The sequence below is a fragment of the Lathamus discolor genome, chromosome 3 (genome assembly GCF_037157495.1).
Source record: "Lathamus discolor isolate bLatDis1 chromosome 3, bLatDis1.hap1, whole genome shotgun sequence".
In the NCBI taxonomy this organism is placed as follows: Eukaryota; Metazoa; Chordata; class Aves; order Psittaciformes; family Psittacidae; genus Lathamus; species Lathamus discolor.
In genome coordinates this window covers 36133968-36205446 of record NC_088886.1, presented here as the reverse complement: position 1 = coordinate 36205446, position 71479 = coordinate 36133968, and the positions used below count along the sequence as shown (strand labels likewise).

At 36.9% G+C, this 71479-nt stretch overlaps 1 long non-coding RNA gene across 3 annotated transcripts; it reads left to right on the top strand.

Annotated features, from left to right (window-relative positions):
* The first annotated feature begins 32285 nt into the window (after positions 1 to 32285).
* On the top strand, positions 32286 to 46272 carry LOC136010924 (uncharacterized). 3 transcript variants are annotated; one of them, XR_010611072.1, is made up of 5 exons: positions 32286 to 32333; positions 32768 to 32838; positions 38028 to 38121; positions 39061 to 39112; positions 46187 to 46272. It is a non-coding gene; the product is annotated as an uncharacterized LOC136010924 (long non-coding RNA). The 3 variants fall into 3 exon arrangements; XR_010611071.1 differs by lacking the exon at positions 46187 to 46272 and adding an exon at positions 41792 to 41850; XR_010611073.1 differs by lacking the exon at positions 46187 to 46272 and adding an exon at positions 39303 to 39312.
* The last annotated feature ends 25207 nt before the right edge of the window (positions 46273 to 71479 follow it).

Here is a 71479-nt window from a genome sequence, read left to right as displayed (position 1 = left end):
CTGAGAAGAGCTAAGGGGCACCAAAGGAGTCTCCTATGACTGAAGCTGGTATAAGATTGGTAAGCAAAGATATTAGTGTGTTTTCAGAGGAAAGCTGGACTAGGGCAATAGTTTTCAGGTTGGGAAACTCATTAGGAAACCAGACTGGAGCTTCTGAGTTGGAGGTTCTGTTTATTTCTATAATATTTAAGAAAGTATTGCTTGATTTATGTAATTTGGAAATAAATAATATTGCATCTAGGAAATACTTCACTAGAGCCAAAGATCTATTATTTTTTAGAAGCAGACTGCTGGGGTTACTTATTCTGATTATTACTCTTTGAAAAATGTTCATTGAAGCCATGATATTTCACCTATGGGTGTTAAACCTATTCTATATACATTAAGGCAGCTTTGGCTTTCAGTGCTGTAATTTAGAAATAAAATCTACACACAGTTGATAAGACTTTACTGGCACTGTTGATCCTTGACCTGTTTATATAGTAATTATTAACTAGCTTAATTCTGAGAACTATGTCCATGTTATGTTTTTAGATATTTTTGGCGTGATAAAATGATGCTTATTACAAGTCAAGGTTGTTTTTGCTCAACCCTAACAGCCACATTAATTCTAAATTCAGTGTAAATAAGAAACAGAATAAATGTTTTCCAAGTAGAACAACAAACTTGGCAATGAATAAAAAATATTCATGCTTTTAAATGCACAAAACAAGTGTGCAGAAATGCAAAAAATCAGTGTTGAAGAAGTCAGAACATCTTATAATCTCTGCTTTAAGTATTTTTTTCTCTTTCATTTTGAGCTCTTCATTTTTTCCAGCCTTAATCTTGAATCTGTTTAATTTCAGGTATTTATAATTTGTGCATATATCCAAGCCTGAATTTTATTTCAGTTTGAATTGGGTTTGATTCTGAAAGTCTTTTCAGACAAGCGCAAATCAGAGTACCCACTGATTGAGTATATCTGGGGATAAACTACAAACACAGCAGCCCCCCACTACTAACTTAATCTGACTCACATAATAGCAAGACTCCATTGATGTCAATGATGCTATGATAATTTGTGTAAAGATCAGAAGATTTATTGGTTTTAATATTTTACTATTAGATTATTTTTCACATTAGTGCTTCCTTGACTTCAAGTCAAGAAAATACTTTCCTAAAAGATACTTGGATAAACCAAATGCATTCAGTTTCATAACTTTCTATAAAATACAGACATCCTACCATCTTTTTTCTGAACATTTCCAATTTCCATTATTGGTTTGGAAACTAGGCTGCAGAATTAAAAAGATCATTCCAATAATTATTTCACCAGTGCTGCAAGGACATATGCTGCCACTTCTCTGCTTATTCTTCTTCCTGCCCTTATGCCTTCAGGTTTTGTGTCCTTTATCTTTCTTGCAGCATTGTGCTAATGATTTATATTCAGCTTGTTATCTATGATCCTTGATTCCGCAGTGCAGGATATGTTGATTTTTATAAGTGCAGATGTATGACATTACAGATGTACAAAACATGTTTGTCTATATTAAAATGTACATGATTTACACTTAGACATAGCAAGCCTTCCCTAGTATTTCTTTAATCCTAGATTTTTCTTTATTATAAAATTTAGACATGCTCCTTCAGAAAAAGCCAGAAATTATTTTTCAATGTATTTTACCATACACTATAGTAGTATATAAAGTTTAAAAATAGTAGTTTAATATTATCTAAGTCTATTACTGATCATTAAAAATGGTACTAGTGTAAGTGAACTCCTACACTTTAACACATACTGAAATATGACGTGGTATAGATCTTCCACTAGTGTAAATAGCCATGCTGAAATTGAAATAAATGAACTTGTGATCATTTTTACCAAGTAAGAACTGGTATTTCCGGAGTTTGCAAATATTTATCTGTATTTTAAATTGCCTCATTCACCCTGAATGAAAAAAGCTTCCTTATATGTCATCTTAAAATTTGTCTTTGCTTCCTACATTTGGTAGAGAGCTGGGAACCAAAATACAGAGGGTGGAAAATGGCAGAAATTGCTGAATAGGAATAGCTACCTCCCCTATCATGAACTGTGTTATGGGGGAAAAAAAAAAATAAAAAATCATCTTTTTTTTATAAGTATTTCTATCTGAAGACAATAACCTAATACAAATCATGGCAAAATATTTCCACAGCTGAAAAATTTTTGGGTTATTGCTACAGAATCCTTAACACAGTAAAGCCTTATTTGCCTTTAAGTAGAGAAAACAGTTGAAAGGTATTTACATGAACAATAGATTTGAGAAAAGAGTATAACCTTGGACAGAGACAGGTGGAAGTAAAGACATTACATGATCAAAATATATAGAGTGTTTATTCATTATTAAGAACAATTTATCCTATGCTATTTCTGCATCTCCTGATATAGGCTTTAAAACATATGGAACTTACACAGGAAGAGGCTAGAAAAAGATACCAGTCTTTTTAAGATATATTTTTTATAAAGATAGATTTTAAGATACATATATATTTTAAGATATATTTTACAACATCATGAGGAATAGAAAAGATTACTCTCTGTGCTTCAATATCTAGAATTCAATCTGATTTTAAAATCTCCCAAACCATGTCTTCTGTCTCTTTTATTATTCAACAATTTAATATGCTGAGTTTTTCTGATAATTGCATTAAATGTCTTTCATCACTTATATGTTCCCCTTCCCTGTTAAAATTGTACTTCTGTGTAACAAAATGAATAATTTTTATCCTTTCTATAAGCTTATGTACTCAGATGCTTGAAAGCTGTTACACTCCTGCTTTTTCCATATTTAGGCAGGTTATAACCACTTAATTATTTTCATTTTTAGTTCCCACTTCAGTTCTCACAAAACCCTTTAATTTTTTTTCTATATCTTCTCTGATTTCCTTCAATTTAACAACTATTTTGAAGAGCATTCCTCTTGGCTGCATGCAATGGCCATTGCATAAAATTCTTGCCTTGTGATTGCCATGCCAGTCAAAAAACCCTTTGAAGTCCATGGATGAACTTCCATTGGATGCAAAGGGCACAGGATCCTAAACTTGCATTTTACTTTTTTAAATTCTTGTAACATCCTCCAACTCTCTTAGAACCATAGAATCATACAATAGTTAGGGTTGGAAAGGACCTTAAGACCAAATAGTTTGAACCCCCCTGCCGTGGGCTGGGGCACTCCGCATTAAACCATGTCATCCAAGGCTCTGTCCAACCTGTCCTTGAACACTGCCAGCGATGGAGCATTCACAACTCCTTTGGCCAACCCATTCCAGTGCCTCACCACCCTCACAGTGTAGAGCTTTATATCTAATCTAAACTTCCCCTGTTTAAGTTTGAACCCATTACCTCTTGTCCTATCACTACAGTCCCTAATGAAGACTCCCTCCCCATCATCCTCATAGGCCCAATTCAGATACTGGAAGGCTGCTATGAGGTCTCCACGCAGCCTTCTCTTCTCTAGGCTGAACAGCCCCAACTTTCTCATCCTGTCTTCATACAGGAGGTGCTCCAACCCCCTGATCATCCTCGTGGCCCTCCTCTGGACTTGTTCCAATGGTTCCACGTCCTTTTTATGTTGAGGACATAAGAACTGTACACAATACTCCAAGTGAGGTTTCATGAGAGTGGAGTAGAGGGGCAGGATCACCTCCTTCAACCTGCTGGTCACGCTCTTTTTGATGCAGCCCAGGATACGGTTGGCTTTCTGGGCTGCAAGCGCACACTGCTGGCTCATGTTCATTTTCTCATCAACCAACACCCCCAAGTCCTTCTCTGCAGGGCTGCTCTGAATCTCTTCTCTGCCCAATCTGTAGCTGTGCCTAGGAATGGTCTGACCCAGGTATAGGACCTTGCACTTGTCATGGTTAAACTTCATCAGCCCACCTTACAAGGTTGTCAAGGTCCCTCTGGATGGCATTCCTTCCCTCCAGCATATCAACCGAACCACACAGCTTGGTGTCATTGGCAAACCTGCTGAGGGTGCACTCAATCCCACTGTCCATGTCAGCAACAAAGATGTTGAACAAGACTGGTCCCAACACCGATCCCTGACAGACACCACTCGTTACTGTTTTCCACTTCGATATTGAGCCATTGACCACAGCTGTTTGTGTGTGGCCATTCAGCCAGTTCTTTATCCACCGAATGGTCCACCTATCAAATTGATGTCCCTCCAATTTAGAGACAAGGATGTCGTGTGGGACAGTGTCGAATGCTTTGCACAAGTCCAGGTAGATGACATGAACTGCTCTACCCCTGTCCATCAGTTCTGTAACCCCAACATAGAAGGCCACCAAATTGGTCAGGCAGCAGTTCCCCTTAGTGAAGCCATGCTGGCTGTCACCAAGCACTTTGTTGTTTTTCATGTGGCTTAGCATGCCTTCCAGGAGAATGTGCTCCAAGATTTTGCCAGGCACAGAGGTGAGACTGACTGCTCTGTAATTCCCTGGGTCTTCCATTTTCCCCTTCTTGAAAATGGGGGTTATATTTCCCTTTTTCCAGTCGTCGGGAATTTCACCTGACTGCCGTGATTTTTCAAATATGATGGCCAATGGCTTTAGCAACTTCATTTGCCAGCTCCTTCAGGACCTGTGGATGGATTTCATCAGGTCCCATGGACTTGTGTGTGTTCAGGTTTTTAAGATAGTCTGGAACCAGATCCTCTCCTACAGTGGGCCCAAGGTCTTCATTCTCACAGTCCCTGTGTCTGCCTTTCAAGACTCGGGCATTGTGGTCAGAGCCTTTGCCAGTGAAGACTGAGACAAAGAAGTCATTCAGAACCTCAGCCTTCTCCAAATCCAGGGAAGTCAGTTCTCCTGACAGCTTCCGGAGAGGGCCCACATTATCCGTAGTCTGTCTTTTATTTGCCACGTACCTATAAAATCCCTTCCTTTCATCTTTCACATCAGTTGCCAAATTTAATTCTAACTTTCCTAACCTGTTCCTTAGCTTCCCAGACAACATCCCTGTATTCTTTTCAGGCTGCCTATCCTTGCTTCCACCTTTTATAAGTCTTTTTTTTTTTTTCTTTTTCTTTTTTTTTTTTCTCCCCTCTAGGTTTCCTCAGCAGCTCCTTATCTATCCATGGAGGTCTCCTGGCTCTCCTGCTTTGTGGTGTATCAAGACATGGACTCAGGTTGGGGAGGGTACTGAGACAAAACTTTATTACAGTCAAACCCTTTTATCCCTTTTTTCGGTTCTTTCCGAATGTGCACAATCATGCCACATTCAGTTTCATTGGCCCCTGTAGAAATCCCCAGGTAAATAGTCCAATCACAATGCTGATCACACGTTGTTCACACGGCGGAGACAGTTTCACCTTCTTGCTTCAGTTCTTCTCCTGACCCCCACATCCTCTGGCATCCAACTGAGATTCCTTATTACAGCATCCTTGCTTATCCCCCACAAGGCTTGCTTGTTTATCTTTCTTGTCTTTTAATATTCTGGTTTATCACCCCAAGGCTTGTTCAGCATCAAGATCTTGGAGCTTGTTCCCAGAGTGTTTCTCATGTAAATCCTATTGCCTTCACTCCCCACATTGCTGAACTTCCTTCTAGTCAGGATGCAGCACTCCTGAGCTTGTAGCAGGTGAACCTTGAGTATCAACCAGCAGTCTTGGGCCACACTGCCCTCTAGGGTTTTATCTCATGGAACTTTACTAAGCAGGTTCCTGAAGAGGCCAAAGTCTGCTCTCGAAGTCCAGGGCAGTGAGCTTGCTGCACGCTCTTCTCACTGTCCTCAGGATCTCAAACTTGACCATCTCATGATGGCTACAGCCAGGGCTACCCTGGACCATCACATTCCCAACCAGCCCTTCCCTGTCGGTGAGCACGAGATCAAGGGTGGCACCTCTTCTTGTCAGCTCCTCTATTACTTGCAGGAGGAAGTTGTCTTCCACACAGTCAAGGAACCTCCTGGATTGCTTGTACAGTCCCTCCAACAGATATCAAAATGGTATATCGTTACTACTGTTCCGTTTCCTACATTGCTTATTCTGACGGTTCATCTTCCAACTGGCTATATGTTTCATCTGGTTTTGTTGCTGTTTTTTTTTTTTTGTTTGTAGTAAAATGTTTACTCTCTGGATGAATCTAGGCCATGCTTCATTCATGTTTCTTGTCAGTCCCTATTTCATCCTCATTGACATTTTGGATCTTCTAGAATGAGCATAATCTATGCATTTCATTAGGTCTCGTCTATGTCTTTTTGTATCTCATTAATGATTTAAAAAAGTAAATCCATACTAATAACCAGTATGTGTTACCCCTCTGGACATTTCCAACCATCTTTTTTCACAGCTGTGTATTGTAATTTTTTTTTTATTTGTCTTTTAGCCAGTATTCAATCCACACACAAATGTCTCCAGCCAAGCTGACTTCAGTTAGTTTTTCAGTTAAGATTTCATGAGGCAGTGTCAAATGCTTTACTAAAATCCAAATATCTGTCAACTGCTATACTGATAATTTTCTTTTTTTCTTTTTGTTTATTTATTTTTCTCCACTCCCTCTGCTTAAAGCTCATTCTTTCAAGTGCCTCACACAGACATCAACAACTGTTCCGTGTGAGGAGCACCTTAAAATTTGAATATATGAAGGGGGGAGGGGATTTAACAGGGCCTGTTGGGGACAAGCCCAAGAGGAACATGCTAGGGATTGAAGGATGGTGGGCTAAGGAGGACTATCAATCTCTTGTTTCACTTGTGGGAAAGGATAGCTTTTTAGACCCTGTCCCGCAGGGGAAAAAGGGTACTAGGACTGGCTCCCTGAAATGCCTGTACACCAATGCACGCAGCATGGGGAATAAACAGGAGGAGTTAGAAGTCTGTGTGCGGGCTAAAGGTTATGATCTAGTGGCGATTACAGAGACATGGTGGGACAGTTCACATGACTGGAATGTGGTCATGGATGGCTATGTCCTTTTTAGGAAAGATAGGTCAGCAAAGCGAGGTGGTGGAGTGGCTCTTTACGTGAGAGAGCAACTAGAATGTATTGAGTTCTGTCCGGGGTCGGATGAGGAGCAAGTGGAATGTCTGTGGGTACGAATCAAGGGGCTGACTGGCACGGGTGATACAGTTGTGGGGGTCTATTACAGACCTCCTGATCAGGACGAAGGAGTTGATGAGGCTTTCTACAGGCAACTGGAAGTAGCCTCGCGACTACATGCCTTAGTCGTCGTGGGGGACTTTAATTACCCCGATATTTGCTGGAAGACTCACACAGCCAGTCATTCACAGTCTAGGAGGTTCCTCGAGTGCATTGATGATAATTTCTTAATGCAAATGGTGGACGTACCAACTAGGGGAGCAGCGCTGCTAGATTTAGTACTCGCCAACAAGGAGGGTTTGGTCGAAGTGGTGACGGTCAATGGCAGCCTTGGCTGCAGTGACCATGAGATGGTGGAGTTTAGGATCCTGTGTGGGAGGAATAGAATACCTAGCAAAGCCACAGTTCTGGATTTCCGAAGGGCCAACTTTGGCCTCTCCAGTCAACTGCTAAGGGAAGTCTCATGGGAAAGTGTACTAGGCGGTAAAGGGGCTCAAGATAGTTGGTTAGCATTCAAGGACCGCTTCTTCCAAGCTCAGGATCGGAGCGTCCCAATAAGTAGGAAGTCAAGTAAGGGATCTAGGAGACCGGCGTGGTTAAACAAGGAGCTGCTGGGCAAACTCAAGTGGAAAAGGAGAATCTATGGATTATGGAAGGAGGGGCTGGCCGCTTGGGAGGAATATAGGACAGTTGTTAGAGGATGTAGGGAGGCAATTAGGACAGCTAAGGCCTCCTTGGAACTCAATCTTGCTAGTCGGGTTAAAGACAATAGAAAGGGCTTCTTCAAATACATAGCAAATAAAACTAACACAAGAGGCAATATAGGCCCACTGCTGAACGAAGTGGGTACCCTGGAGACAGAGGATATAAAGAAGGCAGAGGTGCTGAATGCCTTCTTTGCCTCTGTCTTTACTCCTGCAGACTCTCCCCGAGGGCCCCGGATTTCTATAGCCCCAGAAGGAGTCAGGACAAAGGAGGAGTTTGCTTTGGTAGATGAGGATTGGGTTAGGGATCAGCTATGCAAACTGGACATCTGTAAATCGATGGGTCCGGATGGAATGCACCCACGGGTGCTGAGGGAGCTGGCGGAGGTCATTGCTAGGCCACTTTCCATCATCTTTGGTAAGTCGTGGGAAACGGGCGAGGTGCCTGAGGATTGGCGGATGGCAAAGGTCACACCAATCTATAAGAAGGGCAAGAAGGAGGACCCGGGTAATTATAGACCGGTCAGCCTTACCTCCATCCCTGGAAAGGTGATGGAACAACTTATTCTTGACTCCATCACTAGGCATATCAAGGATGAGGGGGTCATTAAGAACAGCCAACATGGTTTTATGAGGGGGAAGTCATGTATGACCAACCTTATAGCCTTCTATGAGGAAGTGACTAGGTGGAGGGATGATGGTAGAGCGGTAGATGTAGTTTTTCTTGATCTCAGTAAGGCATTTGATACTGTCTCCCACAGCATCCTCATAGATAAGCTAAGGAAGTGTGGGCTTGACGATCAAGTAGTGAGGTGGATCGAGAACTGGTTGAAAGGAAGAAGGCAGAGAGTTGTGGTCAATGGCGCAGAATCTAGCTGGAGGTCTGTGACTAGTGGAGTTCCTCAGGGGTCGGTGCTGGGACCGGTGCTGTTTAATATTTTCATCAATGACCTGGATGAGGGAACTGAGTGCACCCTCAGCAAGTTTGCTGATGACACAAAACTGGGAGGAGTGGCTGACACACCAGAGGACTGTGCTGCCATTCAGCGAGACCTGGACAGGCTGGAGAGTTGGGCGGGGAGAAACTTGATGAAATTTAACAAGGGCAAGTGTAGAGTCTTGCATCTGGGGAAGAACAACCCCATGTACCAGTACAGGTTGGGGGTTGACCTGCTGGAAAGTAGTGAACGAGAAAGGGACCTGGGGGTCCTGGTGGATAGGAGGATGACCATGAGCCAGCAATGTGCTCTTGTGGCCAAGAAGGCAAATGGCATCTTAGGGTGCATTAGAAAGGGAGTGGTCAGTAGGTCAAGAGAGGTTCTCCTCCCCCTCTACTCAGCCTTGGTGAGGCCGCATCTGGAATATTGTGTCCAGTTCTGGGCCCCTCAATTCAAGAAGGACAGGGAATTGCTTGAAGGAGTCCAGCGCAGAGCCACAAAGATGATTAAGGGAGTGGAGCATCTCCCTTATGAGGAGAGGCTGAGGGAGCTGGGTCTCTTTAGCTTGGAGAAGAGGAGACTGAGGGGTGACCTCATCAATGTTTACAAATATGTAAAGGGTAGGTGTCAGGATGATGGAGCTAGGCTTTTTTCAGTGATATCCAGTGATAGGACAAGGGGCAATGGGTGTAAACTGGAGCATAGGAAGTTCCACATTAACATCAGGAAGAACTTCTTTACTGTAAGAGTGGCAGAGCACTGGAACAGGTTGCCCAGGGGGGTTGTGGAGTCTCCTACACTGGAGATATTCAAGGCCCGCCTGGACAAGTTCCTGTGTGATGTACTGTAGGTTACCCTGCTCTTGCAGGGGGGTTGGACTAGATGATCTTTTTAGGTCCCTTCCAACCCTTGGGATTCTGTGATTCTGTGATTCTGTGAAATTGTGCTTGTGAATAACTGTGCTTGAATTGCCTGTTTGTCTAAGGACCATTTAGCTCAGAGTTTGCAGACCATGGAAGAGATATCTCTCTCCTTGACTCTTTGCAAAGTGACTGGTTTAAGCTCAAGGAGTTACAGGGTTGTTCTAACTCAATCCACTCTCAGACTCATAATTCTCTACATTATGTTAGTTTACACATCTTGAAAATACCTCCTGTCCATTCCTTATCATCATACAAAAAGCAGCAGCTGAATTTGTAATTGCATTTACTTATTTTTATGCTGAAAAGGGGAAATTTCTTTCCTTCTAAAGCCATCATCTGGTGTTCTGGGTGTGCCCAAAGCAGCAAAAGAAGGCTTCTTAAATCCAGGGTGCTGTTCCCTAAAGAATCTAAGGATTTGAATTTTTATTAACTTATTGCTGTATATTAGTCCTCTGGCATTACAGTTGTCTTCAAAGGGACTAATCATGCAGTGAAGTGTTGCTTATTGTTAATTTAAAAAGTCTAGACTGGACATTTTGAGCTATTCTGTTTCTCTTGTTGAAAGGAGGTAAGGAATAGATGGTAGCCCATTGTATTTACATATTATTTAACATTTAGTTAATTCCTCTGATTCACTAAAAACAGTCATGAAAGTAATTGTTCTTATTGGCTATATTAACTCACTATATCCTGGATCTTCACTCATTATACGAGAAGCCTTATATGATCAAAGTGACTGTAGCTTTCTATGAACTAGAATGTATCATTTATGTCTAAGCCAGCAATAAAACCTCACTAGGATGGTTATCAAATGAATTCACAGTGACTAGTTACAAGGTGTTTCTTAATTCTAGAAAAATATTACCAGGAAAACATTTTATAATCTATTCAAACTCCTGCTAAGTAGGGGAATCGATGAGCAAGTTTTTGAAGAATTAAAATGTTATCCCATGGAAGAAAAAAAAACGCATAAAAACCCCCTACTTTTGCAGTAGCCAGAGACTTAGATTAATTGCTGAAGGATTATGTATTTAATTTTAAAAATCACATCTGAATCTATGAAAGATTTAAAAAGGTGTTTGAATAATGAAGAAAACCATTGAAATTAGAGAAACCCAATGGCTTCTGTTTTATTGCAAACATATTTTAAGACTTGACAACAGTTGCAGTGTTCCCCTAATTTTTGCTATAAAAGGGAAGTAAACCAACAGTTTATTGTAGCAATACTTCATACTGCCCTAGTTCTGTAAATTGTCTTTAAGCTCTAGGGTAACAATGGAACATTCATGTTTTTAAATTGGATACAAATGCAGTTTCTGTGCTGTAGCTGCCATAGCATAAATTGCTATACAGAGATTACCAGATATATCTAAACATACTGATGCTCAGCAAATTGTGAACAATTTTTTGCCTTACTTTACCTGCAATGCTTATAGCTTGTATTCCTTTTAAATGCTTTCTAATGTTTGGAATGTATAACACAGACATTGAAACACTGAAAAATGCTTCCTGCTTGCAGGATGTTGCATAATTCTCCTTGAAATAGACCCCAAACTGTCTGAGCTCTGCTAAAGTTTTAAAATGTTTTATCATAACTAATTTATAATATAAGTTGGCTGACCAGTGTGAACCTGGATCTTACACTGCAATTTTTTATGAGGACATAATGTTCCCCACACAAGAATGGAGAGAAAATTGTACTTATTAAAATTTCATTTTAGAGCAGCAATGGGTCATGTACTATGTCACGGTGGTGATGCACTCTGCAGACCCCATGGAGCAGGAACTAAAGGGTGGCCTTGCCCCATACAGTCTGGGACAGGTAATAATAGATTGATATATTTGGCATGCTGGCTAGGTGGTGCAATGGCCTGACAGACACCTGGAGGGAGCAGCTTCAGTGTCCTGGAACACAGGTCCTGGGATTGCTTGGAAAGCAGTTGAACATTTTGCAGGCAATGGGAGGCTGCTCATATCTGTTAAATATTCCAGATGACATCTGTAATAATTACATTTAGTAAGATGGCTAGGAAGACAACTGTGCCATTAAGAAGCCCTTCTGAAAGCCATTTGAACTGACTGCTGTATTTTGCAGACAAGTACATAATGTGATACTGAGCAATTAAACACTGAATTAGCAATTAGGTATTGAAATTAGTAGATTGCTGATGTAGATGCCAACTGTCTCTGTAAATTCCTTGCTTCTACTTTCATTACACTTCCTTTGTTGTTCATTACAGAATAGACTTGTACATTCACTGTAGGAAGGAAAATACATTTTAGAGCTATTAAGTGTTAATGATCAGATTGTAAGGTCCTATTACTTTTTTATTTATCTTAAGATATTCAGCACATGAGAGCAAATAAGCAGCACAGCTTCTGCAGAAGTATCTTTGAGAAGTTTGGATGAGATTAGAGGGAGGTTTTTTGCAAGAATAGACATGTAGCTTTGAATTCGCAAAGGGCAGGAAGGCCAGTTGTTAACTGCAAGATTAGCAATGCAGTCATCTGACATTTTAAATAATATGAGAGATCTGAAACATGAAAACAAATTAAGCCTTGCTATGGGTGAGAAAACATTACCTGAAATTATGTATGTATTTAGAGCTTAGCTACAGGAACAGATCCTGAGTCTGGGGTAAAAAGGTATTTACAAAGATGTACAAAGCTGTCTTTGCACCTTACCTCCAAATTGATATAAAATTCACAATAATTATAAATTAACTTTTAAGAGAATAAATCATAGAATCATAGATACACACACAAATAAACAATGTGAAACATTTTTTTTTCTTGTTTCTGAAATTAACAAATATATTGAGGTTTATTTGGTAAGGGTTTCTAAGGAGAATAATTGTGAAAGTAATATAGCATGTTCTTATTTGGTTTTAGTGCTTTGGTTCTAGACTTCCTTTTTTTCTTTTAATCTCAAACTGATGTTAGAGAAACCTTGAATTTGTTATAATAGGGAAAATGGTAGTTTCTTTATTGCTGTTTTCTTGTCTTAGAAAAATCTTGACAAATATGTCTATCATCCCGTTCAGTTCAGAAGAGGCAGCAAAATCTGGATGCTGTGGAAACTCATTATATTATTTTGAGGTAGCAAACATAGTTTCCATATCTCCAGACTTGTAAGACTTGTACCTTGTTTGAAAGTAAATGTTAGATAACAGCAAAATGTTCAGATTACTGTGTGGATTTTAAGAAAATGCACATGTTGAGTTCTTTGAAATCAACTGCAATTTCAGCCCACTGGGTGGAATATGTGCATTATTCATAGTGTTCTTATTTTGCTTGCTTTTCAAGCCACCTCCATCTCTGGGTATTAACCTTTGGTTTTGTCAGTTCCAACATTTGCCATTTTCCTAACTGGCCTCTGAGATGGAAATGAGAAGGCAGTTAGGGTTGGTGCTAAATGAAATCAACTGTCTTCTAAGCAGGACCAGACTTTTGTTTGTTTTTCTTTTGTTGTTTTTTTTGTTTGTTTTGTTTGCTGGTGGGGTGGTTATGGGTTTGTTGGGGGTTTTATGTTTGTTTTTTTTTTGTTGTTGCTTTTTTGTTTACTTGTTTTGTTTTTTAACCTTCGTTTATAAAATCTTTAAAATTCTTCTCTGCATAGAGAACTTGGTTGTCCTTGATATTAGTACTGTTCAAAAATTGTTTCCAACAAGACTGCAAGTATTCAGTTATAACTATACAGTCATAGCAAACAACTATTGGATTTTCTCGGATTCTTTTAGAAAAGACAGAGGAAGAACAGTTTTTCTGAGCTAGACTTACCATACATTGACCCTCAAGGACAGGTCTAAAGACCTCTGTGGTAGGTGCAGCTTTTATCACCCTCACAAAAGATAAGAGCATACATGAAAGAGGTGAGATGACACCTACAAATTAAATATACCAGCTTTAAAGAAAAATAAAATTCTATTTCTTAAACTAAAGAAAGAAATAGGTCTCAAATAATTTTTCTTTTTATCTCTATATTTAAATATGACACACTTTATAACTTTCAGAAGCCTCCAAAGAAGGCTGAAAATACCCCTTTTCTGTAAGACCTAAAATTCATTACAGGGTCCATTTATTTATAATGTTATTAAAAGTATGTGAATTATGGGCGGCGCCATCAGTACATTAATCTCCCCAAACAGAGTAGAACTGTAAACATTAGTACCTTATGACTTCTTTGTGTTAAAAAAAGATTCCTCAAAAATGTTATATAAATGGTGTCCTGCAGAAGGGTTTGGTTTGGTTTTGTTTTACATTAGTAGAATTATTTCCCCTCTATTGGAAGCATTGTAGAAAAATGTGCTCAAGCAGAACTGTTTGCATGCTCCACTCATCTAGAAGATTATAACAGAATTAAAGGTACTGTTACTTTGATGGTCTATCTTTGGGAATTTCACTAGATAGACATCCTTGTATGTTTGTGATGATCAGGTGTCAAATAAATGCTGTTATCTAATGTTGGCTGCTTTTGGTGGATAAAATGGACAAAATGCAGAGAAATAAGGCTTCATTTACAGAAAAACTTGGCTAGGTGATGCTACATCATCCCAAACTTGTCACAAGACAGGCATTTTTTTTTTTTTTTTTCAATGCTTGTTCTGAAGAAAAAGTTTTTACATATGCAATTTATTCAGATGCAAATTCCATGAGAGATTAATTGAATAAAACAAATGTGGGTATTTCTGTTCATAAAGTTATGACCTGTATCGGTTTGTCTCTAACATAACAGAAATTCCCAGGGATTCTGATGATATATTAAAGCTCATTCTTGATCTACCAAAAGTTAGTTTCCAAGTTCTGGATGACTTGTAAAGTGTCCCATAAAACCATGATAAAATCAGATTTATCCCTCTCTCTGGACTTCAGCTGGAGGTAAAGTATTTCCTGATATCTCTGCAGAATGCAACTAAATACTGAAATACATTTGACCTTCGTAATCCACAGAAAGACAAATTCTGCGTTCTCATGATAGCAGAAGGCAGCCAGGTAATGCTCAGAATATACATATGTATTAATCACCTGGGAGTGCAGAGAGGTAGTAAATTCATTCCTATGTTGTAGACAGCTATAAAATTCTTGTTTTATTTGGTGCTTTAAAAATAATATCTAAAAAGCAGTTAGCCCATAAAGAGGTAATTTTGTGTTTTATTTTGTGTGTGTCATTTTATCTTTCTGTTCTGATATTGATTTATATAATATGCCAAATTAGTAAATCTGTACTGAAAGAACAAAAGGTCTTAGTTCAAGCATTCCTTAGCTCCTAGGGTTACCCATGGGACTTTAAATTGTCTCTATAGTTTTTCTTTTTTCTGCTCTTTGACATTATCTTTCATTGCATTATAATTTTTTCCACCTTATCCTGCCACCTTCAGTTGATATGATTGTCACTAGTCTCTAGTATAGCCATTAAATACTGGATCTAATCCTTGTCTTTTAGTGTATGAATTGCCAGTATTTATTGCATATTCTTCAAAACCAAGGTTGCTGCTCCTAATTACATGGGGAGAAAAACCCTTTTATTACATGAGTTAATTCTGGGTGCTGCCCTTGAGGTGTTATGGACCATTACTTGTCCGAAGGAGAGCTCTGTGGACTTGCAACATGCCCCTTTGAACATTGACAGTGTAAATTTAGGTTTCTCCTTCCAACAAAAAAAAAGGAATATCTTTGAGAGGATTTTCTTTTTCAACATGAAACATACATGCTATTTCATACACACAGAGAATGGTTTCCTAGCCTGGGACACTTGCATGTCTCTTTAGCAGTACATGGAGAGCTGTGTAAACACAGCTAGTTTTGCAGACCTGGACATAGGAGGAACTACAAATGGAATGCGTCTGTCTCTCAGTCTGCAAGCAACGTAACCTGACGAGCTGTCAGAGAGTCTCTACCAGATAAGGCTCTGTGCACAACACAGACATGGAAAGCGGGATTTCAGTGTCTCCTTTACAAGTTAAAGAAGCACCCGGGATACGGAGAAAAGTTTAATCCTTCCTTTTACCTTGTTTATATCCATGCTTCCCCATTTAATACTTAAGCTACCAGCCTATAACTTGCACAAAGGGGCAGGGGGAAAGAACAAAGTAACGCATGACATGACAGGAGGCTGGAAAGAGGGAAGAGTATGTACTTTGCTGACAATTTAACATTAGGAAACCTACATGGAAAGCTGTTACCTTGTCTGTGAACCTACAGTGAAGGGTGATGCAAATTGGCAGACAGATCACAGCTATTTGCTAAACAAGTAAGAAGGCTAAAGCTCAGGAATAAGTTGCCTGGCTCTTGTAAAGACGCGTGTTGCAGTGGCTAAATATCTTCTTCACTTTAGTTGCCTCTAATCAGCAAGGTTTCCCTGCATTAAAAAGAATTTTATTGCCTTGAATAATACCATTCTAGCTTCCTGTGTCTGGAAATGCTAATTTAAAAGTTCATAGATTTAACAATTACCACTTTTCTTGACCAATGTTACTTAAATGTAACAATGTAATTTCATTCCCTGTTCTGTAGTGCTACATGGCTTCTTGTCAGGAGCATCATTCAGCTGATATTGGCTCCAAGAAGTACTGAATCATATAGTACAGGTGTCTTTTTATCTGTATATTTATATCTGTATCCATACCTATATTTACAACTCTTTTCAATGCATAGAAGTACTATTTCTCCATAAAGCAGAACTAAAACAGTTTCCCTTGAAACTCACAAATATTTCAGGTGGTTCAGAAAACAGATGCTCCTCCTCTGACCCATAATTTTCAGCCTGATGTAGAAAAAAACCCTTAATGACCTGGTTTGCAACATTAAAACCAGACTAAAGAGAGCCCTTCCAGTTAAAAAGCCCAGGCAACCACAACTGCGAGTGACACAGAAGAGAAAATTATAAAGTTATTTTTGAACTCTGGCTTACTGCTCAGTGTTTTAGATTTTTTTCCTCTTAGTGTTGCAATTAATAAAAATCATTATACAAAGGTAACTAGGTGTCAGATTGATTTCCAGTTAAGAATGTCTGTTGATTAAAAACTACTTTACAATGACATTAAGCTGCAAGGAATAAGTAAAAAAAATAAATATAATAAAATAAAGGCATAAGCCCAAGACACGCACTGCCAGTCCCCATAGATTTAAACTTAATTAAATGAGAAAACAGCAGGACTTCTTTTGCTCCCACAGAGGATTCCCAGAGCTATCCCACAAACATTATTCAGTTATTGCAAGTCATGAGCCTAGCTTGGTATATTGTTCTATCATTAATGCTGCCAGTCATTCTCATTAGGTCTAGTATCTAATATGCCATGCTGCTGCAATAAAAATAAAAAGCCTTGGCCTTGTACTAAACATGTTTTGAGGATGCAGTCTATGTAATCACACCAGTTTATCCATTTATTAACACAGTAAGCTGGTTGTTTTGGACACAAAATTCAACAGTGAAGCAGTGCTATTTTGAGAAGTGTTGGCCACCTGCTCCTGGATGTAACTGAGCCTTTCATTTTGTGACGTCTAATGTGGCATTGTTGCTATTTAAAATCAGACCTCTGCAAAGTGTCCTGGACCCTTGGTGAAGTGAAGCAATGCCCTTTGTGTCAGCCCAATTTTCCCCCTGTACTGGAGCAGACAGTCTCCAAGCAATATGGAAAAATACAATGCATACTCCCAGTAAATCTGGTATTTTTTTCCCCAAAGTATGAGAAAAAAACTGACATTGCTTCCTAACCCCTGCAAATCATTTGCTGTCCTTTGAAGTATGGAATTATTCATATGACATTTTATCTTGTTTAGCTACCAGCACCCTCAAGTCCAGTTTTCTTTTTTTTAAATTTTAGTTTTAATACTTGTAGGTTTTCTGGTCTCAAAGATAAATTGGGAAATAAATGAGCCCACAGACAAATCTGAGGATACCCTGTATTGCAGTAATGTAAAAAAAGTAACATGAAAATGTCATCAGCAATCAGCATCATTGCCAAATAAGTTATGGTCTTGTTAGTTAAGTTTTGGGTTTGTTGTTTTCTGTTTTTTTTTTTTTTTTTTTTTTTTTGGGGGGGGGGGGAGGGTGGTGTTTTTCTGATTGTTTGTTTTGTTTTGTTGTTTGGTTTGTTGGTTTTTTTCCCCAAGAAATATGGCTTATAGTGTTGGCGAGAGAAACAAAAAGAAGCTGAAGAGATGAGAAATGATAGTACAAACAAACCTCTAGCTCCAGAAAAAGGGCATTGCTGCCTTCACAATTGCTGAGGTTTTTTAAATGGCCTGGTCTGTGCATGAGGAGCTGTCCTTTCAGGCAAACACTGTAACTTTTTGAGCTTAAAGGCCAAGCCATGTGTTCATGAATTTTAATGTAAACAAAATCAGCTGCCGTTTCCCCCCCACCCCCCCCCCCCACCTCCCCCCAGTTTTTAAGATCTCTCTTTTCTTTGTTATGTGGGGTGAGGGGCAAAGGAGCAAAATGGCCAAAGCATGAGATGCAGCATGCTGGTACCTGCAGTTTCATCTTCAGCTGAATCCTATCCTCCATGCTCTAAAGATATCACATTTACAACAAAGAGACCTGAGAGACTGGGACCAAATGAGTGCTTGGAGCACAGCCTTTCTAAACCACCACTAAGAGAAAAAGAATGTGAAATGAGAGTAGCCCTTGACTCTTCACAGGTTTGTCTGAATTTGCTGAAGTACGTGCTTCTGCTGCATCAATAAGCTTTAATAGTAGTTACTCATTTTCAAAGCATTTTTCACCTATTCTTCTTAATTCCAGTGAAGTAAATAAATATTTCTGTCTTTGTTTTGTTTCTTGGAAGGAAGCACAGAGAAGGTAGAGCTCACTCCTTGCATTGTAGCGATGTATTGACAAACCTTTGGCTAAAGCGTGACAGCTCCAGCTCCATACCAATTAGCCTCTGCAAATATTCAGGCCGAGGTGACCTGTCAGAGGAGTTCGAAAAGGAGTCTTACAAAGTAGCATCTGCAGAAGATAGCAACCATTTTCTTACATCTTTTCTGTCCTGTGGATTCCTCAGTCACAGAAGAGAATGCACTCCCAGCACAGTTACTTTGAAGGAGAGCTGATTTTGCAGGGTACGTCCCATCCCAAAATTTTTACTTTTGAAGCTCTGCTGCTAACTAATGATGTTGATGCACCAAAAATGCCATCTGCCATTTCAGAACTGACACCTGCCCTGCACTTAGTTTTGAGCATCTCATATGGTAATGCCAAAGACACATTCAGGCTTTTAATCTGAGCTACCCATCTTTCTCTCAATCCTACTCAAACGTAACATTTCTTCTAGTTAGATATTCCTGTACATACATAACTGTATAGCTACAACAACATCCAGAGATACACTCTGGGAATTAAAAATTCAGACTTCATGAATATTTTCAGGAAGGAGTCGAACTCCTATTACTTTACAACTTCACTTTGAAATCTGCAAGACAAGAAGTACCTTCAATTTTTTTTTTTATCACTGTAATTTAAAGGTACATTTATTTTTCTTGTTTAAAACCAAAAATCTGGATGAATAACTACACTTTAAAGTCTACTTGCTCTAAAATAAAAGGAATTGTGTGACTAGTTTCAATACCTGCAGTATAATGGTACTGAAGCTCCAAAATTGTAATAAACATTGTACTTTCTTGTAATACATTGAAATAATGTTACTATTGTGAAAAATTGCGTTTATGTCACCTGAATTAATAGTTGACCCCATTGAGCTGGAAATGCCTCTTCAAGCCTGAAGTTCTCCAATCAATATTGTGACAAAAGCTCTAACTCCTTTTCACAATCTTCTAACGACACCTCTTCAGCTATTATTATTTTGGTCCAAATTCCACTTGACGCAGTCCATGGACTGAAATATGCCTAACTCCAGAAGAACACTGTCTTGAGTGAGCTTCCCACTGAAATTAAGTTTTTGTTTACAGCCATGTGCTATCAGGTACAGTGCTTGCTCACCCTGCTGCATCTACCATGCATGTGCTGGAAAAGCCACTCGAATGATTTGTAACAAGTTCAGCTGAATGCATCTCTGCCAGGGATTAAGCTATACCATGCCGTACTGCAGGAGGAATTGAGGCTCTCAACAAAGCAAAATACAGCAGCACTGTTTGATTACTCTTCTGTAAAAAGACCACTCAAGAGCACAAACTCTCTCCACTGCCATGACACAATACCAGCACAACAGGATTATTTCTTATGATTTTTCAATTGGCACTTGAAATTTCTGTGCTGTACCTTAATAGCTAAAAGTTAAGATTATCCACATACACTCCTAACTTCTGTTCATTTTACTTTCAACATTTATTTTAATGTGTATTTATCTATGTTATATAGTAATGCTTATGTACAACTGTATGTTTATATATAAACATATCTTTTTGTTACCAAATCTAGTAACAGGCCAAAACTATTCTTGTTTGTTTTGTTTCTTATTTTTGTTTAAGCTCAGTCAGGTTTGCTTCTAGGGAAATGCCTGGCATACACAGCAGAAGGAGGTGGCAGACTCCACAATGTTCAGGCCATATGGGACACAGGGGGTGAGGAAGCAGAGGAGCCCTGGTGCAGTGGGAAGAACGCAGTTCCTGGGGTATTACTTTTAGGGCTTGCTAGATATTTAATGTTTCAGACCTTAAATATCAAAGTTACTCCTTTTTTTTTCTTCCTTCTTCTGAACAAGCTTAAAAGAATAAATTTCAATTCCAATCCCCTTCCCTTCCATGGAGAGGATTGTTTTAGTTCTGTGAAATGTTAAAAGTTGTATGTTATCTGTTGTATTGCACTTGTATATTCTATTCATGAGAAAGGTTATACAGAATATAAATAAGTCTAATGATCAAAAGACATTGTAAAACAAAGAAACATAGAGCACCTGGTTTTAAATTACTTTTGCTTCTCATTCCTGACACAAATAATGTTCAAAACACAGTACTTTTGCATAAATAATTTCCATTTCAATGAATCAGTGCTTGCTAAGGGGAAAATATTTACATCTTTGCTTGTTCCATCAGCTTCTACATGGCAAATACTGCCTCAAAACAACAACTAAGCAAAAATCTTTTGGAAAGTTACAAAATGTTAAAGATTTTCTTTTCCCAGAGAAAATCAGAGGGATGAGACACTCTCAGTTAGTGTGGAAGCACGGCAGCAATAAAATGCTGAGTTGACAAAAATTATTTCCATTCAGTTCAGCAATCCAAACTATTTTGGTTCCAATTAAGCAAAAGAGAAAAGGTAGAAAACTAGACAAAAAAAAAAAAAATGATAAAAATACTGATTAGCTCAACTAAAAAGGCCAGGATGAAAAGACTCAACTGTATAGGATCAGAGTTGAATCCTGTATTTGGAAATTACAAGAACTGTAGAATAAAATAAAAGGTTGTTGTATTTATTTTGGTTTTCACTGTTCTGTCTTAAAATGTTTTGACTGAAAATTTTAGGAAAGATTAACAGCAAGAGGTTCAGGTTCCATTTTACTTGTCAATTATTTAGTTCTTTCATATAAACCCCCACGGCCAAACTTTGATCTCTCATTTTCGCTATTGAGATAATATATAATAATTTAATAAAGTGGAGCAACTGTTCTTTTATCCCTTCATCATATCAGCTGATTCACTATACCAAGAGAGTGACAGAACCATAAGTAGAAATGCAGTGTAAAATTAGAAATTGGTCTATTACAAATTCCTTTAAGTGTGTTGCTGAAGCAGTCTGGCAGCAGCCACTCCAGACATACTGTCATGTCAGAGCAGCCTAATCCACTTCAGCATTGAATGTGTTTTCAGTTTGCTCTTCACTCCATTGATGCAATTACTACCCAATGGAATGAGTCCTCCAGGAAGAGATGATGTGAGTCAAGATGCAGTCTCAGCACTCCTTTAGCCCCAATAGTCATCTTGAGGGAAGAAACAAAACAACAACAAAAAAAGAATATTTAGCTGGATCTATCCATCTACCCATCTATCTATCTGTCTATCTATCTATCTATTTTACGTTTTATTAAGAGTTCGCTAGTGGTATTTCAAGATGATCCAGCTGCCATTAATATAGTATTCCTATTATCTACTATGGAAATTGGATTTAATGCAAACATGCTGCTTGACAGTAAGGACCTAAAAGAAACCTGTTATTGAAATTGCTGATCCCTCTCTGCACCTGCTTTTTGCCACATTTTTGTATTGATCTTTTTTTTATTGGCATTTTAGGAATATTGGTAAGTGTTCAGCCACTGTATGTTAAGTCACAGTATGTGCAATGAATAAAACCCAGGCATAAAAATAAGGGTTATGAACAGGTGTGCATACTGTCATAACAACAATGGTACTGTTTGCCTACTAAACAAAGTATTCTTTATGGAAAACTTAATTATTTTCAATTTTACTGTACATCTTGACCTTAACCAAGGCCTTGACCAAATCTTGATCTTAACTTTTGTGGATTAGATCATCTTGGGTGACAAGCTCAGACCACCTTTACTGAAAAACATCTACTGTATCTATAACTTCAAATGATATTAAGGGTGTTTCTTTATTAAGTTTATTTGAGTCCAATAAGAAAAGATTTTAATGGAACTAGTTAGGAAATAGTTCGTTCTGTTTTCAATTAACATGTCAAAATAGTAGCCTTATGTTAACTTTTCACTTAAAGAATGCTGGGTTTTATAGTAAAAAATTCCAATCGATCATTTTAATCAGGTGTGTTTATTGCTAATTTTGTGTTCTCCTTGCGAATGTTTCATGGTGTTGGAGCTTCAAAGCAGAAAGTGGAGCATGGTCTTCAGAAGAACATAGTTACAGAAACACAAATATAACTTTAGTCTTGTTTTATTCTCAAACATTTATGTTTCTATTTTTATTTAAATTTTGTACTCCACACTTTTTTTATTGTATATTATTGATTTTGTTTGATACCATAATCTTTCATTTCTGCAGCATTTATGGCTGACGTGATGCAAGATATTTGATGCATCTAGTTTGCAAGTATTTATTGGCACCTGCATTGGAAATGGAAGTCTGAACTGGTTTCTGTGGCAAGAGAAGTATCTTTGTTTATTTAATCTGCCAAAGAAGTATCTGTACTCTTGTTTGCTGCCATTCTACAACCCTTATTCTCTGAGTACTTTTCAATGGAGGTGAGGTACAGCACGAGGTCTGAGGGGATCAATAACCACACACCCACAGATTTTTCATCTCTAGATCACTGTTCAGAAGCTGGCTTTTGACCAAAATCGTGACAGTTTGATAGCTGTTTGGTCGTTTATACAAACTAAACTGGTGGCCTCCATCCAGTTGCTAGTTCAAGCAGCCATCTGCACCCAAATGTTTATATTCAATTAGTACCTTTATATGGAAATCTCAGCAGAGTTGTCAGGGTTCAGTGTCGTGGAGATACGTCTCAGGAACCACTCCTGTGTCATGCTAGTTCTTACCTGGGATGTGCTGGGCTTCACAGATAATTTTCCACATATTTCTAAAATTTGGGCTGCACATCTTCCAAAAATTTTTCAATCTGTCTTTTCTGAGAAAAGTATGATATTCATCACAGCCACCGTGCTGGTCCAGGGACCAAAACAATAACTTCTTGATTTATAGCTCATTTAGGTTTTTTATGCCTCAATCCCCTAGCTCTAAAATTCAGAAGAGGTAGTACTACTGAGAATAATGCCAGTACCCCACTACACTTGAACTGTAGGTGGTGTTTCTCCTTTCAGTGCCTTCTACACCTTGAAAATCTGCTCTCATTCCACAGGCTGGTGTGTTAAATAAGACACAATTTCACTTGACTGCATCACAGTGCATGCCTTAAAGGCGGTGACCCCACAAATGTCTCTGTTGACACTTTCTTTTCATTCTCAAACAGAGACATTATTTTCCATACCACATGCAAGAATCCACAATGAACTTTATTTAATCAAACATTTATAGAATACTAATTTGATGCTACTACTGTAGAAACGCTCTTGGCAATAGTCCAGTTCCTTCATTGGAATAAACTGCGCAGCTTTCAGCTTCATAGTTTATTCACTTGGGGACTGTGTTACTGACTTGTAAAATAGTGCAATAGTACTATTATCACTTAATTATATTGCAAACTTTTTCAGACGTTGGAGTCTGCCTTCTTAACGTCAGCCATGCTATATTTCCCTGAACTCCAGAATGTACAGGAAATACAAATTGATCTTTTCAAACACATATAAATACATCTCAGAAAGCTGTTTTGTCAGTACATGGACAATTGTCAATATATTATACTCAAATTTAATAAATTACTACTTTAGAACAAACCAATTAATATATTCCTAGTAGAATTAGTTCTAACAGGTAATTCTGAGTCATCACCTGTAATTTCTTACATAAAAAATCCTAGCAACACAAATGGAGAAATGGGCTACTTATCAGGGTAATGAGTATTCACTGAGGACAAAAAAAAGAGGGAAAGAAAGGCTGAGATTTAAACTGCATAATCATTATCACTAATTGTAGGTATCTGCAATAGGTATTTTCGGAGGTAATTTTAATAATGAAAACATCTAAATGTCATACATAGCCAAAATTTACTCCAGGAGATAAAGGTTCTTAGTATTATTTCTATTTGGTGACTAACAGACTTTTTTCTGTGTTGAAGCACTTGTTAAAATGAGGAAATAATGCTTGAAAAGAAGCAATACTTTACCTTTTTTTACTTTAAAAAATAAAAGCTAAATCAAAATAATACTAATACTTCCTAAATCACGGTTATTTTAGCCAAGTTTAAGCCACAATTTCACATACTTTAAACGACTGTTAAGCATAGGATTACTCGTTTTATACCTTATTGCTATAATAGTTGCCATTTATTAAATATAATCACTTATGTTAAAGAAAAAAATTCATAGTGATTTAATTAACAGCCAGAATGAAATTTGAGCTAGGTTTATATTAAAATCATACAATCGTAGGACGGTTTGGGTTGGAGGGGATCTTAAAGATCATCCAGTTCCAACCCCCCTGCCACGGGCAGGGACATCTTCCCACTGGTCCAGGCGGCTCAAAGCCCCATCCAGCCTGACCTTAAACACTGCCAGGGACGAGGCAGCCACAGCTTCTCTGGGCAACCTGTTCCCGTGCCTCCCCACCCTCATAGTAAAGTTCTTCCTCATATCTAATCTAAATGAAGGCTATTTTCAAAGGCTATTATAAGGGTATTAGGTAATCCATATCTGTCTCCAGATTGACAAAATTGTTAGAAATCCTGATTGCTTAATTTCCCTTGAAACAGGCTTGGAAATGAGAACATTTGACTTATTTGACTAAACAAATATTCACACACATTTGAAAGTTTTAGATGATGTGACTTGTCCAACTGTCTCAGTTTAATGACCTCATTCAACCCATCAGTTCTTTCAGGTTACTATTTTTTTGCTGTATGACTCAGGGTAGAGGATTGCATTCAGCTTTGCCAGCAGGGATGGTAAAAGAAGGGAACATAAAAAGGGCATGGAACTGTTGGAGCATGTTCAGAGGAGGGCCACAAGGATGATCAGGGGACTGGACTGGAGTACCTCCCATATGAAGACAGGCTGAGAAAGTTGGGGCTGTTCAGCCTGGAGAAGACAAGGCTGCGTGGAGACCTCATAGCAGCCTTCCAGCATCTGAAGGGGGCGTATAGGGATGCTGGGGAGGGACTATAGTGATAGAACAAGGGGTAATGGGTTAAAACTTAAACAGGGGAAGTTTCGATTGAATATAAAGAGGAAATTCTTTACTGTTAGCATGGTGAGGCACTGGAATGGGTTGGCCAGGGAAGCTGTGAATGCTCCATCCCTAGCCGTGTTCAAGTCCAGGTAAGACAGAGTCTTGGGTGACGTGGTTTAATGTGAGGTGTCCCTGCCCATGGCAGGTGGGTTGGAACTTGATGATCTTAAGGTCCTTTCCAACCCTAAATATTCTATGATTCTATGATAAAACTGCTTCCCATACAGTAAATTCTGACATAGAGAAGAGCTGCAGGACAGTAACAAAGGAGAATGGTGAACAGCATGTCACACATGCAGCACTGTAATACACCAAAATCTCCCAGCCCTGGTCTGTTAAGTAGTGAAAATATCAAGTCTCATCTCTGTCCTTCTATGAAATCTAAAGCAAGAGGCTTTGAATGTAAGTGCTGATACTGTAGCCAGCTGCTTTTTTTACAACAGAAAATGTAAAAAAATAAGAATGATGATGTACAAATTCCAGTAGAGGAGTAAAGTTCAGCTGCTGCATATTCATAGCCCATCTCTGAGTAAGCCTTCTTCCATTGACACAAACCCTTCCTGCATACCAAATGTTAATGCATATTTATATATTCATAAAGCATACCCAACATTTCAGCATTTATGATTATTTACTATATACAGGTATGTAGTCAAAATTCAGGTGGCATCTAGTTTCCCATACTGTAAATTTGTCTCCAGACCATATTATTATACTCTGTGCACCTACAGAATCATAAGATATTTCACCACTGAGGATTTTATCTTCAATTATTCCTCAGCCTCCATAGTGCAGTTCTTAGAGCATTATGCAATACACAGCCAAATTTATCTCCAGGTACACATTATCTAAGCTGATATGCCTGTAAGCATAAATAGCCTATCATAATGTTAATTCTGGTATTAGGGTATAGGCAGGAAACACAGTTCAAAAGATACAAGGAGGCTTGTGTTGTTTTTCGGTTTTGTTTTAAACTAGAAAACATTCCTGGTTCTTTGAGTCTTTGTGAAGAATTTGGAAGGTGAGTTACTGGGCCTTAGACAAGGCAATGTCAATAGCACACTTAGCAGAAATTATAAAATATCTCCTAAATTAGTCTTTCTACGAAAACAGCCATTTAGTTGGGTGAAACAATCTACTGTTTGCTACCATGGCTTTTTATTTTCTTTTACTTTCTTCTTTTTTTTTTCTCTTTTACCCTTTCCAGCACTAAATATACAAACATGAGTGCACAAAGTGTTGCAGTTTTTTACTTTATTTGAAGAAATTAAGAAGAATAAAAATAACAGAATGGCTAAAAGTCCTCTTGCGCACTCCTGACATCTGAGTTCTCATTGCATGTCACTCACAGTACCAGTCTAATTTAAAGCATCAAAGCTGTAGAAATAAGTATTGTTCTATTCTTTGAATATTAACCTGCAAGGCTGAATTAATATCTAACAAACTACCATAAATACAGTTGGTTTTGTTTTTTTTTCCCCAGCAGTGGGATGAATATGTCATGCCTCCTATGTTGAATTAATATCCTAAGCAAATTCTAATTTAATTATTTGCTCTCCTGATGTAAAAGCTTTAAGACATTTGTTGCCATCTACAACAGCAGCATCTCGTCTTCTTTCTGTATTGAGAATTTATTTTAAAAGAGAAATTCAGGCTGTAAAACAAGGTATCCAGTGATAAAGAAATACGCCAAACCATTTCAGATTATAGATAAGACTGACAATGGCATTGGTGTACTGTAGGAAGGCACTTGTTTCTTTATAAACAGGCGTACACATTTCTGATGAAAAAATTCAGCAATTATTTTTAGACAAAAAATAACAAAGGTAAAAAATAAAATGCTCAACAAGAAAAAGTGTAGATAAACATGGAGGAACCTAATCTCAACAGAATCATTTCTGGAAGAAATACATGTTATGAATGCTCCATATGCTTCTTACCACTGAAGAGAATAAGTTAAAAAGATGTGTAGAGGATACATATGCACCCAGATACATTTGAATATATCTTTTTTTAAGACTAAAGTGAAAATACCGATACATTCCATTGTACTTGCTCAAGTTTTGAGACAAATGTGAGACTTAATAAAAAATACAATGCTGAAGCAATTTTGCAGTTCGAATACATAATCTTCTCTTATCCACTGATAATCTAAATAACTTCTGGCTACTAATCCTGTTCAGACAATAGTTAAGAACTTCTGCTGTAAGCAGTCATGAGATGCTTGTATTACTTATTTCACAGTTATATATCAGATTTATTCTTCATTTCCTTGAGAGAAACCCCTTTTGTTTATTATAAGCATTGGCAAACTCATTGCTGTAGAGATTCAAAGGGATGCATACTTTCCATTTCATTTGTAATTGGCATACTTATTTGCCTTAAGTTTTAACTGGGAAATAAACATTCAATGCCATAAAATTTGTTTAATAACATGCAACTATTTAGCACTACTTTTTAAGCTCTTACAGCAGTTATAATTTTGGTGCTGTCTTATTTCCATAGTTTTCCAGGAGACTTCATTCATGAGTAAGCATTACTTTGTCAAGTAGCAAATGACAGTATATTTTACTAATAAATGACATACTATTTAAATCATGATTGAGGCACCTGGATCACATAAAATGTGTATTACAAAAGTATTACAGTGCAAGCAAGCAAAATAGTCTATCTCCCAGAAACAGTGTTTGAAAGTAAACTCCCCTGAAGAACAGTTTATGATCTAAGGCCATCTCTAAAATATTCACATTGTGATCTATTTAAAGATCTCATTTATGTGCTGAGCTCAAACATTACCAGACTATTTTCCTACCCCCATTTCTGTAATTCCAAAGTTTTCTCTGTCCAGTGTCAGGTATTACAGTTCCTTTTTTTTTTTTTTTTTTTTTTGTCTTTGAGCGAAGACTGCTCAAAACTAAGTTCAGTGAAAGATATCTACAAAAGCAAATGTAAGCCAGACCCCAGCCATAAATGTGTACTGAAGAAAATGGAGCTCCTTTCATTTGCACCATGTAAGGACCTAGCATTTTGTATTCTGGCAACACATCAAAAAATTTCTTTCCTGTGAATCATCTACAGCCTGCAAGAGAAATGTCTCAGAAACATGAGCCTTCTTCCAAATATTCACGTTTCACTTTTATTCAGATATAACTTCCAATAAAATTTCTGGTTTAGGAAGTAACATGTATTCAATATACGTCTGGAAATTGCTTTAGAAAAGCAAAACTAGCCAAACAGCCACTCTATAATTTGTTGCAAGACTTAACCTTTTATTTAGGATTATGGACTTAGGCCTATTGCCATTACTCACATGAATAACTTCTCCTTAAGTGAGTAGTAAGACTGCATTTTAAGGTGTTTTCACTAAGTAAAAGCAATTGGGCTGAAACTAAACTGTAAGAAACATGTTCTTTTAAATTAAAAAAGTGTTTGTGTGGGGAAAGGGTGGCCAATAAATTTCAGTTAAACTCAATTCTGTTAAAATCTTCAATGTCTGCTATAATAAAGACTTCAGTGAAAATGAATAGTACCAAATACTTCACAGGAGGACTCAAGTGCTAGGTATATTTCCAGATAACTAGACAATCCATAGCAATATTTGTTTGCAACAAAATGTGGTGGTTTTTTTCTAATCTTTCCAGAAGTCCTTTCCAAAATGGGTAAGGGACTTGAATTCAGGCTCGTTTGCCAACCAACCAAGCAAATTATCCTAAGCTTGATTATGCAGATTTTCCTGGACTCCAGGCAAATATTTAGTCTTTCAAAAAAGTTGTATATTTTATCAGGTTTCAGCCTTGGCTTCAAGCTTCATAAGAGTTTGGAAATGCAAAGGGCAGGAGATCATTATTTGGATGCCATCACCTAGCAGTTCATTTTCAGAACTTGTCCAATTTACTGAAGATTTCAGGTGGGGAGTTATCCTTGTCTTCAGCAAAACTTACTTTGTCAACTTGCTGACTTTCACCCTATAGAATCTTTCAACTGATTTTGATAATCCTTGGGTTAAATTAGTGCATGGTGTGTGACCTAGGATGAGGCAGTCTGTCCTGGCTAGGAGTTTGCTCACACCACAGTATATAGAAAAATTCCTTTGGCACAAGAGTGAGAAAAGAAATAGTTCTCAAAACTGTTGTTTGTGCTGGAAATCAGGTTTCCCCTTTGCAAACACAGCAGCACAGCTCTTCTTTCTGCAGTTTTGTTTTTCTGCTCTTTCCGCTATGCAGATGGTTGAGGCTGCAGATGGACACGGGAAAGTCAGGCTCAGCAGGACAGCTGTTGCTTCGCATTACTCTTGCTATGATCCTGAGTGCTTGTCATTTTTATGTCTCGGTTTGTTTGGTTTGGGATTTTTAAACACTGTGTTCATTGGAAAAATAAGGAGGAAGGGAGGTCTGGCCAGCTGGCAAATAAAGCTGAACTCAAGACGGAGAGGAAAGAATCATGCCAATCACATCTCTGCTGATTTTTAATATGAGGTTGGAGATTTTTTGGTTATGTACAGGGAAGGGAGGACAGATAGTTTTACATAGGAGGCTTTGGTGTTACGATGTTATACAGCTGTAGAATGGTTTGGTTTTGAAAACAAAGGGTGACCCTACATATCTAATATCACTATGGGGAATTTATAACTAAAATTCTTAAGTGCTAAAGAACAATTTAATGTCAGTAGGGTCTACTTGACTAAAATAACTACATGTCTCAAAACTTGCTGAAATTGCTACACTGTATCTTGATTTTTCAGTTACAAGACACTGTCTAATACCGATAAGCTGGAATTGATTCTGGGCTTGCGCAAAACAAGTGACTTTGGTCTACACCGCAGGTGAAATCAAAGTACCATATAACACAAAATTCAAAGACTGATTTTGAGACATTTAGAGAGTACATAACACCAACTATCTCCTTCAATTAGTAAAGAATAAGTGAATATAGCAAGCATATTCTCTGCTGCATTCTTTCAAGGCTCACTTAGACTAGTAGCCCATTCATTAACCACCATGATAGCTGTGCTATGTCAGTCCTGTAGGAAATTTATATTTGCTAGTGTTCCTCTCGATCCATATCAATAGAGAAGTTTTAGGGGTTAAAATTATCCTTAATTATTCTTTTAAGGCTGAATTTCTGTTATGTTTAGTCTTGTGAAAAAAAAAAAAAAAAAAGCAATTTTACTCTGAGCTACATTATATCAGCTTCCTTTCTGGGCTTCCTACTTTCTTGAAGCCTCCAAAAACTTGAGTCCTGATTATTAAAGGCAGGTTCTCATTTGCGTTTGCAGTTAACTACAGGCACAAATATTCAGCTAGCTATCTGCCTGCTTTAATGATCAGGCACAGTAAATAATTATCTAACCTCTGTTTGCTTCTGCTCACATCACCTGGGCTAAAATAAAAAAAGTAGTTCACTTTAACAATAAACCCATATGTACCGATCAGAATCAGGTTCTGTCTCTTTTTCCTGGTCAATAACAGCGATTTTGTTGTTTGTTTCTTCTTTTTTTTTTTAATTTTTTTTTTTTTTATTTTCTTAAATCAGTGCCACTGATCTCAACCGGACCGGCTACTAAAGAGGGTGTTAATACTAGTAAGGGAGTAAGATTAGAGAAGGCAACCCTGTGTGAATAACCACCTAAGCACCCATTTAACTTTAAGCACTTCTTTATGGTCCTAGAAATTAATAGCTTTAAGCATTTGCGCAAAGTTAAGCATATGCTTAATGCCTCCCTGAATTAGAAATTAGATCTTTGAACTTCAGTTTTGCTTACACTGTGTATTATTTGGTGGTAGATTCATTTCAGGAAGGTAGGAAAATAACAGTCATTCAAAATGATACATTTTTGCAATTAAATGTTAACCATACAGTATATTCAACACATCAGCAATTAACATTTTTCTTCTGAATGTACAGTTGGCTGTATAACAGCCATTAAATGCTACTAACAATATAATTGTTTCAATTAGATTTTCTAGTTCTCTAATCCAAGAAAAACTGTTTGAAAAGAAAAAAAAAATCAAAAACAACCCCCAAAAAAACCCAACCAAAAAACCCAAACACCACCACATCTTATTACTGACTTTAGTTTTCCATTCATTATATCAATGTTTATTTTTAGGCTTAGTTTTTGCTTTGTATAGCCTGAAAACACATCATGATTTCCTGATTTGACTTAAACTTGACGAGTCCTATGTATCATGCATGTGACACCAGATCTTGCACATGTATAAGCAGTAACCTATTAGAAAAACTGGAAAATCACTGTTTCACCTGATATACATTTTTTATTTACTGTTTGAACACCCTCATCTGTGTTGTACTTATTGGGAATTAAGGATATTAATGTCCCTTTCAATAGTAAAAGAGCATTTCACTCGCTCAGTCTTATTCAGAGCCAGTTATACCAGTCTTCAATATACACATCCTTCGAAACATCTTTTTCTCTATATTTGTGTTAAATTTGTAGAGCCTAAAGCTAGGTTTAGACTCATCAAATAAACAGAAAATCATGTGCTGTTAGGCAGAAAACACAAAGGTATGAGGAACTGTACAGGATGAGTTGCAGTAGAACGCTCCAATTCACCTAAACTTTCACTTGGGGATTGTTGTACACCTATTTTGTGGTAGCACAAGATGAGCTGATGAGTAAAGACTGTTTTTTGATAGTAGGATCCTATTCAGAGATCTGACCTTAGTGGATCTCCACAGCACTGCCAGCACAGACATGTAGAAAACAGCATGCAGAAGCTATCAATTGTCATAGGTAACAAGATACAGATGGTTCATTCTCAGTAATTTCAGTTAATTGAAGCAAAATAAGCAAATAAGCTTTCTAACCATTCTGTTGGTTTCAATGGAAGTTAAATCAAGCACAGATGAATTTCATATTAGCAACGGTCTTAAGGTTGTATAAAGGAAAACTACGGAAGTAGCAGGTCCTCTTTATGATACAGAGTGCTGTACTATGGAGGCATCACAGAGGCCAGTTTCTGCTTTAAAACCTGGTAAGGTTATGTACACAAAATGAGAATTTATCTCCACAACAGTCTTGCAAGTCAAATCTAGCTGTTATCAGGAAGTCAGACTTAAATTATCTTTAACTTCAACCTTTACAAGTTTCTTTCCTTGCTCTGTCCCTATAATGACACTTATGTTATCTCACATTAATATTAGATACATATTGTTATTCTATTTACTAATTATAGAACTCACAAAACTAATGATGGCAATTTAGTTTGTAAACCCATCTGTTCACTTTAGCAGAGTTGTTTATCTTCTTTCATGCTTTCAAAAAACTCTTGATTTGTAATTAATCATGCATTTTGACTTATGTAATTAGAGGTTTGCAGGGTTATTTTTTATTTTTTAAATAAAATGACATAAAGAATAAACAGGAACTGGCATGGCACTGCAAAAAAGAAAACATTTCTGTTTTCAGTGACCAAATTATTGAAGAAAATGTGGCTATAAATAACCTATGGAACAGCTGAGTAACTCCTGTCATAAACAGTAAGTTGGTCCTTTGCTGTTATAAAGTATTCCTGGAGAAGCCTAAACAAATGTTTCTGTTCTTTATGCACTCAGTCCTAAAGTAGTCTATGCATATGGTGCATGTTGCCTTTCTGTTTAAGCAATGCTAGCGTTTGTACTTATGCTGCCTGATGACTTGGCCCTTTCCTTTGGAGAATGGACCTGTTGAAACACTGCACAGAGCTAGCTAGGAAAAGCAAAATGTGCATTGAAGATCCTAAAGTAAGCACTGCTTGTCTATTTTGTTTCTATTGTTCTCCATAATTCTTTATGACTCTCATACATGATAGTGCATGAAGTATTTGCCCACATGAACTGATTTCTTAGTCTTATGGGACAGCTAGATATGAAAGTCTGAAGACACCACTGATATAAAAAATCATTATGCTGATTTTAAAAGACAGAACTTAAAATTCCCAGACTCGAGGAACTGAAAAGAGAAGCTAAAATATCTTGGTACAAGACATTCTTGACATACCTCCATAAGTCAGATTTCCAGCCTAATTAACAGTCTCCTTTGAACTTACAGATTGATATAAAGTCTGTTAATTTCTTTTGAACTTGATCCCTTTCACTAAGGATCTTTAAATTCAAAAATATCTATTTTGGTGATATATTTTTGGGGTTTAATTTGACTATACAGGAGTCAAAGGTGGCTAAAAATTTAGCTCTCTGATCAATAAAGTTTCTATTGATCTCCCAGAATAATTAGGTCATTCCATTTTTGGATGTATTTTGGTATTTTATAGGGGCACTAAAATAAACTGAAGGTAACAAAAATATTAATTCTCTAATTGTTTTATTCATTTAACTTAGATATTAATTCAAAAGCTGTAATGTAGTCTAGCAGTCTTTTTCTGATGTGCTTTTTGTTCTTTAGCATGTGTTGCCCCATTTCTCAATAAGTGACAATTTAAGAACTTAACCTTAATCCTCTTTACATTGGGCAGAAAAAAAAAAAAAAATTTGGGCTTGCTTGGGTGTTTAGTTTTTGATGTTTGTTTTTTTTTTCTTCCTGTTTTTCCAATTTTTTAAGGTTTCTACACTTTTTATAAACTGATTTTTTATTAAAGTCTCTGCATTCTAAGGTGTGCACTTATTCCTGTAAAGACCAAGAATTCCATCCAAATGGTTCATAAAGCCTCAATCTGTATTTTTGTTCTGTTGAATTTTAAATACATAGGTGTTTGTCTGATTAATTGTAATAAATCATCTGCAACAGAAGACAAGAGTTTGGGTTTGGGTGTTCTTTTAGTCTTTACATGCAGCAGCCACTGTTACATTATTCTGAGTTTTGTGTGATTCTTTTTATAGTTACTTGCTTGACAGCAGAATGTGCACTGCTGAACCTAATGAAAGAAATTACTTAAAACAAAAGAAAATGGATTCCTCTTAGGCTATTTTTTTTATTATTATTAAAAATCCTGAAGATATATACCTTTCCTTCAGCCAGTGCTATGATCGGAACTGTTTTCTTGTAGCTGAGAACTGAATAGAGAACTTAGTCTACATTCCTGTGTTTCAACACAGGATCAAAGCAATACGTTTGCCATTTGCTACAGATCTTTTATCCATGGTGCAATGTGAAACATCAAACAATTCTCATTTGTTTTCAGCTAGCACATACATAAAGAGACCAAGCCATTGTAATTACATGCATGAAACCCAAACTGAATTAATTTGGACTTTTTTTCTGCACAAGTAGAGCATTTTCATACCTTCAATATTCACAGTTAATGCCTAATCCTGTGTGAGTGTTGGCTGTGAGATGGTAAACACCTTTAAGACAGATATTTTTATTTTAGAAGCATTTTTTTGGTACCAAATACACAGCTCGTGTGGCTGCACTAAGAATGGTGAAGGGAGCATGTTCTGTTTATTTAGCTGTCTTCACTAAAACAGCTTTCCAAAAATCTCATCGTTTGGTTCTGCCCCCCCCCCCCCCACCTGTCTGTGTTGTTAACCAGGATTTCCAGACGCTAAGTGTTAGCACATAAAGCTTAAAGTTGAGAAATTCTGACTGCCATCACCAAGGGATTAAACAGAGATTTATTCAGGTAACTCAGAACAAATATTACTCTATGCGGTTTAAAACAAGCCATGCATCTAAATTATCAGACTTTCCCTGCATAAAAAAGCACCCTGCTTGTATGCTGCTTTATGAACTGCCCTTTTGGCCAAAGGGCTGTGTTATATTGCATCCTCATTTTTCTTTAATCCTTTAAAAACATGCATAGAAATGGTGTTACTGGTAAATTAAAAATATTATTTCACCACATTACCTAAAACACTAGTAATCACAGATAGAGAAGTCTTTCCAAGATGCCTTCCTAGCAGTCAGCCTTTTAGCAGGTTTCTGCATCTCTTGGCCAGCACTGAACAGCTACTTGGAATTAATCTCCACATCAGCCTTGGGTATACCCTCTGTTCAGTGGTGGACTTGCAACTGAGAAAAGAAAGTGACAAGTATTAGTCCTAGTGTGTGTGACAGTGAACTCCTGAGTGAGCAGCAGAACCACCTGGACATGTACTTACCAAACCTGTGACTTTTGGCTTCCAAGAAAACATGAGGAAAAAGTATAAACACCATACTCCTAACAGATAAACTGTCCATAATCCATTTCATGCAGTCTGTCCTTGCCCAGATGACTTTCCTAATTTTGAAGCTTCAGTGCAAGAGGTCAGTAAACACTTTAATTGCATGTAAGAAGCAATCAGCTTTTGGCACAATTTATAACTAAGGTAACTAGTTCAGAAGTACATGGCTCATTTAATTTTTAAAAGAGGGTCTAGTTTAATTATTTATGCTGTATAAATAATGAGATTCCAGTAGTCTGAGAAGTCAGTGAAACATTATGATATTAAATCTTTGCAAAGAGACAGGAGGTGAAGGTAAAGACTCTTTGTATGAGTTATAAAGTGTGAGGATTAGCAAAATGTGGATTAGTAAGGGTCTGCTGCATTCAATACAGAATTTAGGGTGAATTATTTACTTTTAGTATTACTTGCTTTCAGATTATTAAAATAAACTTCACAACTTGGTAAATAAAAGAAAATGCTTTTGATAAAAAATGCAAATTTTTTTCTAAGAATGCTATTTAACAAATTCTATTTATTATTATCTATTAATGAACAATAGGAAATATTCAGTAGCTTGTGTTCAGACCTTGAAGCATTTGAATAGATGAATTATATTTTGGTTTTTGTAATGAGATTTTGTTACATATCTATTCAGATTTGCTTCAAATAAAGGTCATGAGAGATGAAGTTTGTGGGAGAGAAAAAATACTTTTTTGTCCTAGGTTCCTGAGCTGAGAACTCAGTACTTGATTAACTGTGGTGACTGCACCAAAACAAACCATGTGCAGTCTGTTAAACTGAAAATTAGTCTGGAGTCTGACAGCCACGGGAAAAGCACATGTCTATTTCTAGTGACAATCAGAGAAAATGCAGGAAAGTACTCCAGGAGGTGAACCTGCAGTGGGGTTGTGAGATCTATTCTGTTATGTGAGGAAAAGAGCTACCAAGGTCTTTCACAATTACCATGGAACTATAAACCTGGAGGTGATGTGACACAGTAAGGGGAAAAATGGGGAGGAAATAGGAACTGACTACTTTGTTTTATAGGAGGCACACAAATCTGGCACCAGAGAGAACCAAGCAATTATTATTGTTCTGCCTAAATCTTGGAGTTTTTCAAGAGAATAACTGAGTCAACATTTCCTCTTATTTCATAGGCCCTATTCCACATTTTGTTACATTGATCCTTTATTGATTCCTTTTAATTACAGGATAATTACCACTGAAGTTTATGTTCCTGACTGTTGTTTTCTTCTGTAGGAATATCCATCAGCTGCACAGAAATCTCAGACACTCCACATGTCAGCTTGCACCTATTTTTCATTTTGACATGGTTTATAGCAAATGCCATTACAGGATTGCATTTAAGCTGCTGGTGACAGCATGTCATTGTTCAATTAAGTTTTTAGACACCTCTTCCAATTGTATATTTCAGCGCTTCATATTCCTATGGTTGCTGCTGTTTCTCATTTTTCCCAGTTGTTTAAAAGGCAGTAAAATTTCTCTCCTTACTTCCAAACGTGAAGACTCTGCTGACTTTATTTTGTAAATGTGACATTAGAATTGCACTCAAACTTTGCAGGTTGCCAAGCCTTCACAATGCAAGTCGTCCCTGTGAATGTGAGGGACAGGGTAATTCACCCATTTCTGGAAAATTGCAGAAGTTTCTTGAAATTTGCTAACAGAAAGCTGGTTTTGGGAAATTTCTATATGGATAAGAGTGTATTTCAAACATTGTTATAACAATGTCCTTGACCACTCTGGTGGAGTACTTCAGGACAGTGATTGGGATAGACCATCCCAATTTCAAGGTTGGGGGGTGGGTGGTTGGTTGGTTTGGGTTTTGGCTTTTTGGGTTTTTGTTTTCATTTGTTGTTGTTGCTGTCATTGTTTGTTTAGGTTTTTTTTTTTTTTTAATACATTGTTAATGGTTAAACACTAGTATTTGGATAGATAGGAGAAATAGATGCAGAATCCAAAATGTGATTTAATTATCTTGCTGAATAGAACTAGCTGACTCTTTGCCACATAACTATAAAAGAAAATGGATTTTTTTTTCTGTTATTAAAAAAGAGAGTGGTTTGGTTTATTTGTTTGTATGAGTGATTCTGAGGTTGGATATTTTTCTTCTTCCTGAAGAAAAAACTCAGATTTACACAGAGTCTCTCTTGGAATATATTCCTCTCTTGGAAAATATTTCAGAGTCCTAGAGAAGGAAATCTTTTATTCCTGAACCTTCATAGAATGACTGTCTTTGAATTACAATGATTCTGAGTCAGCTGGGAAAATAAGTAAACCATTTTAATCACAAGAAGTTTGTTTCTGGATGCCCCTGAAGGGTCCCTGACTTTGAAATGTAACTTCTAGCCTATAACTCAGGTATATTTTGAGGAGAATTATGAAAATGCTAATCCTCTTTTGTAAGTTTTTACTAGATAAATGCAAGTATATTTTTCACAGCCACCATAGAATATATTTTTCAAACAAAAACATCTAGATTGATATATATATATATATATTTTTTTTTTTTTTTTCTATAAGCCAGAACGTCACTGAATACTTTTTTTGAATCTTGAATCTCTGTTCAGGACACTTTAGTCTGTAAGCAGAACCATTGTGAATTCCCCTTTTAAAGCGGATTTGTAACAGTCAGCAGTTTGATTTTTCCTTACACTTACACAGGTAAGAAAGACTTTCCAGTCCTTGCAGTAGCCCTTTACAACATTAAGCTATTTTTCCATGCAGTGTGAAAATACATTTTCATGACACATTCTTTATTTTACTCGGGGGGGGGGGGGGGGGGGGGGTAGGGAGGGAGGGCACATGTTCAGCATCTCTGTGAGAAATATGAATGATTCAGAGGAATGAGTATAGATAATGTGCAACTTCAAGGCATTTTGATATCATGAGTCTTCTTGAGGCAGCAACATAAATGAGGGGGTGCAGTGAAGCTGATACCAAACAAATCAGCCTTCTCATTTACCTGATGAAGCCAAACAAAAGCTTCATAGAGGCACCCTGAGACAGCTAATGACACTGTTGCAGTGTAGTCCTCACCAGCGTGTTCAAACTGACTCATTGCTTCACGTATAAGAGAAACACCAAGGATTTAAAGCAATACTTTCTTATCTAGTATGAACTTTGATTGCATGACACAGTGGCAAAAGTCTCATGAAAAAATATTTTTGCATGTGAAATACTTAAAAACTCAATGGCAAAAAACTGCTTCCAATGATGCTGCAAGCTAATTTAAACGCATGTGCAAAATGTCTTTTTAGAAGATAACATTTGACGCAACGAATTATTTAATTACATTTCTTGAGATTTTGAAATATTTCTGGTACTAATGGAGGAGGTAAGAACATATGATAAATCTGTGCACATCAGTGTAACATACATCTTTTAGATATTTATTCTCAAACTTCCTCATATTTTCCTTTTGCTATTCTCTTTCTGTTCTTGCAACTACCATCTCCTAATTATACTCATATCCTTTCCTTATAATAGATAAATTTTACGTCTTTTAAAATATCATCTGTTTGAATATTGTGTAGTCCACATTTCCTTTTTTTTTTTTTTTCTTTCTTTTTGATGTTTCATTAACCTGAATTTCTCATCTAGGACAAATCATATCTTCAGAACTTTTGTTGTTTCTGAGCTCATACACACCAAGGTAAGATTTGAGATCCTGTCTTCTGGTTTTGGTTTGGTTTTTTTCTTGTTGTGGGGTTTTTTAGTTTGGGTTTGGTGTTTTGTTTTTTCTTTTACTGCTTGTTTTTTTTTTTTACTGTGTCTTTGAGCTAGCAAAAGAAATCTTCCTGTGTGGCAGAAAAAGTCTGACTCATGCTACTGCTTCTTAATAGATAATACTGCCTGTGGCCAGGATTTTCAAGATAGGTAAATTACACACTCAGCTCCTATAAACTTCCATTGGATCCCTCATGAAAAAAAATTGAGCATGCATTCATTTTTATTTCTTTGCATTTAGAATATGTATTAATGTCATGGTAGCCACCTCAGACACCAGTGGAAGAAATTATAAACAAATGTTTATTTAAAGAAAGGTGAGTGAGCAAAGTAGCAACAGGCTAGAGCACAAATATATTTCTTCCTGGGGAAGGAGATAGGAATAGAAAAGATTAAAACCAAGCTGGAGCAACAATTCATAACAACACAAATTCTTACAGGAAGAAATGAGAAAGAGAGTAAGTGCTCAACAGCAGACAAATTTTCTGGAAAATCTAACAAACAGTATTTTTGCAAAAGTCTACAAAAAGAAAAAAAACCCAGGAGAGGGGAATTTAAAAGTATGCAGTCTCAACAGCAGCATTTATTAGTTGTTAGTTTGGTTGGGGATGTTAAAGGTTTTTCATTACTTGAATTCTCTATGTCACTGTCAGGCACGTTCATGAAAGATCAGGTACAGCTCAACTGTGCGATGGCCATGGTGGTAAGAAAGGGTGAAAACTTTTGGCTGTGCTCTTTAAAGGTCAGACTGAAAAGTCATAAAAAACCCTGTAGGCACAAAATAATTTTATTTAGTCATTATAGTAATGTAACAAGTATATTCAAGAAAAATAGATTAAAAAAAAAGGAGTTTTATACTTGCTTTGGCCTACACAAATTTACAGGCAGCTAAAACAGTCTTGAGAAACCTGCACTGTCCTCATGTTTATCATGTTCCTCAAGGCAAGACAGAGGAAGAAATAAATAAGGTGACTGCTTGGGGAGAAGTGTCTCTAGAAAAGATGTCATTGTCATTGGGAGAATAAATGAGGAAGGATGACATGTAGAAGAAATTAGCAAAACAGCTCTTGACATCTATTAGGAGGAAAAAAGCTCCCAGCAGCTGCAGACAATGCAATACTTCAACATATGTAGGAACATCACAGAAAGTGAAGATCTAATAACCCCCACAGACAAAGAAGTTGGGGATTTTTTTTTAAGTTTTCATTGTATTAAAAAAATAAAAAAATTCTAATATCACCCAGTTCCATTGTATGATTTATTGTTGCTTAAAACTGTGTCTTAAGATAAAAAGAAGGAAAGCCTCTGGTTGTAAACTAGAGCTAGCTGAATATAGCTTAAGGACATTGTATTTGACAAACTGCAAAATCAGCTTTGTAGTACAACCTAGTTTCAAAACTCTACAGCTTTTTGCTAGATATATATGCTGTTTCTATGAATCCCAGTTCTTGAATTCATGTTTGCTTTTGAGTGCTACAGAGAAGTGGAGAAGAAGTTCAAGGGTGTGATCAGTTATACTGCTGTTCTTGAATATGGGATGGGTTTGGTTTTTTTTACTCATGCTCAGTGCAGCTGCAGCAAAGTGTCTAGATAATACTGGACACAGACATGAAAAAAAAATCCTATACAGGAGCAGAGATGGAGAAAATGATGGTACTTGACTGAAGCAAAAGGAGCCCCCAATTTTTCAGACTAGGGAATGACTTCTAGTCACTAGTCTAAATATTCATAGGAAAAAATTAGTAATTGATTACTTTTAAATTGAGTCCTTAATCTCTGCAGACCTCATGTTCTTTTCCTTACAGAAATAGGTTTAGGAAGTACAAAATTATATATTCCTTTCAAGTACTTAAAACTGTTTAGAGAAAATATTTATGCTTAGGTATAAAAGAAAAAAAAAATAGAAAAATGAATTTAGAAAGTTTAGAAAATTGCAGTTTGGAGACAGCAATTCATTGCATCAATGGAGGATTCTTTATGATTTATAGCAGACATCATAAAAGCTGGAATTAGTGTTCCAGCTTTCCAGCAGTCAGGGAGCAGTAGTGACTTTTCAATTTGGGATTTGCCTTAACTGCTTAAACTCTCAAAAAGGAAATCAACTGCAGCCGATCAGAGAGTGTGTTGCATTGGTCACCACTTCTGCATTTTTGTTTTAGTTGGATTTAACTTCCTGACTAGCTTTAATTTGCAAATATGATTATGACTATGAAAATCTTCAGAGAAGTTACATTCATGTTTACCAAGAGCAGAGCTGGAAATTCAAGTCTCTGATTTGTCAAAATACTTGTTTCTGCATACCGAAAGGTTGGATATTAAATGTCATTACCAAAAGGCTTGCAAATATATATTTTATGAATAACTATTGGAACACCATGATAAGTATTTGGCCCTTACTTTACCAAAATATACCAATTACCTCCTCCTGCTTATGGACCTATTGATACTTCCAAGGGACATCCACTTATGGTATACCTCTTTTTGTGTTTCCGAGGAAGTCAGCATCAGGTGTTTACTATATGGGTTTCCTTTTCTCATAAATTTCTGTTTGTGTTGGATTTTAGGGACAGAACATTCTATATTTTTGCACTTTTTTTTTTTTCAGGTTTACTTTACAACTACTCAATGCAAACTCATGGTTCAGAGACATATTTTTATGAAGGCTTGTCTCTGTGAAAGAAAAATGTTAGATACCTTGGAAAGTGGGATGACATAGGAAAGCATGTTTGGAGGCAGAAATTCCAATAATCAGTTAAGGGCAAACTCCTTGTCCCGTCAGGGCCATGGTGGATAGCACAAGGGAGCCATTCCTGCGCAGCATAGGTAGTCCTGGCAGCAGGCTGCTTCCAGCTGCCCTATTTCCCAGGCAAGCACGCAAAAACCAAATGGAAATTGTAGATATTAGTTTCCAAAATCACTTAATGACAGAGTATAAGGAGCTCATGAAATTATAGTTTGATGGAACATTACTTTGAGATCTCCAGAAAGTGCAGATGTTAGTAGTCAGCTGAAATGGAGTCCGATATACATGAACTTTGCTTCTCAGGAAAAACACAAAAAACACCACCTTCCCCCCCCCCCCCAAAAAAAAACCAAACCAAAACAAAACAACTAACCAACCAACCAAAACCCACACACAAACCAAAAAAAAAAACGCCACAGCCAATTAAAAAAAACCACAAAAAAACAACAAACAAACCAGATGTGGAGGAAGAGCCTTATCTATTAGACAAGATTTATGGGAAAGAGCACATACAGTAAAAACCTTCACTTTGGTGATATTACCAGAGCACTAGTGTAGACTCCAATCCATTATGTTTTACACTTATGTAATTTATTAGACTAAAACTGAGATCTTTATTCATGCAAAACTCCTTCCTGAATTTATGGCAGTTTTACAATCATTACTCAGCCTGTCTGGAATCATAAATTTCTATGAATTAAACTGAGAAGCAGTCTTCCAATTAACATTACAACTGGTAATTAAATGAAAGATTACACGAGTTACAGTGAACAGAGAGACACAATACTATCAAGCGTTCGAGCCAGAGATATTTAAAATATACACTTCCTATTTTCTGAAATTCCCACTTCCAACAGTCTCTAGAGTTTAGCAAGATCATAAAACTGGAGCAGCATTTCATGGAGTTCCTTTTAGTTAATATCACAGTATTAAATAAGATCTTTCCTGCAAGGGAAAGAAAATGATTGTTCTCTCTCTTAAGCTGGCTGTGTAAAATGTTCTTCAATAAAATCCAATAAATTAATATTCAATGATTTACAGTAAATCTCCTGAGCACAGGAGGCTTGCTCTAGATGGGAAAAGCAAACACTTATGGGGTACATTATTATGATGGTTTATGCTAATTAAATTGAGGCAGAAATGCTTAATTTATGCTTTACCATCAAGTGCAAATGGGAAAATTCTTTCTTAGTTCAAGCTTTATCTTGTTAAAAAGATTTACCTCCTTATTTCCTATAATAAAGAGCTATTTTTGAGACTATACTGAGAAAGCAGAGGCTTGCAGAGCTTTTCTGCTAGTTGACATGACGCTTTGGATCTCAACTTACCGTTCAATACAATAGCTGCAATTAGGTTAATTAGAACATTATCTCAAAGTACACAGCTATTGTACAAAAGAAGAAACATTCTCACTGAACATGCTGCCTAGTCACCAATAAATGATTTTTTTTTAATTACATTTTCTAATTGTAACAAATAATTTATTTTTCCTGGAGGTGCTTGACTTCTAAATATTGCAACTCAAGAAAACAAATCCATCTAATACATCTAATATCTTTGGTAATTTGAAATTTTTCTGACCATTTAGTTATTTTCTTCTATAAAATAATGAGAGAAAAAGAATCCCCACAATAAAGGATTATACTGTTTTAGCACATTAGTTATTTCCAAATTCAAAGGTCTTAATTAAAAATCATGCACATATAAATAAATACTAATCTGGTTAAAATATTTTATTATTATAATATTCACCTCTATAACAGGCAGGTGTAGGCAGACAAAGATATACAGGAATTGGCTGCCCAGGGAGGTTGTGAGTGCTCCATCCCTGGCAGTGTTCAAGGCCAGGTTGGATGAAGCCTTGGGTGGGATGGTTTAGTGTGAGGTGTCCCTGCCCATGGCAGGGGGGTTGGGACTAGATGATCTTGAGGTCCTTTCCAACCCTAACTATTCTATAATTCTATAAGGAATGAAGGCGATTAGCATGATGAGCTTGGGTGTGAGCCCATCAGGAGCTAACTTGTCTCCATATTGTTTTTATAGAAATTATGAGAAGGAAAGCTTTAAGGAAAAAAATATTGTTTTATGCATTTTCTGGAAATTCAGCTCAAGCATAGAAGGAAATGGTAAAGTGGATGGAATGCAGCTCCCTGAAAATCAACAGGACTTTTGTCACTGATGTCAAGATTGCAGATCCAGTTTTTGAGAGTGCCCTATGTAAATGGTTAACGTTAAACTGTTAACCTTCCCAGATAAATGTTCAACTATCTAAAACTATTTTTTCCACATGTACCCAAGCAACATAGCTGGCATTCAGACCATGTGTGTTACAGAAAGGGTACCTCTGTGCTACATTATGTGATCAGCTAAGCCTGCCCTAGAAAATACACTGGACCATTGGTGTATTCTGTAGTCTCTAAAACATATTGAAGTGCACTTCCCCGTTCCTGGAGAAGCTTTACACCCTGTACAAACCTGCTGTGGGCAATGACTTTGCAGCATACATCTCATGAATGTCATAGCTGTCATTGTGAAATATCAAATGCCAAGGTTTTCATAATTTATTTCCATACATTTGACAGGCAGGGACTTTTTGAGGGCAGAACTACAAATTTTAACATTTGTTTATGCCTTTTTGTGTCTCAAATTTGTTCCCATTCCCCACCCCATTTATCAATCATTTTCACTAATCATTACTGCCTATATTTATATTCCATAATCATTAACTCTCTTTTCTCCACAACTTAAAGAAAGGACAGTTGGTGTCAGACATTATGCAAACTATGTATATCTCTGAGGTGAAAAGATGGAATACCAGTACCATAGAAAATGATTGCAAAATGCCCTTAACTTCAAGAAAATCACATTCTTGCTTATCAGAAATGTTATCAGCCAGACACTCAGCTAAGCACATGAGCATAATTCACCTAAGAATGAGTTATGGTGCTCTTAGCTTCTGGGAAGTCTGCCCAAAATCCAGGAGCCCAGTTCATGTTTTAGGAGACTTTCTAACTTAGTTTGGATTTGGTATTTACACCAGTTCTAACCTAATTCTTTGCTTCTGTGAGGCAATTAGAAGTTTGCTGACCTGGATCTCTAGGTATATCTGACAAAAGTTAGAAACAAACCCAAAGATAAATACAAATTAATATAATTCTCAGCTAACACAACATTCTCAACTCATATAGACTGTGAACTCCAGCTCTAGCCCAAAGAAATTATTTTGCAGTGTGAACAACCATGAAGACTAACATATCAAACTATTTCAGTCCTCCAGATGAAATTTTTTTTTAAAAAATGAGACCTTCTAATTTTTTAAAGAGAAAGCAAAGGAAAAAAAAAATTGGTTTACATTTGACTACAGTTTGGCTGCATTTAAAAGAGGTCTTCACTGGTCTTGTACTTCATGGTTATGTCATGCAACTCCTCCTAGAACCAAAACCGATAAAAGTAGCACAGTTTAATTCCTAACTTTTCTATGCCTGTTTCTTCATTAAAGCTTCTCAATTTTCCTACCTGTTCAATACTGTCTGTTCAATGAATTTACAGGATATGTATACAAGTGCATCGTACACTATCATATAATACATTGTATTATGATTAGAGTGAATCAGAGAAGAAAAATTAAAGTTCATATTTCCTTCTCATACTTAAACAACATAACCATACCCTTTGTATTACCTTTTGTAATTCAGACAGGCTGGAAATCTGCCATGGTAGACAATTTCTGTCTCAATGTGCAGCACTTCGTCCCCTCAATACTTTTCAGATCTCCACTGTGAGAGCCGAAACAATAACAGTTGCCTAAAGTTTGAACTCAAAGTACCATGTGGTTTTAAAGCTGAAACTCTTTAAAACAAATAAGAAAAAATCTTGCATATGCTTGTCGAGACAGTGAAACTTGCATGTGAGATAAGGATATAATAATAAAATGTGTTGATTGGGCAGATCCACAAATATCAAGAAAGAAAAATGTTAATTTTCCAGTGTTACTATTTTTCTTCTCTCTTCACTAAGTTTCAGTAAAATACATCTCCTCTTCTTCCAGTCAGCTATGATGGCTACTGCTGCCAACGCAGTTTTACATTACTGTGATGTTAACAGATTACATGAGTATGTCTTAGCTCACTATTTCCACTCATTCTAAAAACTATTCCAAGAGAAGCAACATCCTCACCTTACCTAGCACCATTTTTGCCTCTTCTCTCACCCTGTCACGCTGCTCATGCCCTTTCTTACCTTTTTGCTTCTATCTAGCTAAGACCTGCCTCCCTTCACCCAAAGAATCTGATAAACTGCAATCCCTCAAACCATGGCATTAAAATCATCCACCACTTGTGACCTGGAAACCATCAGGTATTATCCTGTCTATACTGCAAAATCTTCAATGGAAAGATCATCCATTTGTACAGTATCTGGTGCAAATGGAAACCTGTTCCCAACTCACCTTTTGGCAAGACTGAAAAAAGGAAAAACACTTGTGTGTACCTGAGAGTCAGTGAAATACTTTATAAAAGGATATAAAAGATTTGTTGAGTTACCGCTCTCAGCCTTCAACTGATTTGTCATACAATGTCTGTTCATAATCACACTGATCATCCTCTAACAGGAGTTCTATCTGCAGGTCTTTTGCTAATAATAATCCAGCACCCTCAATAACTCTGCAGAGCTGCCTCCTTCCCCAGATACCCTTTCCTCATTCTGCTGCACTTCTTAGGTTGAAGTAGAAGAAAGGGATGCAATGCTTCTCCGGACAGAAGAAATATGAAAGAACAAGGACAGAGATAAGATAGATGCACAAAACCCATCATCCCTGCATCATCACCATCAGTAGCAAGAAAAGCTGCAGATAGCTGAATATTGGAAGGTGGAAACCTGGCAAGGCATCTCATCAGAATCATACAAAGCCCAGTCCTCAGTTTTATGGTCTGTTAGGTGACCATGCCTTAGGCTATCAAACTACAGTTGTTTATGGCAAATTTCAAAGTCATTTATAAAAAATATAAAAAAAATATATCATTACAAAAAAGGAAGATTTAACCCCACCAAGGAGATAATGTGGTTTGTTACCAGAATATCAAAAACAGTTTCCATTTTCTTAAGTGAAAAAAAATCTGTTTTATAACCATAGTTACATCATTGTCCATATTATGATTTCTCTCCATCAACTCTCTAAGATTCTACGTTTCCTACAAAACCGTATAGAAGAAATTACAGCTTCCTCACCACTGTAATATTCTACAATGCCTTTGAACAAGCAGGTGCCAGTGTCCCCGGGCAAGTGTGTGCGATCCCATGTCACTGAATCTATGTATTTGTGTAAAAAACCTGAGAGTCATGTATCATATTTACTTATATGTTTTTATATACAATAAGCCAATATACACGCCATATATATTCTTACAGGGGCAGTTAATATTTTTCTTGAGTACTCTGTCTTTAATTCACTGATGCAATTCAACAATTATTGATTTTTTTTTTTTTCCTAAATTTAGTAGAGCATATGTTACTTCATTAGTGTATCCACCTAGGGTTTTCTTCACAATAAATTCTGCATAAAGACAGCAGCCAGGATACACACAGAACAGTATTTTTATTTATACTAGGGTTCCATCCAGGGGCAATAAAAAGCACCAGCCCTTCAAGCATACAAGGATCGCCTGGCCTATATCCCCCCTTTGTTTTGTTAGGCTCATTCACCACCAGTCCAAGTACACTGAGAAATTACAATTAAGTGTATTCTTTAGAGGGAGGCATTTGAATGGTTGAAACTGGAATGGGAGAGGGAGACATACAAGCAAAGAAACAAATTCTTAACATCAGTTCATTGCTTCATGACCTATCACTTGCTTCTCATGAATTTTATGTGGAACTGATTTATAGGGCAAATCAATCACTCTAGCAGAAAGAAACCTGTTCTTAAAACCGTGTGAAAGCATCTGTCTGCAGCAGCATACATGCAGCATGAATAAAGATTGAATACAAAGTTCTTTGCTTTAGAGGTTTGCCAAAGATTTATATGTGAAAACAAAACCATCAAAACACAAATAAAAGAAACAAACCATAAAACATTTGCCAAAACCATTTAAAAAAATCTAGTCATTATAAGTTACTCTTTCCCCACAAGCACACATATGTGCTATATACTTAACATGTAAATACTGGATGAAGAGAAATTAGATGGAATCATGTACTAGTGGACAAGTAGATGTTTTAACAGGTCTTTTTGCTACTTACCAATAGCACAAGAATACTTAGAGAACACAGAACAAAAGCCTTAACCGTGCTCCACGTTGCAGCACAGGATATGACAATAAAACCTTACTTCAAGAAGTAGATTGCTGAAAGAAAGGTGTTCCAGTAACACTTGCTAGTGAACAAGACAAATCCATTGCAGTGGCATATACATACCTTACTTGCCCTGCAAGCCACAGGGTCTGACCCAAAAGCTAGCACAGACTTACAGCCCAATGACTTTGTTCTTGTTTTGAAAAGCGTCAGTGTAGGATGTTTCCTTTAACACAGATTGCCATGTCCAGATGAAAAATTCTGATCTAATTTGGTCCTCTGAAACAGATCAACCTAAACTAAAGCAGAAAAACATTAACAAAGTCTAAACCCTCATGAATTGTTTTGTTGTTTGGTTTTGTTGTGAGTTTGTTTGCTTGTGGGGTTTGGGTTTTCTGTTGTTTCTTTGTAGGTTTGGGGTTTTTATTGTTTGAGGTGTTAGGAGTTTGTTTTGTGTGGGGGTTTTGGGTGGGTTTTTCTGTTTGGTTGGTTGGTTGGGGGGTTTGTGGTTCTGGGTTTTTTTTCCGGACTTTTGTTTTGATTTTTTTACTTAGGACTGTTTTTTACTTTGAAAATAGGGAAATGCCAGAGCCTACATTATTTCCATGTAAAATCCAAACTACTTTATTCCCATAGACTTTAAGAGTCTCAGGCATGATGATGAATAGCTGGAGATGGTCGAATGTACACCTACAACTCAGACACACGCACTCAAGTACTGGTGTCATCAGGTACTGAAGCAGAGACAGTAAATCAGTGAACTATGACGCTTAGCTGTGGTAAAAGAGAAGAATGGATTTCATTATCTGAGACCTTCTCAGAGTAAGAGTCTTAATGGCTGCAAAGAGCTCAATGGGGAAGGATAGCATCTGAAAACAAAGGAAACTTCTGATGATTTTAAGTACTTTAATTTTTATCCCCCATAAACAATTCAGATGGGATGAGCTATGTAATAGCTTTTTTATGATAATTGTGTCTATTTCTTTGGTCTTTTACTAGGTCGTTAAAGATACTGAGGTTGCAGGAGAGCCTATTTTTTTCTTGGACTGTTCCAAGCGTTCTCATTCAGTTGCTAGAGTTTAGTGATGATAAAGATTTATAAGCAGCCAATAAAAGCTACTTTTAAAAAGCTTGCCTTCTTAATATAAACAGTCCCTCCATCCTGAAGTAATTTCAGTGACAAAGTTTTTACTTTATTAAAAAGAGGAAAATGACACAGAAGAAGCTATCTAGAAAATATGGTAATGAAAAATGTTTTCTCTCATAAAATTACAGGGGAAAGGAGAAGGCAAGGAGAAACAAAAGCATTTTAGTTACAAGGTCTGGCACAAGTTAAAACATAAATGTTGCTTCACACATTGGGACTGTAGGATCAGGCCACAGCCATGAAATCAAAAGTAACTTCTTTCCACCCTAAAATTCAGTTCTGGAAATAATTATTAATTTGATGTAATGTCTTGCACAGGACTACTGCTGTAAAACCGTGTGATGGAGTGGGTGGCGAAGGGTGAAGGCACATATAGATACATATACTTTAAACTGCTTCACCAGAACATGGAACTCTAAACTCAAGTTAAAAAACACATCTCAAATCTAACACAATACAGTGAGGGATGGCTGAAAGGAAATCAAGCCGTGAAACACTTTTTAGAACAACATTTCAGTTTTACTATTTAACAGCCTGTAGAAACAAAATATGACAGAAGAATATCAGTTTGCTTACATGCTTACTGCCCAAAGTTTTGAACACACAATTAGTTTTAGATGGGTACATTTTTGTAATTACAAACAGTTGTATGTCTTTATGACTCTTAGCCTTCTGTAGCACACTGAGTACAATGACAGCATTTGCCACCTGCATTGAAATTCTCAGAAATTTAATTATAAAACCATGCACATATCCCTGCAGTTTCAGCATCAGTTACTCTGCTTTCACATTAATATTATTTATTGTACCTGCTTAACCTTTGTATTTTCTAATAGTTTTTCAAAGTGATTTTACATACACTGTTTTGTATACTACACAGCAGTATGAAATTTAGACAGAAATTTACATAATTCTCCAAGGTGTTAACTTATCTTCTATTCAAAGCCATTAAATATCATCTATCTGTATATCACCATCTTTTTTTAAAGTCTCAATCACATCTATATGCAATCAGTTTTCAGGAAGCAGAAGTTCGGATAGTGCATTAGGAGTAATTTGTTTCCTTTCATTAAAACATTGATTTACATTTTTAACATCACAGATATTCCAGAAATGGATGCATCTGAAATACGGCATATTTTAGATCAATATTGTTAAAAAAGGAAGATGGGTTGTTTGTGAGGCTGTTTATGCACAGCTGCTGTTGACCAGTCATTTCTTAACTGATCTCAAAATTCCCAAGGTCCTGATGCCTGGTCTGCATTGCTTGAATCACCACTGCCCCAGGAAAGGCAGGTAGGATGTGATGGTACCAGGGACAGAGGAGAAGGTCATGGATCCATTATCTCCACAGGGAAGATACAGCAAAACCTACTTCTCAGAAAATTCTGCATCCACTTCCCCTTCCCATACATATATGGTACTTGTCTGACCTATGTGTCTGATGTGGGGGCTCATGGTGCTAAGCAGTTTTGGCACAGATCTGGGTCAAATCACTGAAAATTTGTCTTCTGCTTAAACACTATCTGTGTGATGAAAAGTCCTACACAAAATGTTCAGCTGAAAAACTGCTGTTGACTTTTTTCTCTACTGCCATCATAAAAAACTTCAAGTATCTGTCGATAAAAAAAGCAAGTTTGGATTTTCAGTTTTTGTTGTTTTGTTGTTTTTTGTTTTTTTTTTTTTTTTAAGGGTCCTTTTTAATAAAATCAGCAGCTATTAAGAGCTAAAGCTAAAACCATTATTTATACCCACTGGGTTAAAAAAGAAAAACGTTCAATTTCACACATCTAATTGTCCTTGGAAAACAAAAAGGAAAAGTTTTAGTGGTAGAATATAAAAAACAAACACTGTACAAACAAGGATTAAATTATTGACATTACTATTTAAGATAGTTCGGTTAGGGGCAACATGTCTAAACTATCCTGCTGACACTGCTTATCTCTGTGGTGCTACCAAGGCAAATTCCTGAATGATCCATACGTCATGAAAGACCACCAGCCCCCTTCATCTGGTGTTTTGAATGGCTTTAAACCATCAGGGTGAAAGGAAAATTGTTCTGTGTTTACAATCTGGCCAGGAAAGGAGAGAAGAGGCATTTGTGTAAAACATCAGCCCTTGATACTCTTCTACAGTCTAGTTTGAATTTCTACAATGCTTCCCAAAGCCCTGTACTTAAAATACATATATATATATAATCATATCTGCTACTTCTTTAGCATATCTGCTTCAAAACCAATTGCTTTCCAACCGAATTTCTCAATCACTCTTTGAAAGAATTTGAGAAAAAATAGAAAGTACATAAAAAGCACAAAATTAAATATATCTCATTATTGCCTCATACTTTAACATGGCTAAATTAAAAACGGCAAGTTCTGGTTCATGGAATCCATAATTTTCCATTGATATATTTTTATTTATTTTACTATTTTTTCAGAATTTGACTGAAGCAATGTACACCAAATACCTCAGTGAAGGATCTAGGATGTGATATAATGGTATCTGTGCAGGCATAGACATTAGGTCTTCTAAAATAACTATAACTACTGGAATTTCATTAAGTTAGAAATAATTACTGACAAAAAAAATCCAAGTTCAGGATACAGTTCTATGTAACTCATTTCACTTTTCAGGCAAGTGAGTAGCTTTTCCAAACAGATACTTTTCATTGGCCCAAGAAGCTGCACATAGAAAAAGCTCAGTATCTTTCAGTTACATTGTGCATAGGGGGTGAAGTAGAAAAGAGTTTAAGCAGAAAGGGAAGACATAAGCAACCAAGATGTGCTCTAACCTTCAGCACTTCTGCCTGTCACCCTCAGGAAAAAAGCAAAGCTCTTGATATTTTTTGTGTTGAGGTGACAACAAAACCAGCTCACTTAAACCCCATATCACACATGAGCAAAGCAAGCAAGCGCATCCAACCTGAATCTCCTAGAGAGGTAGAGATGTTTCATCCCTTAAAGCAGCCACCATATCTCCTTTGGCCTGGCAGTCACCAGCTCCAAGACAGGTGGAACAAGAACTACAGCGCTCCAGAAATGGTTGAATGGAATGCATTTGTCCTTAACACCACTTTGACAGGAAAGGGCCAACAAACACATATGTTAAGAAAGGAATTGCTAATTGCTCAGGTTGGCAGGTCCATTGCCATCACATGGTGTGATCAAGAGGAGGGACACTGAGTTTTGAGATGCTTCCCAAGGTGGTTCAGAGTCAATCCACTGAGGAGATAAATTAAAAAGTGATAAAAGGTTCAACCTATTCATTAATTTCTGCTTAGGCAGTTCTATCTGGCTACAGATTTGCAAGTATCGTGGCTTGTCTTCCTTGAATACCTCTACCTCTGCAGTTCTCCAAAAGCCCAGTTCCTCAAAAAATCCCCTTGTACAACACCACAGTAAATGGCTCCCATATTACCAGATGGTCAGTTATGATTCCAAAATATCAAGCAACATTATTTTAATATATGTCTATACCTGAGATTTCCAGAAATGAAACAAGGCAGAATTTTATAGCTGACTCAAAAATTTGGAATATTTCCTCCCACTCATTTTGTTTTCAAAGGCATCCAATTGATTTTCAAAATGCATGTTTTCTTGATTTCCATTGTGCTTCTAACTTAGGCAATTTCTGCTTTGGCCATAGAAATTATTTAAGACGCCTAAGAAAATCAGTTGTAATGCTGAACACATATTGTTTCTATTTATGTTAAAGTGTTTTGCCATATTCAGAGCTTCCTCACTTGTTTTCTCACAGTGAAGGCAGTTGATGGGAGTCAGAGTGTACTAACAAATATAAGAAACAAACAAGCGAATAAGGAGAGAAAAGATGTAGGGAAGTAGAGATTTTAAAATATTTGTCAAAATCTTGTAAAAAACTAGATTTAAGCTACCTTGAAAGCAAAACATTGAAGTCTATAATTACACAAAGGAGAATTTGAAGCTAAACAAATTAACAAAAGATGGCTTTGATTGTTTTTGCCAATATTTCCTGCTTTTTTCCAATCCACCATAATTTATATTTTTTATTTTGCACTAGTCATTCTGGAACAATGTCAGTGTTGAGTCCATAAGCACTCTGAGAATTAAAAATGTCATGAAATAGTTATTTCATTAGCATGTATATGGTCATAAAAATAATTATAATTACTTAGAGGTGGAGGAGAGCTTTGTTTGATTGATGCAATTAATGAAAACCTGGACAGTTCCTACATACTAAACAGCAAAAACTTGGAGAATTAACTATATACTGTGCAAAGTTATAATAATTACAGTATGAATTAAAAAGATTAGTATTCAAAAGAATAATGTACCTTAGAACCTAAAATACCCATTGTAAATTGTGAAAGTATTTTCAACTGTGTGTATAATTCTCATAAGAAAAATATAATTTTCATTAACTTCCAAAGTCTCCTAGATTAATAGGTATTGGCAGTCTAATAGAGAGTACAATCAATCCCTTCTAATCTTGTTATCAGATGCTAAACAGCTGGGTGACCTGATTTAAGTGTTATGATTTTAAGGAAGTAATAACGTATAATAGTTTCCAAATGCCTGCTAAGAATTTGCAAGCTGTATAATACACCAAAAGATATGCAAATAAACGACATTAAAAAAACACAGTCTAATTAGCATTAGGATGCATATAAACAGTTTGTGCAGCCATAAGTAACCTAATCTTATTTCAGTGGTGTTTCTTTTAATTTATTCTCTCTTTTAAAGACCTGAAACAGAGTAATGACATTCTTAGAAGCCCAGGTGAAGCCACTCTGCAAATGGGTAAATTGTAAAGCTGAAGAAAAACCTTTTCATTCAGTAGTCGAGACCCTCTGAAGCAAACTGACCACAATTTGCAAGAATGATAAAAGGAGATTAATATGCAAGTTGTACCTTCATAGGTCATTTATTGTTAGTCCCCAGACATATCACATAAAAAAACCCTCAAAACCAGGGCCAAGTGGCTTTAAACTCACGCTGCAGGGTCCAGGCTGTGAGGAGGCCCCTTAGCGATTTGAAAGCAATCAAAGCAAAACCGCTCTTGCTTGAGCAATCACATAGTGCCATTTTCAGATCCCTTTGGCCTGGTTGCTCTACTGTCCCTTGCTGCTCAGACTCTCAAAGGCAGCTGCTGCTTTTCTACATGATTCTTCAACCTGCTGCTCCTACATAAGATCCTGCAGCTCAGATGCAGATCAAGACCCTGAATGCTTTCTCTGTTATTTGATGGCTGTACAAGGAAATGGACCAAGGCTCTGGTTCTTCTGCCTATCAGGGATTACAACAGGCAGCCCCCCTACAGATCACCTCTTTTTTTTTAACACTGATTTTCAGATTAAAGGCAGGATGTGGAGGCTAGCTGATGACAGTATAGCAGAAGACCAACAGAAATCATGGGCCAAGTCCAGGAGAAGAATCAATCCAGCCAAAATCCACAGTCGGGCAGCTTTATTTCCTCATGAACATTTGAGAGGTTCCTGGTGCCTCTTAACAGATATGATCATGAAAGACACAGGCAGAAGCCTCAGATGAAGTAGAGCTGGGAAAAAGAAAGTTGAACAAGAAGAGGAATAATTTTCAGAGCATAAAAATATGGTCAAAGGCAATACTGTGGTCTACCAGGTAGGTATTTCCAGTTCCTGCAGTGATTTCTTTTTCATTACTAGATTTGCTTGTAAAGAAAAGCCCATAGTATCCCCTGCCTTCACTCTGCTTTCCGTCATGGATGATCATAGACTGAAGATGAGTGGACCTGCCTCAGGAATTTGTTTAGCTTTCTTGGAGTTACTCTGTAGAAAGATCGAGGCTTAATAATTTATCATGCAGAAACAATTATGATTCTAAACATTTCATTCCTTTGTCATTCATACACAGCACTACAATTAGATGGCACTAGCTGAAATTTGTGGATGAGATTATTTTGCTCTATGACTTAAGTCTGTCCCGGCAGGAAATGCTCCATCTCACATTAGCAGGACAAGGAGGATTCAGCTGCTGCAACTCGTCTTCTGCACCTCCACCCAGCAGGTGGGTCCAAGCTTCCTAAACAGTGTTGATAAAAAAACAAACCAAACCCAAATAAAAAATTATATATCATCCAGCTACCGGGAACACAAGTTATGTTTTATGGCAAGCTGTCCACAATATAAAAAATGAGTTGCAAGTCCTGCATGCTATTCCAGCAGCAGCCAGGAATATGCCAAGCATCATGGAAGAGATGCTTTAACCTGTATTAGCCCTTCTACCCACATCTATGTACCATGTTATTGCATGTTATTTCCAGATGGCAGGTTGCTGGGTTTTTTGGTTGGTTGTTTGGGTGTGTGGTGGTTTTGAGGAGGGGTTTTATTGTGCTTTGTTGGTTTTTGTTTGTTGGGTTTTTTTGCTTGGTTTTGCATTATTGGTTTGGGGTGTTTTGGGGTGGTGGTTTGTTTTTGTTTTTTGGTTTGTTTTTTTTTTTTTAAGCAATTTCTGGTTTAGGAAGAATTATTTTGCAGAAGCATTAACTGCATGTGAAGGTCTTTTCTTTTTTTTAAAAGACAATTCTAATCTCACATTCCCCCTGCTAATCACACAAACAGTTTAGACTAAAAAATCACTACATGGTAGGAAGAAGCGGGAGGGAGTGGGAACTCACAACTATGCATGCTGCTGCCAGGGAGTCTTTTTTCCATTCTTGCATTGATAGAGATGCTCTGACAATCGTTGTACCAGATTTTCACAAATGCCATCTTTTGCAAACTGCCAGATTAAGGAGTGAAGGCTTGTTTTTACGCATTATGTTTTAAAGATTTTTTTTTTTTCTTAAGGGAGCATATGGTGGAAGGTGACACATTTAAAATGGTCTTACTGATGGCTGATTCCTAGAAGAGATTACTTTATCATGAAGATTATTTGCCACTAGGTGTAGCCACTTAGCATTATTGAGGAATAGGTAGAAGCTTGCACCAAATATTAGAAATAACTAGTCTCTTATTTCGGAGGATGTAATTTGCACTTTTTATTCTGCTTCAAAAGAAACTACTATCCTGGAATCTCAAACACCCCTAGCAGTCTGGGCGCCCCTTTCCTTGAGCCATGGTACTCATACTGGCAGTTGTAGGGATGAAATTGTACTTTCTCCTTTTCAGACTTGTTTTTATAATCCCTCGTATATAAACCACACTTGCTTTGTTAGGACTGATTTGTATTCAGCACTGTAACAGAAAGAATAAAATGAACCTGGAATAGAGCACTGATATTAAGCATCAGCAAGGGGACATCATAGGGTCCCAAGATCTATTCTAAGGTTCATTTTGACTTGAGCATTATTTGATTAAATAAGGAGTCTGTAATTTAAGGGAGTGCTTAGTCATTCAAAGAAATACTTGCAACTGAGCTGCAAAGGATGATCAGGTAATTCCTCCTCATACAAAAGATGTCTTTGCAGCACATTACTGCTACTAACCTCAGTGTTCACATCTGTCTCATGCTTTGCATGAGACTGCTTTTCAGCATGGGCTGCAAGTTCCCATTTTCTGCAGGCTACCCTGTACTTTACAGGAGTACTCAGATAGCTTGTATCAATCTATTTGTCTTTCTGTCTTTACACAACCAGTGTTTTAAACCTAGGAATTTCTTCCCTAATTGTTCCTTCAAACATTTTTATTCCCATTGTGAGCTGGGAATAAGTCTTTCATAAATTATTCACTCTTCTGAAGTCGTAAGAACTGTGTCAGGGCAAATTTGCATTTCTTCTCACTCCTCAGAATTAGATAATGAAAAAACACAAGCACCTTAAGCAGAGAGCTTATGGGAGCACATTTACTTTTAGGGGAAGGAGAAAACTACCTCCAGCATGCATATTTGAGTGAGGTCCTCCACTTCAATAGTATTCCAGATTTATAAATAGAAATGCTTAATTACACTCACATTTTCCCAGGTAGAACTGTCAATTATTTTATATTAACTTACCATAGTTTTCTATTCTTATTCATATTTAACCCTTCTCCATAGAGAGCTCCTACCTCCAAAATTAAGAGAACAAGAGTAGGGATTGCAAGGAACTATTTTTTTTTTTTTATTTTTTTTCTTAATGCACATTGCATTTCTTTCTCTTTGTTTTTCTCTCAACATTATCTTGATTCAACTGCTAAGCCAATGACATTAAAAAAGTTGTCATATGATTTTCTTTTCTAATTAAATATTCTTATATATGAAATGAGGTAAATTACTTCAATTTGGCAAAGAAAACATGCATTAATTCATGCCATTGGTTGCATTTTTCAAAATGTCTAAACCCTCCTATGACAATTTTCTCCAACATCACTACTGATAAAACTTTCACTATGACAGAAGAAGAATCAAGCTAACTATAAGTTTTTGTGATAATCCCAACCAATTCTGCAGTCCTGCTGTTTGTCTTTGAAAGTGTTTGCCATGAAATAAGAACAGTACAGCTCAAAAAGGCTTGAGTGGAACTGTGTTTCAGATTTTTCTTTTTAAATAGTTTGGGTTTTGTTTTTTTATTTTTTGCTTCTTTCTCTATCTAGGGAAAAGGAAAAAACACCATCAACAACAACCTGGAAATGGTTCTTAAAAACATAGCTTATCCTACTTAGAAGATGGCTATGTGCATATTTTTTTATAGGAAATATAATCATTAAAAACTAACACTAAGAAAACTAAAGGTCTAAGGAGATCATAAATAAAGGATATTGGATTTGGAGGGAAGTAGTGGGTTGTCTTTTTTGGTTTTGTGTTTTGTTTTGGTTTTTTAATGAGACACTGATTAATATTAAAATGTTTGTATTCTTAACCATATTTTTACTCAGATTTAGTGTAACCTATTTTCCAGTTAGTTCAGTTAAATTTGACAAAAACTTGTATCTCCTGCTAGTTTAGAAATATGCAGGTGCTTGCATCTTTCAGAGCCTTTGTGAATATCGTACAACTTTCAAGTCTAACCTACTTTTCCTTCCTTTTTTTTTCCTAGAAATATTCTATGGTCCCTGATGAATGTTGCAAAAGATTCACAAATTCTAACTGCTTCATAAGGCAGCAAAAATTAACATCTCCGAGGATGTCATTGAAATGTGCAGACTTCCCCCCACACACACTAGGATAGGCTTTGATGGCACAAGCTTTAAAAGCAATTTTTATGCCTCTCAAAATCTGTAAGAAAAAAAAAATATGATGCAAATTATGAATTTCCTGCAAAGTTACCTGTTCTCCTATGGATAAAAACATGTTGGAACTGACTGGATAATACTTCTTTGTATCCCATTAAGATTATTATGCTCTTCATCCCTGAAGTACTGTGTTCCCCAAATGGCAGCGTAGGAATCCCCTGAATACTTTTTATTTTACTTTTTCCTCTAAAACAACCAAGAAAATAAGCCCATAAATAGAACATATATTACCTCAGTGGGTGGAAATCCAGATTGGATTTAAAACACATGTTGTAGTTTATTGACTCAAAGCATATGATGTTGCTAAGAGGTAGCAGCTTCTAAAGTCCCGAGATTCAGGGCTGTCCTCCTTTCACACCTTCTAATAAAAAATAATAATAAAAAAGCCTATAATATGCAATTAAAAAATATCCTGTAATACATTTCAAGTCTCGATGGAGAACACAACAAACATATTTTTCAGTTATAGAATTTGATTGGGGGATTTATGAAAGCCATAGAAGTGGAAACTAGTCCCACTGAATTCTGCAGAGGTTTAGCATGTGCATCTCATAATTGCATCTGGCCAGCCATAAGTATAAAAATAATCCTTTGAATTGGAGGAATAAATCTTCTAGCAAACTTTGGTCATACATTCTACTTTGGTTATAAAAACAAAGAATATCCCTGTGCAAAAATTTAATGACAGCTGAATGGAAAAAAACCCCACAAATCAAAACATTCATAGCCTCAGAGCACATGACATTTAATTAATAGAGGCTGCTGTTCACAGGAGACCACGCAGTTTTCTGTATATCTTGACTGCAGTACACAAAGCTACTATATTATCAAAGATTCATTTCTTAAAAGTGTACTACTCACTTTCAGCTAAAAGCAGTCTAAAGTACTGCATGATACAATCCATGTATGACAGGTGACTTAATAGTGTAACTACTGAAAATAACACACTTTTTCAGCAATAATACAGCATTTCCTGCTCATGACCACTCAGATTGTGACAAGTCATTAGTTACAGGATTTCCGTTGATTCACTGAATATTTTCCCTCAAAAGGCATGCATTTGTTGTAAGTATAACCAGTAGGTAAGGCCCAACTCCATACTTTATCAAAATTTCCAGTTCTCCTCCAGTAATTCACTCCCAGTGTGCAAGGCTTACTCTGTACCAGCCTGCAGACCCTCCTCAGTTGTATTTTCTGCTGCAAAATATGCTACATGTACAGCTACAGAGAGTATAAGCCTTTAGGAAATCTTGAAGGTAATGTTATTACCTGAAGGAATGAGCCATTTCCCCCTTTAGGGTGGGCAAAGGGCAAAAGTTACCTCTGATTTGTTACTCGGCATAGCTGCTTGGACAGAAGGGCTGGAGAGAGCCAGCCTGCCAGTCCCATCATTTGCAGAGCGCATGCTGTGAGCACTGTACCAACAACTTTGCCATGGCTGAAGAGAGAGTGAATGAAACAGAAGCCTTATCCAAAGATGTTTTTATTCTGTGACTGTTTCTTTCTATAAAGACAAACTGTACAGTAAAGTAAAAGTTTAGGGATGAAATATCAAGCTTTTTCCTTTGAAAGTCAAAAATAACGCTACTTGGTTTTAGTTATGGGGTAGAAAGTAAAAAAAAAATTGTTTTTCTAGATTAAAACACAAGTAGCACATGTACTTAACTATCCCAGCAAAACCAGGACAATAGGAGCTGTGATTTTTTGCTGTAAAAGAAAAAACTGCAAAAAGAAAAAAGGCTTTTAATCTTGGCACTTTTATAACTATTGAGAGCTTAGATCTAAGTAATAAGTCCTTGAACACCAAAAATGGTGTTTGACTCTTGGTTACAATACTCAGAAGGTGAAACCAGTATTTCTTACTTCCTTTCTATGAAAATCCAAAAGGCTGAAGTTTTAGTTCCATTTTCTACCTTAAAAACATTTCTTTTTTGCAAATTCACCTAGATAACCTGACTGTTGGTCAGGGTTAATGCACACAAGAAAAAAACAAAACAAAAGAAAACAAACCCACAACTACAAAACTACCAGTTATGACACATGCAGTCTATGCTAATACATAAATAGCCTTCTTTTGTGGGCCACTGCTATGGGATATATATTTTTACTCAGCATCTTTGGTTATGCTGCCACCAGCAGCTTTCACAACACAAAAAGACAAGTGACAGGTGCTGTCAGCGAGGCAAACAAAAGCTGTGGAAATTCACTGAGCATGTAATATGGTAGATTTTAGCGAAGCTAAAAAAAACACAGTAGCTTTGACTAACTTGATCTTTCAGAAAGCTATTTGAGGAAGAGAGTCACAAAATACTGAATTGGATGTAGTGTTACATAACAAAGAACTCCTCAGGGTCTTGTCTGCTGCCTTATCTCATAAATTGTAATGATTTTCATGTTAGATCAAAGAATAGCATAAATCAAAATTGAGATGAAAAAAATGCTCATTCCCCTCAAGTTTATAGCTTTTGTTTTAAGACACTCATAAGCAGCACCATCGAAGGTATTTCTTTCTTTACACAAGTCATTGCTTTGTAATAATTTCTGCGGCAGAGTGGAAAAGTCTGTTGCTGGAAGCACCCACCTCTTAAAACACTTTACCCAACTTTCTCAACTTTCTTCTCAAATGATAGATGGCATTCACCTTTGGGGTTTGGAGTGGGGCGTGGGGAGAAAAGAGAAAACTGTCTCCAGAATAAAAACAGCAGAAGGAGCCTTGGCTTGGGGAAAATATTATGGAACAAGGACACATGGAAAGGCTCTCCCTGCTTAACAGGAATTTATGGAAAGTAGAAAAATAATTAGGATGCAACCCTGAGTGACAGGACAATTGAGTACCACCATCAATAGCTCACTATATCTAGAGTATTCTAGATCCCATCAGGCTCAGTAAACAAAAATTTCTGAACATTAATTTATATATAAAAGCCGTTACATCATTAACTCACTATCAATTTCTAAGCAAACTTATTTTCAGCAGAGATCTGTCAAGTCAGAATTCAAATATTGGTAAATTGTCAAGGTCAAAAAGGGCTGCAGTAGTTTAAGAAGTTGCAGTAAGTAGGAGTGGAGGGAAATCTGTTCTATGAACTCCAAGCAGTGCAGAAGAAAACACAGAAACCGGGTATATTTAAAAGGTATTTTAAACATTGCAAAAGCCTAGGTTGTTTCTTTTCACTAAAGCCGTAATCTGGTATTTACAACGATGTAACAATTAGATTTGATTTTCACACATGGATGCGCTGACATGGATAGGTGATTTTGAGGAATTATGTACAAAAAAAAAAAAAATCAGGAAGTATTTTTCAATCTCAAAGCCAAGTTATTTTTTCACTTCTTCATACATCATGAATTAATTCCCCCCAAAAAACTTAATATAGAAATACTTTATTACAGGTCAGGGATAAAAAGCTAAAATGAAAATGCTTATTATCAGAAATGGAAAAATCATAATTTGTCAAACTTAAGTTCATCTTCAGTTCCTGAAATATTCATGAGAAGATCTTGAGTCCTTCAAATGTGTAATTTGGTCTTATGGGGTACTTGCTTCCTCCAATGTGTTTTGCTTATTGATCATACTATTCAACACCCTGGATCTGCATGTGATCTTTGATGGTCAGCTGTGATTAATCACATAATTGCATTCATGCCAATTCTCTTCCTCTATTGGATTAATATGATTCTCTAAAACAGAAGCAGTTCTTGATGTTGTCTCAAGGGCTTTTAAACACTCCAAGAGGGTTTGAAGAAAAGTGTGTTAGGAAATGGAAAACGCTAAAGCTTTTTCTTTCTGGTTCACTGAAGCCTCAGTCATAGTTCCCATCAGGCTAATGTAAAATTTATTGGCTGGTTACAGAATTTGAATTCCATTTTATTTTTTCTGTGGTTATATAGGTGCATGTGCTGAGATATGAAGAATGGAGCAGATTTTTTCCACTTGTGTAATTGCATGGCTGGGAGATATTAGAATCTGCTGCCTTGCTGTGGTAAATTATGTACTAACAGTGTAAAACCACATTTTGTTCTGTTTTCATGAGCTTAATACCATTTGGGGTTAAATCTTTCTGGGTTTTGTGAGTTCTTTATCTAGACTAAACCGTGAAATTCCACAAACACTCAACAGAACCAAGCTTTCAGCACATATTTAGTCTTATTGCAAGCATTTCTCAAAGGACAGCTCAATCATACAAATAGCAGGGAGAAAGACAACCCACAAATATCTTTTAAATTATTTTTTTTCTTAATAGTCACCACATCTCTTACAATATTCACCTGTTACTGCCCAAAGGTACTACCAGCTACTATAAGCAATAGTGTGAAAATTGCTATTTCAAGTACTTGACTTATTTAAAGCTAATTTTATCCACAATCTAATATCTGCTCAGAGTGCTCAGCTGTAGACCAGTCTGATAAAAACAAGTAGAAGTATATTCAAATAAGGCTTATACATGGGAAGAGGTAAAAGGAAACAGTATAGGATGTGACGTGTGGGGTAAAGAAGAGTAGAGGGTGTTTTCCCTGATGTAGGCCCAGAATGAAATGTAAAATTGCTTTGAGAATATTTAATTAAAAAAAAAAAAGTCTTAAAACCTAGACTACTTCCCATTGACAATGGTAGCTTCCAGCTTTTATGCATTATTAGACAACAGATAAATATTCCATAGAATAAAAACAGACATAAGGAATTCCTTTTACTACAAAACTGGTCTACTCCTTAGACCAGTGTGCCTTGTCTGTAAATTTAAAGAATGAGACATGTTCAGTGTAGGCTACAACTCAATTGTACAGAAAAAAATGATCATCATTATTCTGTTCTCAGAAGTTGGGAGTTTTTTGCTTGTTTGGCTTTTTGGGTTTGGTTCTTTTTGTGATGGCGGTTTTTTGCTTGTTTTCCTCTGGGTTTTTGCCGTTGAGGGTTTGCTGGTTTGTTCTATTCTTTCTATTCTGTTCCCTGAGAATTAGGTTTGTTGTGCATGTAGCACTTGTGTTTTCCATTCATTATTTGCTTACCACTGAGCATCCTGGCAGTTTTCCCACCACAGTAGCAGACCTAGATGGTGGTTAGTCCAGCCAGGAGCTGTCTCAGCAGCACAAGCAAGCCCAGCTAGTTAGTGAGATTCTTAACAATGTAATCATACCCTAAGGAAATTCAGTTTGAATGATACATTTGCCTTAAGCAGCATTTACCCATAGATTAAGTGTGAGATTTACATTTAGACATAACTGGCTATATGAGCTTGTCCGGCCATTCCCTCTGCCCTTATTTCTTGCCAGTCTTACCGTTAAAACATTTATATAATTAAACTCTTTTAACAATTTTACTTTCTAATAAATATATAATTGGCAAGATTAGTGTTATAATTAGGCAAAAAATAGTGCTAGATTTAATCTATATAGTTAACAAAAATAATTCCTTCATGCAAATATTTCACTAAAAAAAGAAACAAAAAAAACCAACCAAACAAACAAAAAAACCCCAAACAAACAAACAAACAAAGAGCAACCCAGGGAATAAAAATGAAAAGGAAAACTTTTGACAACAAAGCTGTCTTCTACACCTTTTGGCTGAGTACCAGGTTTATATATTTTCTTCTTTGAACTACAACCCAGCAACAACTTTTACAAAATGGTAGAAGAATCTATCATGCAATCTAGCATCCTCAGGAAGTCTTTACTTCCATTGTTTAAGAAGTAACTTGCTTACATAACCTCAGGGGCAACCTCTTGTTAGACTAAAGTAATCCAAATGCTAGAACTTCAGGTTGGGGGATAAAATCAAACTTTATATGGACATGTTTGTTCTCCCCTCTCTTGCCAAATTTTGGATTTTGACATGTTTCAATGCTCTGTATTCATTAGTTACAGTCACGATCTCCAGAGGACAGGGAACACAAAATTCATTCCATTCTGTAGAATCAAAGACAGGTTGGAAGTCAGAGTAACATTAATTTGCATTTGTGGAAACCGTTAATCAAAATTGAAGCTGTTTTTTCTCCCTTTCCCTCACAATTCTTTACAAAATACATAACAAGCCATCAATGTGTCAAAGCTTGGATAATGCTACCCAAATGTGTTTCCAGTGAAACAAAATCAGGCAGTATCATCTATTACAATTATTCTTTCAGATCTACCAGTGTGTTGATTACAAACAGCAGAGAAATAAGTGTGAAAAATAACGGGTGAAAAAAACCTTCCAAAAAATACCTATTTTAAAATAAGATATCCGAAGTATTGCACTGTACCAATAAAAGTAATATTTCAAAAAGCAAAATCCGTTTTACCTTTAACTTTGCAAACAAGTTTCTATGATTATGAAATTATTGCTTTGTCTCAGACCATTTACCGGTAGCTTCCCCTACTTCTCCCTTACAATGGTGATTATTTCTAGTTGCATTTCAGAAAGTGAATGGAGTATTAGATTTTCAGAACAGTCTGAATTGAGAATATCTGATTCAATAATCTAGAGATTTAGTCTCATCATGAAGGCTTCCTAATTGTACTTTCCTCAGATAGACCAGAATTAATTCTTGCCATTCTTCCCCTGAAATGTATCTGTGCTGATACACTGATAATAATTTTCTTAACTCAGAGACAGACAGCTAAGGAAAGAGCCTGGGAAAATAAAAGGAAATGTCGAAAGTTATTATCATAATGAGAATATTAATTAGCTCCATTTCAGACACCAATTGTTGTCACATGAATCAGGAAGCAACTCTCCAGGTGTTTTTCTAAGATTCTTCTATTTCTCTTGCTGTCAGGAAAGGCCTTGTTGATAAGAAAAATTAGTCTATTTCAATAGTTGAAGGCAAAAAAACCACCTGATATAGACCCATACTGCACAATGCAATTTCTTTTATTTCTTCTGTTCAGTGGCTGGGGGATGTGGTACATCACGGGGCAATGGTTGTACATGGCCAATACCAGAAATCTGGATTTCAACTTCTTCTGTGGACTTGTATACAAAGAAGAAAAGCAGAAGAAGCTATTACATCTGTTTTTTTTACCTCTTTTTTTTTTTTGTTTGTTTTTTTTCCTCTCCAAAATCTGCCTTCTCTGGACACTCTCAGAATGACTTGCTACACCTAGAAAATACCTATTGAGATGCAGTTGAGGCTAATGCTCTAGACAAAAAATAAAAGAAGTTCTCTCTGTTCTCGATTCTGATTGTAAAAGGGGACTTTGGGATAGTGTTAGTATTATTTAAAACCACTTTGCACTGCAAGTTAGGTTTCTCTGAGCCACTCTCAGCCCTACTCTTTCTCAGGTTTCTACTACCCATTCAAAGTGTGTTGTAGATTGCTTATATCAGAAGGGTATAATTTTGTGTTTTCTTCCCATATGGCTGATTTCTCTGGCTCTCTTATATTAAGTCCCTGCTTTTGGGCAAAAGTTCTCTAATTTAATATCAGGCTAGAAATTCAACAAGCTGACATTTATTCCCACTAGTAGACAAGTTATGAATTGTACAGGTTTAAATTCAAGCCTGCTGTGTCTCCTGGTTGTGCCTCTCCTGACACAACAGGGTCTAATGTTATCTGCTGCTTACATTTCATCTGTTTTCAGGAAACTAGTTAGTCCCATGCTAATTTAGGTTATTTGTTTCAGTAAATTTTCAAAGTGCTGGTTAAAGTCGGAACCCACTTGTAATTCTGCCTACTTATAACTCAGCCAAATAATACAGCTGGTCTTATCTTAAAAACTCTACATCTCATAAGGTCAAGATCATTATTATTGAGAACCTATTTGTCAGTTTCTGGGTTTTGTTTCTCTGGAAGTTAGCAGCATCATAAAGTAGAAGGATCAGCTCAGGCATACAGACTATAAACAACTGCTACAGAGAAAGAGAAAAGAAGTTTGAAGCACACTTTGTAATAGATATGGAAAGATATGAAATATAGGCTTTGAAGAAAGAAGTGAAGCTATGCTTTCATTCACTTGTAACTTTTCAGGGTATTAGGAGAATCTGTGTCTTGTAGCCCTGTCTCTCAGCATGAAATTTTCCTTCCCTTAATATTCTGTTATAATCCATCAGAACAGAGGATACTCCAACCACTCCATCTAAGTGTACTCCACCTCTCCTTAGCAATATTTTCTTACCTTCATCCTCTGGCTTTACTATAGGGTATCTGCTTGATCAGCTCCACACCATCTCCTAACCAGCCTCCCAAAACCGCTTTTATAACCTCTCCAGTGATGAACACACGTGGTCCCACAGCTGATCCCAGGGAGTATTGTACCAACCAGCTTGTTAAGTGCCAGGGCATCAATTTCAATTCAGAAACTCAGGTTTCTTAGCCTCTGAGGCAAAACTCATGTTTTCTCTTCCATATTTCTAAATAATAGTAACTTTTGAATTTTCCTGAAAGTTTTAAAATATATATGTATAGTTAAATAGTTAATATATCTTATTCATAAACTGCATGTAAATATAGACAAATGTAGGAAAGAGGTCTATAAATTCATAATGTGTTTAATTTCTATAAAAGGGTGTAAAAAACAGATGCCCACCTACAAATATAAGTTGTAGATACTGAAGGATGTTACACGTTCGCTAATCTTTTAAACAATTGTACATCATGTTCTACGTCTCTGGGAATGTTTATGTGTTGTATTTAGATGTATAGTATGTTCTCACAGGAGTCGGCCATTTGTTGTGGTTTAAGCACAGCCCGCTCGCTCACTCTTCTGTTTCCTCCTCCCCCACCCCTTCTCCAGAAAAGGTGGGGAGGAGACTCAAAAGAGTGTAACTCCCACGGGTTGAGATAAGAACAGTCCAGTAACTAAGGTATAACTCAAACCACTACTGCCACCACCAATAATAATAACAATAAGGGAAATAACAAGGGAAGAGAATACAACCACTCACCACCTGCCGACTGATACCCAGCCTGACCAAGTAGTGATCTAGCCCTTTTGGGTAACTGCCCCCAGTTTTACATCCTGTGCATGATGTGCTGTGGTATGGAATACCTGTTTGGCTAGTATTGGGTCAGGTGTCCTGTCTCTGCTTTCCCCTTCTCCCTGGCACAGCAGGAGACTCAGAAAGTCCTTGGTCAGACTAAATATCACTTAGCAACAACTAAAAACATCAGTGTTATCAGCGCTGTTCCTAGGCTGAAAGTCAAAAACACAGCACTGCACCAGCTACTAAGAAGGAGAAAAATGACTGCTGCTGCTGAACCCAGGACACCATTGTATCAGGACAACCAAATTCATCTAGCCAGGCTGGTATTCTGCCAAAGCTAATTATTAGTTTGGCTTGTCATTGTGCTAATGGAGTCATGGAGTATTTACTCAGTTCAGTGCTGGCGCAGCCCAGAACAGGATCCTTATCTTCCCACGAGAGCAAGTTAAAATACAGGATTTCTACAGTTTTAAAGAACAAGCTTTATAAAGCAAATTGGAATTATCTTGGGTTTTTTAATTTTATTTTACATACTTTTAAAAATCATGTTTGAAAAAATATTTACCATACTTCACTTGCGTTAGGTATTATTTAATATTCAGAGTTTTTACACTTGAATTTGTTGAGACAGTGGATAAATATTTGCTTACTATTATTTCTAACTACCTATGACACTCCCTATCATAGTCAAAAATCCATTTTATGCTCTTTGTAACAGAAGGAGACTGGGTCTTCAGGAGAATTGTTTCTGAGTGTAGTCACAAGCTGTTACTCTAACAAGCAGCACACAGACAGGTTTCCTCTTGCTTTTCAACAATTCCTCATGTCAGCTGGAATTACATGTCCCACAAACTACCGCATTTAAACAGGCCATTTGTAGCAGCATGAGAATGTCTCAGTGCTGTAACATAAATTCACTGTTTTTCTTTGTTTCTTCTATTTCTGATTAAGCAAATAGCCTCTCAGCAATGTAACTGGTGTCACCCATCAAAAAATTTTAACAATTTATATAGTTTTCAGACATTACTCAAGGAAACATTTTTCATAATTTCTCATAAGATTTCCCAATTAAAATAATAAAAGCTTTTCCACTTTTATAGGTTACTTTGTTTTCAGACTTGATTTTTACCCTCCCTTTTTCCATATTTCCAAGAGCTTATGCTCGTGGGTTTTGGGTCAGGGAATCCATAATTCCTGGTGGATTAAATCCCTTCAGGCTACCTGTTTCCTTGGGGTTTTGCCACTGCTTTTTTTGCCTTGCCATACAGTTCCCAACTTTTCATGAATCCTGTGACCTGTCTGTTGTCACCGTGTTTTACGTGACATGCCCAACATAAGAGCATGAGAAGAGTCTGCATTTCTAAAGTTAAATTGGATCTTTCTTAAAAACTAAACAACAAAAGTTGTAAATGTCACTCTGTCAGTCTAGTTATGAGCACATATACCATCCTCCTTGAGCTTTCTCTCTCTATCCTCCTCCTTCTCTTTCTTTTATTCATGATGCCATTATTAAGATTAATATATAAAGAGTGGATTAATATTCTCAGCGAAAAGAACCATTATTAAAGGCTACTATGAGTATGAATTCAATGTCATCAGAAAAGCTTTAGTAACCATATGAGGGAAAGATGCTAGGCAATGAAATCAACATTCTGGGGGGCAGATGAAATCAAAATTTCTTTGCAACCCACCCAAGCCTACAAGATTGTGATGACTTTGCACCACTACATGACATCATTAACAGGTTCTGCCCAGTTTCCATGGATATTCAAAATAAAGTTTACTTTAAATTATATTACTACAGACACCTATATTGTCAAAAAAAGTATCAACAGTGTAGATGATCATTGCCATGGGTGACATTTTCTTATTCTTGGCCTTCAATACTTATTTGTAACCCTGATTCTGCTCTGTGCAGGAGGACATTCACATCTCCAAACCCCCAAGCAGATGAGCACGAACTGCTACAGAATTTGTTGGAAGTCTCCCATGGAAGGCATAAGCATGTTGATTTATTTTCAGGGTAAAATAGTGCCTGAGATGGTGATGGTGGCCAGGGCACTTAAACCTCTTATGATCATCTGCAGATAATAGGAAAGTCATGCTGGTTCATTTTAGTAATATATTAAGTTGCAAAAAAAAGAGAACACTGGACTTCATTTTTTTATGAACCAATTTTACTTTCCAGCTACTGCTGCTGGAAGTTTAACTGGAGGATGGTTCTCTGGTAATTTATAATAGCTTGAGAGATACAGCTGCCACTTCGCCTCAGCTGGGAAGGGCCTCAGATGAATCAGCAGCAGCTTCCCCAGGTTAAAATAGCTGTATGTCTTTTAAATTTTTAATGGAGATTAACACTTTGTCATTGCAGTGCCTCACCCAGTGTAACATGTAGAATAATGTTTTGTGTTGAATAAGGCAGCATAATGGTATGATGCACTGGAAAGATACAATGACAAATCTGACATAAATTGTGTCCTTGTTTGAACTGATATTTGCCTTTCCAAAATAAAGACACATTCGAGGACATGAGAAGGCTTTCCACTTATCTGCTAGTAGATGTATAAATTCAAAGGAGAAAGTTAATTAGACTCCCTGGGTGCAAGGCAGTGGAGTACACTCTGATTGCTAATTATTTTAATATAGGTAAACAGCTATTGACAAGTAATTTTCCTCCATACACAGTTAAGAGGCTGCCAGGTATCAGTGTAAAAACTCTGAGCAAATCTGAGGCAATCTAAATTAAGGGGTTTAATCAATATGCAAATTTTTATTGTAAAATACATCAATGATATTTTACTCCAGTTTCTAGATGTTAGTTCAGGTCCAGTTGTCAGTCACTATTCTTCATCCTGATGTCCTGTGTTTCTGAGCTTACACTGCATTTCTTTATCTACACATTCTCTTATTCTGCATAATTTCTCAGGCCAGCATAGCCGAAATTAGCAAGGTGCAAGAACCCTCCAGTTTCTGTAGCTGACAGATCCCAACTGTTAATACACAGCTTAATCACAGCCCATAACAACTGTGTTCTGTACACTTCACTTTTGGTAAAATTAGATAAAATACTGGGGTTTTTTTTGTGAATGATAACTAAGGTTCTTTTCTATTTCATTTACTTTTAAGTGTTTGGGTGTGCTTGCTATTTCTGATACCCTCAAATATATTCAGCTGTGGAAAACAGAGAAGTACTCCAATATCACTCTTTCCAGCTGGCATCAAAACCATATTTCTCTAAACCATGACAAAAAAATCATGGTTTGGACCGACTTTGGATAAAGAAAGGCAAAAAAATATGGTTTTCTTGCAGTAATTAATGTTTTCCCTCCTGTTAGAGACCTACAGCAATGAGCACAAAGTAATTAGTCATATTTTTCAGACACAGAGATGTCCAAACTGCATGGTAAAGTTAGGGATAAATACAAAACTATTTAAGAAGAGGGTAAGAGGCAGAGAAATATCAAAGAATTAGTGTGACAAGAAATACAGAACAAAAAGCTCCGAGTACAGAAGATCCTCTCCATTAGCCTGAAAGCTTTATTGTGGGTGGCTGTTATGGGGCAGTGACCACTGATGCTAGAGGCAGCAGGAGGGAGGCATCCAGGTGAATTAACCTCTTGACATCAAACGCTGGCCCTGAAAACAGCAAAGTGGCCAGTCAGGGAAACTGTGTGAGATACCGCCTTGGCTGCGGCTGGCACCGGAGAGGGAGTGGAGGAGATTCATGGCAGGGTTGCAAGACTTGGCAGGCCTCTGAATTCCCCAATAAATCCCTCACCTACTTTTAGTAAATTTGGTAATTTGATACATTTATTACCCAAACTGTGCCTGTCTCAGCCATTATACGTCATTTGTACCAGGCTGTGTTTGTGTCTCCTCTCATCTGCAGCACTGTGCTCACTCACCCACCACTTCTGCTAACCACTGCAGAAGGTGCTGGTGACTCCCTGCAAGGTTTGCTTGGAGTCACTATGTCTTCTTTCCCATTTGAACTGGCAGCTGGCTGTATTCATGAGCATCTAGCACATACTTTGGGCTTTGTAGTAA